We start from the raw sequence: 71,043 nt of genomic DNA, 5'->3' as shown, positions 1-71,043 counted from the left end.
TGGGTGGGACACGGCGGGTTGGACTGCAGGTGGAATGCGAACGTTTCAACATAGAACCGAGCCCACCCGAGGCTGGAATTTGGCTCCTCTCGGTTGCTCCCCCTCCCCCTTTCCACCTGGACTGGAACATTCCACTGTAGGGTCCAGCCCCCATGTTGGGCATAGGGCTGCCAATCCCCAGGTGGGGGCAGGGGATCCCCCGGTTTGGAGGCCCTCCCCCCGCTTCAGGGTCGTCAGAAAGCAGGGGGAGGGGAGGGAACTCTGTTATTCCCTAGGGAGATTTATTCCCATAGAAAATCATGGAGAATTGATCCGCGGGTATCTGGGGCTCTGGAAGGGCTGTTTTGGGGGGTAGAGGTACCAAATTTTCAGTATAGCATCCAGTGCCTCTCCCCAAAATACCCCCCAAGTTTCAAAAAGATTGGGCCAGGGAGTCCAATTCTATGAGCCCCAAAAGAAGGTGCCCCTATCCTTCATTATTTCCTATGGAAGGAAGGCATTGAAGAGGTGTCCCTTTAAATGTGATGGCCAGAACTCCCTTTGGAGTTCAATTATGCTTGTCACAGCCTTGATCTTGGCTCCACCCCTAATGTCTCCTGGCTCTACCCCCAAAGTCTCCTGGCTCCACCCCCAAAGTCCCCATATATTTCTTGAATTGGACTTGGCAACCCTACTGGAGACTGACTAGGGCTGCTGGTCCCCAGGTGGGGGCAGGGGATCCCCTGGTTTGGAGGCCCTCCCCCCGCTTCAGGGTCATCAGAAAGCGGGGGTGTGGGAAGGAGTGAAATGTCTGATGGGCACCCCATTATTCCCTAAGGAGAACGATTCCCATGGGGTATAATGGAGAAGAAGAAGAAGAAGAAGAAGAAGAAGAAGAAGAAGAAGAAGAAGAAGAAGAAGAAGAAGAAGAAGAAGAAGAAGAAGAAGAAGAAGAAATTGGATTTATATCCTGCCCTCCACTTCGAATCTCAGAGTCTCAGAGCAGCTCACAATCACCTTTATCTTCTTCCCCTGCAAGAGACACCCTGTGAGGTGGGTGGAGCTGAGAGAGTTCTCCCAGCTGCCCTTTCGAGGACAACCAGAGCTATGGCTGACCCAAGGCCATTCCAGCAGCTGCAAGTGGAGAAGTGGGGAAGATGACAAATGGAATCATTGGGAGCGTAGTCCCCAATCTATAGCACCTTAACTAATTTTAATTCTATAATAGCTGTTTTATTTATTTTAACCAACCTATGTAACTGAATTGTATTTTAAATTTGCCTGTTTAGATTGTATTTTATTTAAATCGTGGTATTCCATGTCTGTGAGCCACCCTGAGCCCGCCTTTGGTGGGGGAGGGCGGGATATAAAAATAAATTTACTTTACTTTACTACTTACAAACACAGTTGAATCGGTTTTGTTAAATTATTGGGGCAATACAAAATTGACTACATTGAGCAGAAGTCTGGTTGAAATTTTATTCTGAGCAGCGAAAACAGTGATAGCGCAAAACTGGCAGAAAAATAGAGGTTCTACAATTCGAAGTTGGTATCACAAGGAGTGGGATTTGTCGAGATCCGATCAGCTATCAGCACAGTTGTTAATAGCTGAAAACCCTTTATGTACAGCTGACTATGAGGAGAAATGGTCTCCCTTTTTAAAAATAGGTTGCTTCTCAAAAAATTGTGGGTGGTTGTACGCCTGGAAAATATTCCGATTTCATTTATTATTGATGTCTAACACCTACATTATTTGTTTTATGCAGCAATGTTTTTTGTAATTACTGTATGAATTTCTTGATATATATTTTCTTGCACCTGTTAAATTAAAATATATATATTTTTAAAAAAGGATCTGATGGGGTTGGGTTAGGTTGGGCTATCCAGGGCATAGGTTAGGCTGCAGGCGTGTGACTGGCCCACCGTCACCCAGCAAGCTTCTGCAGCAGTCAGGATTTGAACCTGCTTCCTCCTGATCCCAGGGGTGTGGAGAGCCAGTTTGGTGTAGTGGTTAAATGTGCGGACTTATCTGGGAGAACCGGGTTTGATTCCCCACTCCTCCACTTGCACCTGCTGGCATGGCCTTGGGTCAGCCATAGCTCTGGCAGGAGTCGTCCTTGAAAGGGCAGCTGCTGGGAGAGCCTTCTCAGCCCCACCCACCTCACAGGGTGTCTGTTGTGGGGGAGGAAGATAAAGGAGATTGTGAGCTGCTCTGAGACTCTTCGGAGTGGAGGGCGGGATATAAATCCAACATCTTCATCTACCTCACAGGGTGTCTGTTGTGGGGGAGGAAGAGGAAGGAGATTGTGAGCCGCTCTGAGACTCTTCGGAGTGGAGGGCGGGATATAAATCCAATATCTTCATCTACCTCACAGGGTGTCTGTTGTGGGGGAGGAAGATAAAGGAGATTGTGAGCCGCTCTGAGACTCTTCGGAGTGGAGGGCGGGATATAAATCCAACATCTTCATCTACCTCACAGGGTGTCTGTTGTGGGGGAGGAAGAGGAAGGAGATTGTGAGCCGCTCTGAGACTCTTCGGAGTGGAGGGCGGGATATAAATCCAATATCTTCATCTACCTCACAGGGTGTCTGTTGTGGGGGAGGAAGGGAAAGGAGATTGTGAGCCGCTCTGAGACTCTTCGGAGTGGAGGGTGGGATATAAATCCAATATCATCATTATCATCTGACCACTACACCAGGGGTGGCCAATGGTAGCTCTCCAGATGTTTTTTGCCTACAACTCCCATCAGCCCCAGCCAGCATGGCTGACGGCTGGGGTTGATGGGAGTTGTAGGCAAAAAACATCTGGAGAGCTACCATTGGCCACCTCTGCACTACAGCATACTGCTCTCCTCATGATCTTCTCTGGTTTACAGTTCAGGAAGGATGAGTCAAGGGATTACTCACAGGAAAGCCTGGGTGTTTGTAATGAAAAGGGTAACTTGGTTACTGGCACTGCTCAGAGTAAACCGCAAAGGGAGTCACTCACTGTTCTCAATGGAGTCACTATGACCAGAAAGAATTTCACCCAATTGGTCTGTTGCCAGAGTCAGAATTGTAAAAGCGAGAGAATCAACCTGCCAAGGTGTGTTCCCCTCCCCGCTCTGTTTCTCTGCATATGTTTTGAAATTAAATTTAATTTGCGATTTATACCCCTCCCTATATCAGCTTTCATTTTGCAGAGACTGACCAAGAGAGAGATCTTGGTCACTTTCCCTATGAAGAAAGGTTAAAACGCTTGGGGCTCTTTAGCTTGGAGAAATGTCGACTGCGGGATGACATGAGAGAGGTTGACAAGATTATGCATGGGATGGAGAAAGCAGAGAAAGAAGTCCTTTTCTCCCTTTCTCACAGTACAAGAACTCGTGGGCATTCGATGAAATTGCTGAGCAGTCAGGTTAGAACGGATAAAAGGAAGTCCTTCACCCAAAGGGTGATTATCTTGTGGAATTCACTGCCACAAGAGGTGGTGGCGGCTACAAGCATAGCCAGCTTCAAGAGGATAGGATAAAAATATGGAGCAGAGGTCCATCAGTGGCCATTAGCCACAGTGTGTGTGTGTGTGTGTGTGTGTGTGTATTTGGCCACTGTGTGACACAGAGTGTTGGAATGGATGGGCCATTGGCCTGATCCAAGATGGCTTCTCTTATGTTCTTATGTCGTGGTAGATAACTCACTGAAAATGTCTAGAGATAGAGGAGGTAGAGGAAGAAGTCTTTTTCTCCCTTGCTCGCAATTTGAGAACTCATGGGCGCTCAATGAAATAATAATAATAATAATAAGTTTTATTTATACCCTGCCCTATTGCTGAGCAGTCGTGTTAAAATGGGTAAAAGGAAGTCCTTCTTCACTCAAAGGATGATTAACGTGTGGAATTCACTGCCACAGGAGGTGGCGGCGGCTACAAGCATAGGCATAGCATCCAGTTCCTCTGGCCAAAAAATCCTCCAAGTTTCAAAAAGATTGGACCAGGGGGTCCAGTTCTATGAGCCCCAAAAGAAGGTGCCCCTATCCATTATTTCTGTTGGAGGCAAGGCATTTAAAAATTGTGTGGTCCCTTTAATTGTGATGGCCAGAACTCCCTTTGGAGTTCAATGATGCTTGTCACAGTCTTGCTCCTGGCTCCACCCCCCAAAGTCTCCTGGCTCCACCCCCAAAGTTCCCTGGCTCCACCCCCAAAGTCTCCAGATATTTCTTGGCAACCCTATTTCTGACATCTCATGCTTGCTCTTTCAAAGCACACCTTCCGTTGAATTTTGTTCTCTTATGCAGTGGGGGGATTATTTTAAGAACACCATCTTAAGAGCCAGTTTGGTGTAGTGTTGAAATGCACGGACTCTTATCTGGGAGAACCGGGTTTGATTCACCACTTCTCCACTTGCACCTGCTGGAATGGCCTTGGGTCAGCCTGAGCTCTCATAGGAGTTTATTTATTTATTTATTCTATAACTTATATTCCGCCCTTCCCATAAAATGGCTCAGGGCGGCTCACAGCAAATGATAAACAATAAAACAAAGTGCAGAATTATTACATTTAAAAAGTCAAAGCATTTAAAAATCTAAAAACCTTAAAATCTTAACATTAAACTATACAGTATATTTCACTGAAATCTGATAAGCTACCTTTATCTAGTCAGGCGTAGGCTAACCGGAAGAGGGTTGTCTTACAGGCCCTGCGGAACTGAGTAAGATCCCGCAGGGCCCTCACCTCTTCCGGCAGCTGGTTCCACCATGTGGGGGCCATTGTAGAGTTTCAAGGAGTTGTCCTTGAAAGTTTGGTGTGGTGGTTAAGTGTGCAGACTTTTATCTGGAAGAATCGGGTTTGATTCCCCACTCCTCCACTTGCAGCTGTTGGAATAGCCTTGGGTCTGCCACGGCTATTGCAGGAGTTGTCCTTGAAAGGGCATCTGCTGTGAGAGCCCTCTCAGCCCCACCCATCGCACAGGGTGTCTGTTGTGGGGGGAAAAGATATAGGAGATTGTAAGCCGCTCTGAGTCTCTGATTTAGAGAGAAGGGCTGGGTATAAATCTGCCGTCTTCTCCTTCTTCGTTTACGGCACCCATTGTTTCGAAAGCAGAACCGTGAAGAAACTGTTGCTTCAGCTGCCGGGTTGGAACACCTACTTTGTCATGGTGAGGCTCCCCCCTTAGATATTGGCCCCCCAAAAGAAAGATTAGTTCACCATAGCTGGGGAGGGGCACAAATCCCCAGCATTCCATAGGGGACGACACCCATTTCCTATGCTGGGCCCAAACCGTTCCAAAACCGTTTGCAAGCAGCAAGGCAGCGTGAATCAGCAACCGGGGGATATTGCGGCAAGAGGTGCCACGCCCGGCCTGCAAACCCCTGCCGTCTCCTGGGCAACATCAAATATTTGGGCAGAAACACTAACCGCAGGGGTGAATCACACAGGCCCAGATGGGAGTGTGTACGTGGGTGTGTGTGTGTGTGTGTGGGGGGGGTGCCTTGACTGCGTGCAGAGAGCCTGTTTCCTATTAAACAGAGAAGTACTTGTAAGCAGGCCCTGCCAAGGGGCAAGCTATGGTCGCAGTTTTAAGAGGGGGGGTGGGGAGAGAGAGGGGGAAAAAAGAAAAGGGAGGCTGTGCTGGGAAGGATGGTTGCCAACCTCCAGGCAGGCAAAAAAACCAAAGGTACATAACCCACCGTGAAAACCAGCTTCTATTATCAAATTATACGACAAAAATAAACACGCTCGTATACAAATTCCACTGACATAAATTACAAAACAACCGTAACTTTTAGTCCTTAATAGAAAAGGAAGCATTAGCACCAAGAGTCCTCCTTTTTATCCTATGGTAAAACTTCCCATCTCATTCCATGAAATCCTGGCGTAGTACTCCAGATGTTTAATGTCTGTCCACAGATGCAGCCAATAATCCAAATTTCTAAGCCAGTTTGGTGTAGTGGTTAAGTGTGTGGACTCTTATCTGGGAGAACCGGGTTTGATTCCCCACTCCTCCACTTGCACCTGCTGGAATGGCCTTGGGTCAGCCATAGCTCTGGCAGAGGTTGTCCTTGAAAGGGCAGCTGCTGTGAGAGCCCTCTCCAGCCCCACCCACCTCACAGGGTGTCTGTGGTGGGGGAGGAAGGGAAAGGAGATCGTGAGCCGCTCTGAGACTCTACGGAGTGGAGGGCGGGATATAAATCCAATATCTTCATCTACCTCACAGGGTGTCTGTTGTGGGGGAGGAAGGGAAAGGAGATCGTGAGCCGCTCTGAGACTCTTCGGAGTGGAGGGCGGGATATAAATCCAATATCTTCATCTACCTCACAGGGTGTCTATTGTGGGGGAGGAAGGGAAAGAAGATTGTGAGCCGCTCTGAGACTCTTCGGAGTGGAGGGTGGGATATAAATCCAATATCTTCATCTACCTCACAGGGTGTCTGTTGTTGGGGAGGAAGGGAAAGGAGATTGTGAGCCACTCTGAGACTCTTTGGAGTGGAGGGCGGGATATAAATCCAATATCTTCATCTACCTCACAGGGTGTCTGTTGTGGGGGAGGAAGGGAAAGAAGATTGTGAGCCGCTCTGAGACTCTTCGGAGTGGAGGGCGGGATATAAATCCAATATCTTCATCTCCCTCACAGGGTGTCTGTTGTGGGGGAGGAAGGGAAAGGAGATTGTGAGCCGCTCTGAGACTCTTCGGAGTGGAGGGCGGGATATAAATCCAATATCTTCATCTTCTTCTAAGGATAAGGTCGTACGGAACCCTTGTTTCGCGTGAGCTTCTTCAAGCTGCAGTAAGCCTCTTCAAGCTGCAATAATCCTTTTAGCAATTTCTCTTAAGTATTAGGCCAAACAGCCAGCTTGTTTGAAGGAACACCTACAAGCCAAGGCCTGGAGATCTCCCAGAATTACAACAGCTCTCCAGATGACAGAGGTAGGGTTGCCAAGTCTGTGTTGGGAAATACCTGGAGACTTTAGGGGTGGATCTTAGAGAGGGCGGGGTTTGGGGAGGGGAGGGGCCTCTGCAGGATCCAATGCCCCAGAGTCCGCCCTCCAGAACAGCCATTTTCTCCAGGGGAAACTGATCTCTGACAGAAGAAGAGGAGGAGGAGGAGAAGAAGATTGGATATATACCCTGCCTTCATCCTTCCGAGGTGGGTAAAATGAGTCCCCAGCTTGCTGCGGGGAAAGTGTAGAAAACTGGGGAAGGTAGGGTTGCCAATCCCCAGGTGGTGGCAGGGGATCCCCCGGTTTGGAGGCCCTCCCCCCGCTTCAGGGTCGTCAGAAAGCGGGGGGGGGGGGAGGGAAATGTCTGCTGGGTACTCATGATTCCCTATGGAAAATTGATCCGCGGGTATCTGGGACTCTGTGGGGGGCTGTTTTTTGAGGTAGAGGCACCAAATTTTCAGTATAGCATCTAGTGCCTCTCCCCAAAATACCCGCCAAGTTTCAAAAAGATTGGACCAGGGGGTCCAATTCTATGAGCCCCAAAAGAAGGTGCCCCTATCCTTCCTTATTTCCTATGGAAGGAAGGAATTGAAAAGGTGTGCCGTCCCTTTAAATGTGATGGCCAGAACTCCCTGTGGAGTTCAATTGTGCTTGTCACAGCCCTGATCTTGTCTTCACCCCAATGTCTCCTGGCTCCACCCCCAAAGTCTCTTGGCTCCACCCCCAAAGTCCCCAGATATTTCTTGAATTGGACTTGGCAACCCTAGGGGAAGGCAATGGCGAAACCACCTCGTAAAAAGTCTGCCGTGAAAACATTGTGAAAGCGACATCATGCCAGAGTTGAGTTCCTTTTTTCATTACCCAAAGGAGGCTCAGAGCAGTTTATCATCTCCTTTCCCTTCCCCTCCCCACAACAGACAGCCTGTGAGGCAGGCGGGGCTGAGAGAGCTCTGACAGAAACTGCTCTTGAGCAGAATAGCTTTGTGAAAATTTGTAGAGGAGATACAATTTACGTAACTGGTACTGGTGTGTATTTGAAAATTATGACTAACCACCGGTCGACAATAATACTCACACACTAAAGTGCTTACATGCGTTATATTACAAAATAACATGAAAGGAACACAAGGAAAATGCCCTCCCCCAATCAAATCACTACGTTTCATCACAGATAACAGCCTTTACATAGTCTGCGCCGTGGCACAGAGTGGTAAAGCTGCAGTACTGCAGTCTGAGCTCCCTGCTCATGAGTTCAATCCCAGTGGAAGCTGGGTTCAGGTAGCCAGCTCCAGGTTGACTCAGCCTTCCATCCTTCCGAGATTGGTAAAATGAGCACCCAGCTTAAGAACATCAGAGAAGCCATGTTGGATCAGGCCAACGGCCCATCCAGTCCAACACTCTGTGTCACACAGTGGCAAAATTTTTTTATATATACACACACACTGTGGCTAATAGCCACTGATGGACCTGTGCTCCATATTTTTATCTAAACTCTTGAAGGTGGCTATACTTGTGGCCGCCACCACCTCCTGTGGCAGTGAATTCCACATGTTAATCACCCTTTGGGTGAAGAAGTACTTCCTTTTATCCGTTTTAACCTGTCTGCTCAGCAATTTCATCGAATGCCCACGAGTTCTTGTATTGTGAGAAAGGGAGAAAAGTACCTCTTTCTCTACTTTCTCCATCCCATGCATTGTCTTGTAAACCTCTATCATGTCACCCTGCAGTCGACGTTTCTCCAAGCTAAAGAGTCCCAAGCGTTTCAACCTTTCTTTATAGGGAAAGTGCTCCAGCCCTTTAATCATTCTAGTTGCCCTTCTCTGGACTTTCTCCAATGCTATAATATCCTTTTTGAGGTGCGGCGACCAGAACTGCACACAGTACTCCAAATGAGACCGCACCATCGATTTATACAGGGGCATTATGATACTGGCTGATTTGTTTTCAATTCCCTTCCTAATAATTCCCAGCATGGCTTGCTGGGGGGAAAGCGTAGAGGACTGGGGAAGGCAATGGCAAACCACTCCGTAAAAAGTCTGTTGTGAAAACATTGTGAAAGCAACGTCACCCCAGAGTCAGAAACGACTGGTGCTTGCGCAGGGGACTACCTTGACCTTTTTAACTTTGTGATGTCGGGTGGCGTCCTTAGTAGTTCTGTTCGGGATGTTGCAATGGAGAGAACAAGAAACCGTATAGAAAGGGGTCCTCGTGGTTGGCCCAAGATCACGTCAGTAGGCGCATGTGAAGGAGTTGGGGAACGAAACCCGGTCCTTCCAGTTTAGAGTCTGCTCCCTTAACCACTACACCACACTGGCTCTGGAGAAGAGCTGTAATTCCGAGATGTCCCCGGGTCCCACCTGGAGGCTGGCGGCCATAGCCCGTTGCTAAAGGGCGTCCTCCCTTTGGTTCGACTTTCTCCCTTCCACTTCCTCATGGTGTTACCGAAGATGCCAAAGGCCAAATCTGGAGAGGTTAATAAATAACCAGCATAGCTTGGCCTTAAGCAAACAGATCACACCAGCCTGGAGAGGAATTAATCTCCTCGAAACCGCCCTGTCCGTCCATCCATCCATGGGTGGAATTCTAGCAGGAGCTCCTTTGCATATTAGGCCACACACCCCTGACGTAGCCAATCCTCCAAGAGCTTACGTGGCTCTTTTGTGTAGGCTCTTGGAGGATTGGCTACATCAGGGGTGTGTGGCCTCATTTTCGAAGAAGCTCCAGCTAGAATTCCACCCCTCCCTCCCTCTCTCCAGTTTATATCCCACCCTTTCCCAAAAATGGACCCAGGGCGACTCACTTGCTCTCCAAAACACAAGTGTTGCAGTGCAACGGTCTCTTCTAGAACTGCTAATGCCGCCAGGAGAAACTGACTAACTGCATGTGTATTACTTTTGAGCATCGGTTTCAGAATCTTTGAAGTATTTTGGCCGGAGGAAGTCGGCATCAAAACATGTGATTCTCCCTAGGAAACGTTTTATCAATTATACTTCAACTGAGTCCTTGAGTGTTAAGTGTGCGGACTCTTATCTGGGAGAACCGGGTTCGATTCCCCACTCCTCCACTTGCACCTGCTAGCATGGCCTTGGGTCAGCCAGAGCTCTGACAGGGGTTGTCCTTGAAAGGGCAGCTGCTGTGAGAGCCCTCTCAGCCCCACCCACCTCACCGGGTGTCTGTTGTGGGGGAGGGAGGGAAAGGAGATTGTGAGCTGCTCTGAGACTCTTCGGAGTGGAGGCGGGATATAAATCCAATATCTTCATCTACCTCACAGGGTGTCTGTTGTGGGGGAGGAAGGGAAAGGAGATCGTGAGCTGCTCTGAGACTCTTCGGAGTAGAGGGCGGGATATAAATCCAATATCTTCATCTACCTCACAGGTGTCTGTTGTGGGGGAGGAAGGGAAAGGAGATTGTGAGCTGCTCTGAGACTCTTTGGAGTGGAGGGTGGGATATAAATCCAATATCTTCATCTACTTCACAGGGTGTCTGTTGTGGGGGAGGAAGGGAAAGGAGATTGTGAGCCGCTCTGAGACTCTTCGGAGTGGAGGGTGAGATATAAATCCAATATCTTCATCTACCTCACAGGGTGTCTGTTGTGGGGGAGGAAGGGAAAGGAGATCGTGAGCTGCTCTGAGACTCTTCGGAGTGGAGGGCGGGATATAAATCCAATATCTTCATCTACCTCACAGGTGTCTGTTGTGGGGGAGGAAGGGAAAGGAGATTGTGAGCCGCTCTGAGACTCTTCGGAGTGGAGGGTGAGATATAAATCCAATATCTTCTTCTTAATATTGCACTGCAACACTGTCGTTTTTTGGAGACCAAGTGTGCTTCGTTTCACGCATTGAGTGGTCACCGCATTGCAACACCGTTACTTAGGAAGACTTTTTGCACAGCAACCTCGCTACCCGGTTGAAGAGGTCTAGGTAGCATAGAATGAATTCTTCCGAGGCCTTGGTGGAGGACTCTTGGTATTTTTCTTTTCAGGTAATGATTGTATATTATTTGTACCGCCTTGCGAGTGACGTAAGACTCTTGCTTATGCTGGCTTAGCGCTTTAAATGTATCACATGCATATTGTAAAACGTTTACCGATTTAATGCTGTAACGGTACGATGCGCGTTTCGGGGGAAAAAAATTTCACAAGTAAATTTATTAGCTGCGTCAAGCTCGAGTAATAATATTCCTTGAAATTGTTAACTAAGTTCCTTGTGAGCAGTTTCTCCAGGCTGTCAAACACCTGGAGGTTGGCACCAATATGAAGCCTCCCCCTTCCACAGGCAAAAGAAGAGGGTGGATGATCAACATCGGTGCGACTGGGACTCGCCAGCAGGCTGTTTCAAGGGGAAGAAGGCCTTGACCCATCCCCTCGGGTTGCCAACCCTGAACTGAGAAATTCCTGGAGATTCGGGGGCGAAATGACCTGATCAGGGCGTAACGCTACAGACTCCGTCCTCCAAAGAAGCCAAAGACGGCCAGTGTGTGGTGCAGAAGCTAGAATGTCAGACAAGGATCTGGGAAATCCAGATTCGAATCCCCCACGTGTGTTAGGGCAGCTTGCCAGGTGACCCTGGGCCAGTCACAGACTCTCAGCCTAACCTACAGGGTTGTTGTGAGAATAAAATGAAGGAGAGAATGATGTAAAGCCACTGCGGGTCCCACTGGAGAGAAAGGCTGGGATATACGTGAAGCAAACACATACATTTTCTCCAGGGGAATGAAGGAGTGTTGAATGGAGGTCAATTGGACTTCCAGGAGATCTCTAGCCCTCGCCTGGAAGCCGCCAAACTGCAACTCTGTTGTCTCCCCACCCCCCCCGCAAAGAAAGAAGCGGCTGACCAGGACAATACTAGATTAGCAGCTGGTCTTGTGGGGAAGAATTTCCACTCCTGCCTTTGACCACCTGAAAACGCTTGACGTCAAGGCCTGAGGAATTCATCTCAGGGAGCTATTTTGGGCCGGCTCCGCCTGAAGCAAACCAATAGTATTCCTCACCTGTAGTTCTGTCACCAGCTCGGTATTTTTCCTCCCCACGTACAGAGTCCACCTGCTCAGATATTATGGTCAGAGATTTTAAGCCACCTCAACCGTCAACCTCCGAATTCGTTTTCTAAAGCTGGGTTTTAATGGGTGGCTTTGGAGGGTGGCCTCTACGGTGTTATACCCTGCTGAGGTCCCCCTTTCCCCAAACATGAGAATTCTGCCCCTACTGTTGCCTATGGAATGACCATAGGCTTTTAGCTTAAGTTCTTTTGGTTAATCATAAGAACATAAGAGAAGCCATGTTGGATCAGGCCAGTGGCCCATCCAGTCCAACACTCTGTGTCACATAAGAACATAAGAGAAGCCATGTTGGATCAGGCCAATGGCCCATCCAGTCCAACACTCTGTGTCACATAAGAACATAAGAGAAGCCATGTTGGATCAGGCCAGTGGCCCATCCGGTCCAACATTCTGTGTCACATAAGAACATAAGAGAAGCCATGTTGGATCAGGCCAATGGCCCATCCAGTCCAACATTCTGTGTCACATAAGAACATAAGAGAAGCCATGTTGGATCAGGCCAGTGGCCCATCCAGTCCAGCACTCTGTGTCACATAAGAACATAAGAGAAGCCATCTTGGATCAGGCCAGTGGCCCATCCAGTCCAACACTCTGTGTCACATAAGAACATAAGAGAAGCCCTGTTGGATCAGGCCAATGGCCCATCCAGTCCAACACTCTGTGTCATAACAACATAAGAGAAGCCATGTTGGATCAGGCCAATGGCCCATCCAGTCCAACACTCTGTGTCACATAAGAACATAAGAGAAGCCATGTTGGATCAGGCCAGTGGCCCATCCGGTCCAACATTCTGTGTCACATAAGAACATAAGAGAAGCCATGTTGGATCAGGCCAGTGGCCCATCCAGTCCAGCACTCTGTGTCACATAAGAACATAAGAGAAGCCATCTTGGATCAGGCCAGTGGCCCATCCAGTCCAACACTCTGTGTCACATAAGAACATAAGAGAAGCCCTGTTGGATCAGGCCAATGGCCCATCCAGTCCAACACTCTGTGTCATAACAACATAAGAGAAGCCATGTTGGATCAGGCCAATGGCCCATCCAGTCCAACACTCTGTGTCACATAAGAACATAAGAGAAGCCATGTTGGATCAGGCCAGTGGCCCATCCGGTCCAACATTCTGTGTCACATAAGAACATAAGAGAAGCCATGTTGGATCAGGCCAGTGGCCCATCCAGTCCAGCACTCTGTGTCACATAAGAACATAAGAGAAGCCATGTTGGATCAGGCCAATGGCCCATCCAGTCCAGCACTCTGTGTCACATAAGAACATAAGAGAAGCCATGTTGGATCAGGCCAGTGGCCCATCCAGTCCAACATTCTGTGTCACATAAGAGAAGCCATGTTGGATCAGGCCAATGGCCCATCCAGTCCAGCAATGTGTGTCACATAAGAGAAGCCATGTTGGATCAGGCCAGTGGCCCATCCAGTCCAACATTCTGTGTCACATAAGAACATAACAGAAGGCATGTTGGATCAGGCCAATGGTCCATGAAGTCCAACATTCTGTGTCACACAATGGCCAAAAAACCAGGGGCCATCAGGAGATCCACTAGCGGGACCAGGACACTAAAAGCCCTCTCACTGTTGCACCTCTCAAGCACCCAGAATGCAGAGCATCACTGCCCCAGACAGAGAGTTCCATCAATACCCTTTGGCTAATAGCTACTGATGGACCTCTGCTCCAGATGTTTATCCAATCGCCTCTTAAAGCTGTCTATGCTTGTAGCTTCCACCACCTCCTGTGCCAGTGAATTCCATGTGTTAATCGCCCTTTGGGTGAAGAAGGACTTCCTTTTATCCGTTCTAAACCGACTGCTCAGCAATTTCACGGCTCATGAATTCTTGTATTGTGAGAACAGGAGAAAAGAACTTCTTTTTCTACCTTCTCTATCCCATGCATAATCTTGTAAATCTCTATCATGTCACCCTTCTGTCATCATTTCTCCACGTTAAAGAGCCCCGAGCGCTTTAACCTTTCTTCATCGGATAAAGAGTTTTCACTTCACATCACATTTTTAAACTTTTGACCCCATGGCCTCACCTTCCCCTTCCAACCCCGAAGAATAACACATACACACACCGGTTTGTTTGTTTTTTAAAAAGCCCTCCATTCCAAAATGCTTTATTTCATAGCCCAAGCATAGAATACAGTATACAGTAATGGCAAGCCAACGCATTGGTTTCTGGCTGTTACAGGAACGGTGATTTGGTGGTTCCAACATTTTGGAGGGAAAAGGTGTAAGGACCGGGGCGGCAGGGACGAAAATTTGCGATTCTCTTGTGCCCACCTCTGGTTACATTTGAGGCATAAGGGGGCACATTTAAGCAGACTTGGGTTAGCTCTGGAGGGATAGGTATGTTCTCTGGCGGTTATTGGGCCAAACCTCATGGGGCTGCTGGCGCCATACTGCGTGGGATCAGTGCTCCAGGGAAACGGAAAGCAGCGTTCCACCTTCTCAGTATTTCTTCCCCACTGGCTTCATTTTCTTTACGTAATATTCGTTGCAGCCGTTGGTCAGGCCGGCAAACAGAGAGAGGTACCCCTCGAAGGTTATCTTCCCGTCCCGGCACTCCTCGATGTTCTTCATGATCCTCTCAATGGCCATTGGGTCTTTCTGGTTCTGAAAACAGAAACAGAAAAGGGGTGGGAGAAGAGGAGGGGATTTGGTTTAAATCACGAGGTCCCCAACCAATACTCCCTCAAAGCTGTGGAGGCATGTGAGCAAAAATTCTCCTTCATGAGCTACTGGCGTTAAAGCTGTGAGCTGCTGCATCCATTAGTTTGTTCTAGGGCCATCCTTCCTGAGGTAAGACAAAAACGTGTGAGGCGGAGGCTAAAAAATTGTGAGCTAGCTCACACCAACTCAGCTTAGAGGGAACACTACCGCCAACCTTTGTGAACCTGTAGGCACTTTTGGGATTCTGGCCCAAGGTGGCGAGGGCAGACGCAACATGGCTGCCACAAAATGGCTGCTGGAGGTGGAGCCAGCTATAAAATGGCTGCCACAGCTTGTGCTCAGTCACACAGTGAAGACTCCCTCTGCTGTGGTGGCAGTGGCTATCCAAATCTCCACTGGCCAATCAGAAACCTTGTTAGGCAAAAGCCACGCGTGGTTCCACCCACTTTCTTAAAACATGTGGCAGGCACCAGGAAGGGTATCAGCAGGGACCGCGATGCCCACAGACATCATTTTGGGACCAATGCCCCCACTAAGCTGTGGAGTCTTGTGAGCAAAAAGTCTACTTTGTGAGCTGCTGGCATTAATGCTGTGAGTTACGGCATCGATCAGCTTGCTCTGGGGCCATTTTTCCTGAGTTAAGACAAAAACGGGTAAGCAGGAGGCTAAAAACCCCCAATGAGCTAGCTCACACTAACTCAGCTTAGTGGGAACACTGGTTGAGACCTCTGATTTAAGCAGAATCCAACGGCCTCATCTACAAGGGTGTGTTCTGGATGCACCCAACTCTCTGGTTTTTGCCTTTGGGGAATGGCTTGGTTAAATTCCAGCCAGTGCAAATTGCTAGCATTGTTATTCTCCAAGTTCATAAAGAGACGGAGTGAATGGAATGACGCATCTCATCTCCAGAGCGCATTCATGTTAATATATAAACATGAACACTTAGTTGCTGTGGTTGCCATTTCCCTTGGATTTATATCCCACCCTCCACTCCGAAGAGTCTCAGAGCAGCTCACAATCTCCTTTCCCTTCCTCCCCCACAACAGACACCCTGTGAGGTAGATGAAGATATTGGATTTATATCCCGCCCTCCACTCCGAAGAGTCTCAGAGCGGCTCACAATCTCTTCTACCTTCCTCCCCCACAACAGACACCCTGTGAGGTAGATGAAGATATTGGATTTATATCCCGCCCTCCACTCCGAAGAGTCTCAGAGGGGCTCACAATCTCCTTTCCCTTCCTCCCCCACAACAGACACCCTGTGAGGTAGATGAAGATATTGGATTTATATCCCGCCCTCCACTCCGAAGAGTCTCAGAGCGGCTCACAATCTCTTCTACCTTCCTCCCCCACAACAGGAAGGTAAAGGAGATTGTGATTGTGATTGTGGGTGAGTTATAAGAAGAGAAAGGAGGAGGAGTTGGTTTTTATACCCCACCCTCCACTACCTGAAGGAGTCTCCAAGTGGCTTACAGTCCCTTTTTCTTCCTCTCCCCACAACAGACACCCTGTGAGGTCAGTGGGGCTGAGAGAGCTCTGACAGAAACTGCTCTGGAGAGGAACAGCTCTGTGAGAACTTGTGACTGACCCTACCCTACTATGCAAGTGAGTTCCTGCTAGGCTTTTCCTACAAAAAAAAGCCCTAGATGGGAACCAAAGTGGCCCAGTGTAGTCTGATATATATAATGAGAATAGCATAGAGTAGGGGAGACACTTCCCACCCAGCACCCCCCGCTCTCCTCCCATACACCCCTCTATGACTTTGCATTTGTGAAGATTCTGTAGCATCCACTCACTTCCATATATCCCGGGACTTCCTTCTCCATCAGCTGCCGAAGGTCTTCCTTCGTTAGATAGTTCTTGTCGCCGGCGAATCTGTGAAACGTAAACATGACTGTTTCCATGGCGTGTTCTAGCTGAGAGGGCATCTTGGCGTTGATCTTGGGTACTTGCCTAGCTCCAGAGAGAGAGAGAAAGAGAGAGAGAGAGAGAGAGAGCGATCCATCATTACTGAGTATTGTCTATACCAGGAGGGTCAAACTCATTTGTTATGAGGGCTGGATCCGGCCGGATCTGAGAGCCAGTCTGGTGTAGTGGTAAAGTGCGGGACTCTTTCCTCACTCCTCCACTTGCATCTGCTGGAATGGTCTTGGGTCAGCCATAGCTCTGGCAGAGGTTGTCCTTGAAAGGGCAGCTGCTGTGAGAGCCCTCTCCAGCCCCACCCACCTCACAGGGTGTCTGTTGTGGGGGAGGAAGGGAAAGGAGATTGTGAGCTGCTCTGAGACTCTTCAGAGTGGAGGGCGGGATATAAATCCAATATCTTCATCTACCTCACAGAGTGTCTGTTGTGGGGGAGGAAGGCAAAGGAGATGGTGAGCCGCTCTGGGACTCTTCGGAGTGGAGGGCGGGATATAAATCCAATATCTTCATCTACCTCACAGGGTGTCTGTTGTGGGGGAAGAAGGGAAAGCAGTTTGTGGGCCGCTCTGAGACTCTTCGGAGTGGAGGGCGGGATATAAATCCAATATCTTCATCTACCTCACAGGGTGTCTGTTGTGGGGGAGGAAGGGAAAGGAGATTGTGAGCCGCTCTGAGACTCTTCGGAGTGGAGGGCGGGATATAAATCCAATATCTTCATCTACCTCATAGGGTGTCTGTTGTGGGGGAGGAAGGGGAAGGAGATTGTGAGCTGCTCTGAGACTCTTTGGAGTGGAGGGCGGGATATAAATCCAATATCTTCATCTACCTCACAGGGTGTCTGTTGTGGGGGAAGGAGGGAAAGCAGTTTCTGGGCCGCTCTGAGACTCTTCGGAGTGGAGGGCGGGATATAAATCCAATATCTTCATCTACCTCACAGGGTGTCTGTTGTGGGGGAGGAAGGGAAAGGAGATTGTGAGCCGCTCTGAGACTCTTCGGAGTGGAGGGCGGGATATAAATCCAATATCTTCATTTACCTCACAGGGTGTCTGTTGTGGGGGAGGAAGGTAAAGGAGATCGTGAGCTGCTCTGAGACTCTTTGGAGTGGAGGGCGGGATATAAATCCAATATCTTCATCTACCTCACAGGGTGTCTGTTGTGGGGGAGGAAGGTAAAGGAGATTGTGATCTTCGGAGTGGAGGGCAGGATATAAATCCAATATCTTCATCTACCTCACAGGGTGTCTGTTGTGGGGGAGGAAGGTAAAAGAGATTGTGAGCCGCTTTGAGACTCTTCGGAGTGGAGGGCGGGATATAAATCCAATATCTTCATCTACCTCACAGGGTATCTGTTGTGGGGGAGGAAGGGAAAGGAGATCGTGAGCCGCTCTAAGACTCTTCGGAGTGGAGGGCGGGATATAAATCCAATATCTTCATCTACCTCACAGGGTGTCTGTTGTGGGGGAGGAAGGTAAAGGAGATCGTGAGCCGCTCTGAGACTCTTCGGAGTGGAGGGCGGGATATAAATCCAATATCTTCATCTACCTCACAGGGTGTCTGTTGTGGGGGAGGAAGGGAAAGGAGATTGTGAGCCGCTCTGAGACTCTTCGGAGTGGAGGGCGGGATATAAATCCAATATCTTCATTTACCTCACAGGGTGTCTGTTGTGGGGGAGGAAGGTAAAGGAGATCGTGAGCCGCTCTGAGACTCTTTGGAGTGGAGGGCGGGATATAAATCCAATATCTTCATCTACCTCACAGGGTGTCTGTTGTGGGGGAGGAAGGTAAAGGAGATTGTGATCTTCGGAGTGGAGGGCAGGATCTAAATCCAATATCTTCATCTACCTCACAGGGTGTCTGTTGTGGGGGAGGAAGGTAAAAGAGATTGTGAGCCGCTCTGAGACTCTTCGGAGTGGAGGGCGGGATATAAATCCAATATCTTCATCTACCTCACAGGGTATCTGTTGTGGGGGAGGAAGGGAAAGGAGATCGTGAGCCGCTCTAAGACTCTTCGGAGTGGAGGGCGGGATATAAATCCAATATCTTCATCTACCTCACAGGGTGTCTGTTGTGGGGGAGGAAGGTAAAGGAGATCGTGAGCCGCTCTGAGACTCTTCGGAGTGGAGGCGGGATATAAATCCAATATCTTCATCTACCTCACAGGGTGTCCTGTTGTGGGGCAGGAAGATAAAGGAGATTGTGAGCCGATTCAGAGTGGAGGGCCAATATAATCATTATCATCATCCATATAAATCCAATATCATCATTATCATAAATGAGACCTTGTGGTGCCTGCCACGTACGTCATAAAATGTAATGCCAGGTAGCAGAGATATCAACTTGACAAGGGACACCAAACAAACACAATTAAAGATTTTTTTTTTTAAAAAGCTTAAAATAAAAACACGCTTAAAACGTTAGCACTCCTCGGTCTTAAAGGCGCTTTCTTTGTATCCTATCCAGATTATTTAGAATGACGGTATATAAGCAATACAAACAATTTAAGAAGGCAATCCATTCAAGTCCCATCGTACGAGGTACTCAAACATTTAGGCGTGGCTGTTATCAGCAGAGTAAAGATATTCGGGAAAAAAGAGCTTTGCCAAATTTTAAAATATACAAAAAGGATAAATACGGTGGACTTCAAAAGTCCCTCCTTTACAAAATCGTCGCGAATTTTCCTGGCAGAAATCTGGAGCAATCATACGTAAATTGGAGGTTAGAGTCCGCTAGCAATATATTTCTCTTCCATGGGATCCAGGGAACTGGGCAAAGGAAGCTCTGGCTCTTTCATTCCTTTCCCAGGGGACCAGGAGGGGGAGGAGCCTCAGCCAATAGAAGGAAGAGAAGCTTGGCTCAGTAGCTCTGCTTGTGCGATTGAGAGAGTCTGGCGAAGCAAGCTCTCCCTCCCCCCCTTCCTCCCCAAGGGAGGAGCCTCAGCCAATGGAGAAAATTGAGGCCTTGCTCTATAAGCTCCTGTGGTGATTGAGCAAGCCTTGCAAAGCAAGCTACAACAACAACACCAACGAAGTTTTATTTGTATCCCGCCCTCCCCGCCGGAGCAGGCTCATGGCGGCTAACAGCACCATTCAAGTTTCAATTATACAGAGATGAATAAAATCACATTCAATCATTATAAACATTTCAATTAAAATTCTGGTTAAGTCTTTAAAATTAGTTGAGATTAATTGATAAAAAGTGCTAATGCCATGTTTGTTTTTTATGATGGCGGTTTTCATTAGCAATTTCCTTTTTCATCAGCGGAAAGCCAGTCGGAAGAGGAAGGTCTTGCAGGCCCTGCGGAATTGTTCAAGATCCCGCAGGGCCCGCATTTCCTCTGGAAGTTGGTTCCATAGGCTCGGGGCTATAGAGGAGAAGGCCCGGTTACAGGTGCTTTGCAGCTTCATCTCTCTCGGTCCGGGGGTAGTCAACAAGTTTTTCCCGGCTGACCTCAGTGATCTCTGGGGTTCATATGGGGAGAGACGGTCCCTAAGGTAGGCAGGTCCTTGACCATATAGGGCTTTAAAGGTAATGACCAGCACTTTGTAACGGACCCGGTATATAACTGGCAGCCAGTGCAGCTCGCCCAGTCCCAGGCTGTATGTGCTCCCCATTTAGGAAGCCCCAACAACAGTCTAGCCGCTGCATTCTGCACCAGCTGCAGCTTCCGGGTTCGATACAGAGGCAGCCCCATGTAGAGGGCATTGCAGTAATCCAGTCTCGAGGTGACCGTTGCATGAAGCACCGTTGCCAGATCTTGGCGCTCTAGGAAGGGAGCCAACTGCTTTGCCCGCCTTAGATGGAAAAAGGCTGACTTGGCAGTGGCTGCAATCTGGGCCTCCATTGATAGTGAAGGCTCCAGTAAAACTCCCAGGCTCTTAACCCGCCCCGTCGAAGACCGGGAGAGGTATATCCCCTTCCCGAGCGCCCCGACCCAGACAAAGGACTTCTGTCTTCGCTGGATTCAATTTCAGCCCGCTCCTCCTCAACCAAGTTGCCATATCCTGCAAGGCCCGGTCTAAATTCTCTGGGACGCAGTCAGGCCGGCCGTCCATCAGCAGGTAGAGTTGGGTGTCATCTGCATATTGATGGAACCCAAGTCCATGTCTCCTGGCAATCTGGGCAAGGGGGCGCACATAGATATTAAATAGCATTGGTGAGAGAATTGCCCCCTGAGGCACTCCACAATCCAGTGTGCGCCTCTGGGACCGCTCGCCCCCAATTGCCACCCTTTGTCCCCGATCCTCGAGGAAGGAGGAGAGCCATTGCAGGGCAGACCCCCTCACCCCTACATCGGCGAGGCGGCGGGTCAGTAGCCGATGGTCGACCGTGTCGAACGCAGCCGACAGGTCCAGCAACATCAGCACCACCACACCGCCCCGATCCAGGTGCCGTTGGAGATCATCCACCAGGGCGACCAGTACCGTCTCCGTCCCATAACCCGGGCGAAAGCCGGACTGGCAAGGGTCTAGGATGGAAGCGTCATCCAGAAAGCTCTGCAACTGTGACGCCACTGCCCTCTTTATTATTTTACCTAAAAACGGTAAATTAGAGACCGGTCGGTAGTTTGCCAATTCGGCCGGGTCTGTGATAAGGAAGGAAGCAAGAGAGAGGGAGAAGGAAGCAGATGATTGCCAGTTTCTCAGGAGCCTGATAGGAGCCCTCCGGGGGCCTGATTTGGCCCCCGGGCCACATGTTTGACACCCCTGGTCTATACAGACTTGGCAGCTGCTCTCCAAGGTCTCAGGCTGAGGTCTTTCCCATCACCTCCTGCTTTGTCCTTTTAACCTGAGATGCTGGGGATCGAACCTGGGACCTTCTGCATGCCAAGCAGATGCTCTACCACTGAGCTATGGCCCCTCTCCATGGCTCTCCAGGGTCTCAGGCTGAGGTCTTTCCCATCACCTCCTGCTTGGTCCTTTTAACTGGAGATGCTGGGTATCGAACCTGGGACCTTCTGCATGCCAAGCAGATACTCTACCACTGAGCCCTGAGGCCTTCCAATGAGAGTGAAATGGGGTGTTTGCTTTGGGGCCAAGGGAGCGAGAGCACACTGACGGGTACTGTGTCAGGGACTGCGAGTGTGGCAACTTCTTTAGCTCTCCTTCGGGGTGTGTGTGTGTCACAGCGCACTTTGGCAACACCACACGGAAAAAACTGAAGGAGAAAGGAAGCATGCACACCACCTTCAACTCCTTGGAGGACGGGCAGGTAAAATGAACTCCAACAACCTTGTTTCTTTAGAAGAAGACGACGACTGCAGATTTATACCCCACCCTTCTCTCTGAATCAGAGACTCAGAGAGGCTAACAATCTCCTATGTCTCCCCCTCCCCCACACAACAGACACCCTGTGAGGTGGGTGGAGCTGAGAGAGCTCTCACAGAAGTGGCCCTTTCAAGGACAACTCCTGTGAGAGCTATGGCTGACCCAAGACTATTCCAGCAACCGTAAGTGGAGGAGTGGGGAATCAAACCTGGTTCTCCCAGATAAGAGTCCGCACTGAAGATCAGGGTTTTCTATTGTAGCAGGAACTCCTTTGCCTATTAGGCCACACACCCCGGATGTAGCCAATCCTCCAAGAGCTTACAGGGCTCTTCGTACAGAGACTACCGTAAGCTTCAGGAGGATCGGCTGCATCAGGGGGTGTGGCCTAATATGCAAAGGAGTTCCCGCTACAAAACAACCTGCCGAAGAGCGAGCCACTGGTGGCCGATAAGGACCGGAGAGGAATTTTACGAAAGAGCATTGTAAAGATTGCACTATTATCCTCACTGCAGATTTTGCATCGGTGACGCTTTCTTTCAACGCCAGGCTTTGTGCAGTCCTATTGCAAACCCGTTTTTACGGAACAGCAGCCTGTTAAAAGCAATTCAACCCACCCCAATCGCAATAAAACATCCGAAAACAGAGCCTCAGGGTCATACCTCCGAAGCCAAACCTCTGCTGGGAGTTACCGAATAGTCGAGCCCCAATTAGCACCAAAACCGCAAGACGGCAATTGAGAGATTAAGCCGTTTCTCCAAACACCAAGCGGATTCGTTCTGCTGGCGGGAGAACTTTGCCCTCGACAAGAGGAGCTTCTTCCTCACCCAAGAGCTTCTCGCACCAGCCAAAGCTCCTTACTCTGAAGGAAACAACATTGTTCCTGGACCAGATCCACCCCAATGAAACCAGTGGGGGAAAGGGCCGGGAAGTTGCAACTGACTTATGGCTCTTCCCCTAAGAACATAAGAGAAGCCATGTTGGATCACGCCAACGGCCCATCCATTCCAACACTCTGTGTCACATAAGAACAGAAGAGAAGCCCTGTTGGATCAGGCCAATGGCCCCTCCAGTCCAACACTCTGTGTCACATAAGAACATAAGAGAAGCCATGTTGGATCACGCCAACGGCCCATCCATTCCAACGTGCTGTGCCACATAAGAACATAAGAGAAGCCATGTTGGATCAGGCCAGTGGCCCATCCAGTCCAACACTCTGTGTCACATAAGAACATAAGAGAAGCCCTGTTGGATCAGGCCAGTGGCCCCTCCAGTCCAACACTCTGTGTCACATAAGAACAGAAGAGAAGCCCTGTTGGATCAGGTCAATGGCCCATCCAGTCCAATACTCCGTGTCACATAAGAACATAAGAGAAGCCCTGTTGGATCAGGCCAGTGGCCCATCCAGTCCAACACTCTGTGTCACATAAGAACAGAAGAGAAGCCCTGTTGGATCAGGTCAATGGCCCATCCGGTCCAACACTCCGTGTCACATAAGAACATAAGAGAAGCCCTGTTGGATCAGGCCAGTGGCCCATCCAGTCCAACACTCTGTGTCACATAAGAACAGAAGAGAAGCCCTGTTGGATCAGGTCAATGGCCACTCAGTCCAACACTCCGTGTCACATAAGAACATAAGAGAAGCCATGTTGGATCAGGCCAGTGGCCCATCCAGTCCAACACTCTGTGTCACATAAGAACAGAAGAGAAGCCCTGTTGGATCAGGTCAATGGCCCATCCAGTCCAACACTCCGTGTCACATAAGAACATAAGAGAAGCCCTGTTGGATCAGGCCAGTGGCCCATCCAGTCCAACACTCTGTGTCACACATAAGAACATAAGGGAAGCCATGTTGGATCAGGCCAACGGCCCATCCAGTCCAACACTCTGTGTCACATAAGAACATAAGAGAAGCCATGTTGGATCAGGCCAGTGGCCCATCCAGTCCAACACTCTGTGTCACACATAAGAACATAAGGGAAGCCATGTTGGATCAGGCCAACGGCCCATCCAGTCCAACACTCTGTGTCACATAAGAACATAAGAGAAGCCATGTTGGATCAGGCCAATGGCCCATCCAGTCCAATGCTCTGTGTCACACAGTGGCCAAAAAACCAAAGTGCCATCAGGAGGTCCATCAGTGGGGGCAGGACACTAGAAGCCCTCCCACTGTGCCCCCCCCCCCCAGAAGCACCAAGAATACAGAGCATCACTGCCCCAGACAGAGTTCCAACAATACACTGTGGCTAATAGCTACTGATGGACCTCTGCTCCATATTTTTATCCAATCCCCTCTTGAAGGTGGCTATGCTTGGAGCCGCCACCACCTCCTGTGGCAGTGAATTCCACGTGTTAATCACCCTTTTGGGTGAAGAAGGACTTCCTTTTATGAGTTCTAACCCAACTGCTCAGCAATTCCACTGAATGTCCATGAGTTCCCGTATTGTGAGAAAGGGAGAAAAGGACTTCTTTCTCTACCTTCCCTATCCCATGCATAATCTTGTAAGCTTCTATCATGTCACCCGTCCGTCAACGTTTCTCCAGGCTAAAGAGCCCCAAGTGTTTTAACCTTTCTTCACAAGGAAAGTGTGCCAACCTAGTTGCCCTTTTCTGACTATTCTCAAAGCTATAATATTTTTTTTGAGGTGCAGTGACAGTATTCCAAAGGAGACCGCACCATCTATTAATACAGGGGCATTATGATACTGTCTGATTTGATTTCAATTCCGTTCCTAATAATTCCCAGCATGGCGTTGGCCTTTTTTATTGCAAATGCACACTGTCTCGACATTTTCAGTGAGTTACCTACCACGACCCCAAGATCTCTCTCTTGGTCAGTCTCTGCCAGTTCACCCACCATCCGTCATCCCACATTGCATAGCAGAGTTCCGCTATCCCTTGCGCTACGATAATCAATAGCCTACCAGAGCATTCTAGCTATTTATAGAACAGCGATCTGTAGCCAGTTTCCAGGGAGAAACATCAGCTTTTATTTAGAGAAGCTTTTAGCAGACAGAGACCATGACACTACCTGAAAGGTGACATCGTTTATAGTGCAAGACATCGGAAACAGCTGCTAGGTGGAAAGACTTAATTCTTTTAAGCCTAATATTCCACACTCGACAATTCTGGAAACGATAGGCCGGATTTTAATTGTGTTTTATCTTGAGCTGTACATATTGCTATATGGATGTTATGTGCTGTTTGTTGTTTGATGGGTCTTTGCAGGCCTCAGATTCAGCAGGAGCTCAGCGGAGCGCAGCTCCCGAACCTTTCTGATGGTTCCCACTCTTTCTCCCCACCTACCTTGTCCATTGAATGGTAGGTGCAGCTGCATAACTATCCCTGGATGAGGAGAGCAGGCAGCCAGCAAGCCAGACACCAGGGGCTTTGCCCACACTCCCAGCAGCCCTCATTAACCCCTGGAGAAGCCTGTGCCACCCTTTCTTCACTTCTTAAGTGATTTTGGGTGGGGGATGACTTGCTGGCCTTTTGACTTGGGAGGGGGGGCCAGACCAGGAGAGCCCCAGGCGAGGAAGGCCTGCTTGGGCTGGCCGGATCTCTAGCAAGCCCAAGCAGGCCTCACTTGGCTGGGGCTCTCCTTTCTTGCATTGGGTTGCTTTTGACTATCCCGGCCAGGGTAAGAAATAAGCAGAGATGGTGGGTCACTGCCTCCCTCTGCGTAGCAACCCAGGACTTCCTTGGAGGTCTCCCATCCAAAGAATAACCCGGGTTGACCTTGCTTGGATTCTCAGATTTGACGAGAGGCGGCTAGCCTCGGCTATCCAAGCCACGACAAGAGCTAAGCGGAGGTAATTTGTCGTTGCCTGCCTCTGCGTAGCAACCCAGGACTTCCTTGGAGGTCTCCCATCCAAGGAGTAACCAAAGCTGACCCTGCTTAGCTTTTCAATGGGTTGAAACGAAATCAAAAGAGTTTCCGGCTCAACATTGGGAAGAACATCCTGACCGATAGAGCGGTTCCTCAGTGGAACAGGCTTCCTCCTCGGGAGGTGGTGGGCTCTCCTTCTTTGGAGGTTTTTAAAGAGAGGCTAGATGGCCATCTGACAGCAATGAAGATCCTGTGAATTTAGGGGGAGGTGTTTGTGAGTTTCCTGCATTGTGCAGGGGGCTGGACTAGATGACCCTGGAGGTCTCTTCCAATTCTAGGATTCTATGACTGTTAAGAGCGGTTCCTCAGTGGAACAGGCTTCCTCCTTGGGAGGTGGTGGGCTCTCCTTCCTTGGAGGTTTTTCAACAGAAGCTAGATGGCCAACTGACAGCAATGAGGATCCTGTGAATTAGGGGGAAGAACTTCCTGACCATTAGAGTGGTTCCTCAGTGGAACAGGCTTCCTCCTTGAGAGGTGGTGGGCTCTCCTTCCTTGGAGGTTTTTAAACAGAGGCTAGATGGCCATCTTACAGCAATGAGGATCCTGTGAATTTAGGGGGAGGTATTTGTGGGTTTCCTGCCTTGTGCAGGGGGTTAGACTAGATGAACCTGGAGGTCCCTTCCAAATCTATGCTTCTATGATTCTAAGTTTCCACAGGCTTCCTTGGGAGGTGGTGGGCTCTCCTTCCTTGGAGGTTTTCAAACAGAGGCTAGATGGCCATCTGACAGCGATGAGGAGCCTGTGAATTTAGGGGGAGGTGTTTGTGAGTTTCCTGCCTTGTGCAGGGGGTTGGACTAGATGACCCTGGAGGTCCCTTCCAACTCTAGGATTCTATGATTCTAAGTTTCCACAGGCTTCCTCCTTGGGAGGTGGTGGGCTCTCCTTCCTTGGAGGCTTTTCAACAGAGGCTAGATGGCCATCTGACAGCGATGAGGAGCCTGTGAATTTAGGGGGAGGTCTTTCTGAGTTTCCTGCATCGTGCAGAGGGTTGGACTAGATGACCCTGGAGGTCTCTTCCAATTCTGTGATTCTGTGACTGTTAAGAGCGGTTCCTCAGTGGAACAGGCTTCCTCCTCGGGAGGTGGTGGGCTCTCCTTCCTTGGAGGTTTTGAAACAGAGGCTAGATGGCCATCTGACAGCAATGAAGATCCTGTGAATTTAGGGGGGAGGTATTTGTGAGTTTCCTGCATTCTGTAGGGGGCTGGACTAGATGACCGTGGAGGTCTCTTCCAATTCTATGATTCTATGACTGTTAAGAGCGGTTCCTCAGTGGAACAGGCTTCCTCCTCGGGAGGTGGTGGGCTCTCTCCTTCCTTGGAGGTTTTGAAACAGAGGCTAGATGGCCATTTGACAGCAATGAAGATCCTGTGAATTTAGGGGGAGGTATTTGTGAGTTTCCTGCATTCTGTAGGGGGCTGGACTAAGTGACCCTGGAGGTCTCTTCCAATTCTATGATTCTATGACTGTTAAGAGCGGTTCCTCAGTGGAACAGGCTTCCTCCTCGGGAGGTGGTGGACTCTCTCCTTCCTTGGAGGTTTTTAGACAGAGGCTAGATGGCCATTTGACAGCAATGAAGATCCTGTGAATTTAGGGGGAGATGTTAGTGAGTTTAGAGCGGTTCCTCACTAGAACAGGCTTCCTCCTTGGGAGATGGTGGGCTCTCCTTCCTTGGAGGTTTTGAATCAGAGGCTAGATGGACATCTGACAGCAATGAAGATCCTGTGAATTTAGAAGGAGGTGTTTGTGAATTCCCTGCATTGTGCAGGGGGTTGGACTAGATGACCCTGGAAGTCCCTTCCAACTCTATGATTCTATCATTCAAATCTGACAATCATGGACCCTCCAGGTTAGGCCCCAACCAAACTGGCATTGCCCCAAAAGAAAGACTCCTCATACAATGGAACAGGGGAAAGAAGATGATTCTGAAGATGATGATATTGGATTTATACCCCGCCCTTCACTCTGAATCTCAAAGACTGCAATCACACGGATTAAATAATGTGCTTTCAATCCACTTCCAATGCACTTCCCAACTGGATTTTACTGTGCAAACTGGCAAAATCCAATTGGGAAGTGGACCGAAAGTGCATTATTTAGTGTGTGTGATCACAGCCAGAGTCTCACTCAGAGTGGCTTACAAACGCCTTTACCGTCCTCCCCCACAACAGATACCCTGGGAGGTGGGTGGGGCTGAGAGAGCTCTGACAGAAACTGCCCTTGCAACAACATCTCGGCCAGAGCTACAGCTGACCCCAGGCCATTCCAACAGCTGCAAGTGGAGGAGTGGGGAATCAAACCCGGTCCTCCCAGAGAAAAAGAAGAAGAAGAAGATGATGATGATATTGGATTTATATCCCGCCCTCCACTCGGAAGAGTCTCAGAGCGGCTCACAGTCTCCTTTACCTTTCTCCCCCACAACAGACACCCTGTATCGGTTAAAACGGATAAAAGGAAGTACTTCTTCACCCAAAGGGTGATTAACATGTGGAATTCACTGCCACAGGAGGTGGTGGCAGCCACAAGCATAGCCACCTTCAAGAGGAGGTTAGATAAAAATATGGAGCAGAGGTCCATCAGTGGCTATTAGCCACAGTGTGTGTGTGTGTGTATATATATATTTGGCTGCTGTGTGACACAGAATGTTGGACTGGATGGGCCATTGGCCTGATCTAACATGGCTTCTCTTATGTTCTTATGTTCTGTGAGGTGGGTGGGGCTGGAGAGGGCTCTCCCAGCAGCTGCCCTTTCAAGGACAACCTCTGCCAGAGCTATGGCTGACCCAAGGCCATACCAGCAGATGCAAGTGGAGGAGTGGGGAATCAAACCCGGTTCTCCCAGATAAGAGTGCGCACACTTAACCACTACACCAAACTGGCTCTCCACGCGCTTAACCACTGCACCAAACTGGAAGACCAAAGCTCTGCCTTTTCATCTGCCGAGTGACGCCACGGTGCATCTGTGCAAGGCAACTTCTGAACATGCTCTTATCACTCTGCAGCCACTCTCGGCTTCTCGGAAAATTCCTTCTGCAGACTGGACGCAGCACAGCCAAGTCCTGAATATCTGGTTTTGGAGTGGTTCAACTCCTCCCCTCCCTCCTTCAGCATTCTTCCCTGCTGGCGGATGAGCTTTGATCGGAGGTCCAGACAGCTGCCAGGAACATCTGCGAGCGCTGGACAGACCATCTGGTTCCTATCTGGAGATGGTGCTCCCTAAGGCAGAGAGGCGTTGGCTGTATTCCCAAGGCGGCTTTCCTGGCCTTTTTCCACCTCACAGGCCGAGCCCCTTTTGGAAACTCTTAACCCTTAGCTGCCCGGGGGGGAATCCCTCTTGCAAACCTCGCAGCGGGCGATGGGAGGTTCAGACACCACCTGAAAGGGCCTCGATTTGAGTCCAGCATCACCTAAGTCTTAGATTCGCCGGATTCTCAGGGTACGAGCTTTCGAGAATCAAGGCTCTCTTCGTCAGATACCAGCGTTAACACTTAAAAGTGCGGGTCCTGCAAAATCTGGCTGGTCTCTAAGCTGCTCCTGCACTCGAAACTAGCTGTTGTACGGCAGACCAACATGGCAATCATAGAGTCCTAGAGCTGGAAGAAACCTCCAGGGTCATCTAGTCCAACCCCCTGCACGATGCAGGAGACTCACAAACACCTCCCCTCCGCACACATATAAATCCCCGCTCTAGGCCCAGAAGATATCAGAAATGATCGGGACCATGGAGGTACAGAAACTTAGAAAGAAACATGCTCTCTCCATTTACAAAATAGTAGCAACGGGCATTCCATGAAATTGCTGAGCAGTTGAGTAAGAACGGATCAAAGGAAGTCCTTCTCCACCCAAAGGGTGATTAATACATGGAATTCACTGCCACAGGAGGTGGCGGCGGCTACAAGCACAGCCAGCTTCAAGAGGGGATTGGATGAACATATGGAGCAGAGCTCCATCAGTGGCTATTAGCCACAGGGTATCGATGGAACTCTGTCTGGGGCAGTGATGCTCTGTATTCTGGGTGCTTGGGGGGGGGCACAGTGGGATGGCTTCTAGCCCCACTAGTGGATCTCTTGATGGCACTTGTGTTTTTTTGGCCACTGCGTGACACAGAATGTTGGACTGGATGGGCCTTTGGCCTGATCCAACATGGCTTCTCTTATGTTCTTAAGTGACACAGAGTGTTGGACGATGGGCCATTGGCCTGATCCAACATGGCTTCTCTTCTGTTCTTATGTGACACAGAGTGTTGGACTGGATGGGCCATTGGCCTGATCCATCATGGCTTCTCTTATGTTCTTATGTGACACAGAGTGTTGGATTTGATGGACCATTGGCCTGATCCAACATGGCTTCTCTTATGTTCTTATGTGACACAGAGTGTTGGACTGGATGGGCCACTGGCTTGATCCAACATGGCTTCTCTTATGTTCTTATGTGACACAGAGTGTTGAACTTATGAAGCTGCCTTATACTGAATCAGACTTTTGGTCCATCAAAGTCAGTATTGTCTTCTCAGACTGGCAGCGGCTCTCCTGGGTCTCAAGCTGAGGTTTTTCACACCTATTTGCCTGGACCCTTTTTTGGAGATGCCAGGGATTGAACCTGGGACCTTCTGCTTCCCAAGCAGATGCTCTACCACTGAGCCATCGTCTGTCCAGTGTTGGACTGGCTGGGCCACTGGTCTGATCCAACATGGCTTCTCTTCTGTTCTTATGAAGCAGTAGTAAACACTGAAGAATCTTAGCCTTCCAGAAGCTCCATTTAGCTCCCATAAAACCCATTAGCCATCTCTCTCTCCCTCTCCCTCCCATCCCCACCCCACACCCTCCCCAGCATTTCTTTCATTCAAATCTGCAACCCTGCAAGTTCACGGTCACGTTGCTGGAGTATTGCAGCTCTCTGTTTTCCAGCCCGTGACCGAGCTTTCGAGGGTTTCCCTGCAACACATCTCAGTGCAAAGGCCAGGGCGGGGTAAAAAGAGGTGGGCGAGACGCCGGGCAGGGAGAACAGTTACCCAGCACTGCGCTTGCCCGAGGGAGTGGTGCTCGGATGTTTCTGACGCCGCGGCCGGCAGTGAGCCAAGGCATCCCATCTGTTCGCAAGCTGTCTGCTTGACCTTTTTGCAGGGACCCATATACCAGCTGTGCTTCACTTTTAAAGTCCAAGAGGGTGGTGGTGGTGGGAGGGAAAAGGCACTCCGGACATGCTCAGAGGCAGGAGCTACTTCACACATTCAAGGAGCAGATTGTGGCCTGACAAATGGGCTCCTGGGTGAATGTGTCCACTGGCCAGTTTTTTTGAGGGAACGCTTCTGCTAAGAACCCAGATGGGTTTAAGATAGGGTTGCCAGGTCCAGTTCAAGAAATATCTGGGTACTTTGGGGGTGGAGCCAGGAGACTTTGGGGGTGGAGCCAGGAGACTTTAGGGGTGGAGCCAGGAGACTTAGGGGGCGGGGCCAGGAGACTTTGGGGGTGGAGCCAGGAGACTTTAGGGGTGAGGCCAGGAGACTTTGGGGGTGGGATCAGGGTTGTGGCAAGCATAATTGAACTCCAAAAGGAATTCTAGCCATCACACTTACAGGGACTTTTTAAATGCCTTCCCTCCATTAGAAACAATGAAGGATAGGGGCACCTTTTTGGAGGGCTCACAGAATTGGACCCCCTGGTCCAATCTTTTTGGAACTCGGAGGGTGTTTTGAGGAGAGGTATTGGATGCTATGCTGCAAATTTGGTGCTTCTATCTCAAAAAATGGGGGGGATCCCCAGATACCCGTGGATCAATTCTCCATTATATCCTATGGGAATTGGTCTCCGTAGGGCCAAAATTTCCTGGGTCCTTTAGTTCTTCTTTATTTTTTTATTTTTATTCATGGAACACCTCTACCGTGCTGATGGGATACAAATTGCTAGAGGCATTCCATGAATAAAAATAAAAAATAAAGAAGAACTTAATTGGTAGAGGCGTTCCATGAATGAATAAAAAACAAATGCCATCTGACAGCAATGAAGATCCAATGGCCCATCCAGTCCAACACTCTGTGTCACACATTAGAACATAAGAGAAGCCATGTTGGATCAAGCCAGTGGCCCATCAAATCCAACACTCTGTGTCACATAAGAACATAAGAGAAGCCATGATGGATCAGGCCAGTGGCCCATCCAGTCGAACACTCTGTGTCACATAAGAAAAGCCATGTTGGATCAGGCCAGTGGCCCATCCAGTCCAAAACTCTGTGTCACATAAGAACATAAGAGAAGCCATGTTGGATCAGGCCAGTGGCCCATCCAATCCAACACTCTGTGTAACATAAGAACATAAGAGAAGCCATGTTGGATCAGGCCAATGGCCCATCCAGTCCAACACTCTGTGTCACATAAGAACAGAAGAGAAGCCATGTTGGATCAGGCCAGTGGCCCATCCAGTCCAACTCTCTGTGTCACATAAGAACATAAGAGAAGCCATGTTGGATCAGGCCAATGGCCCCTCCAGTCCAACACTCTGTGTCACGTAAGAACATAAGAGAAGCTATGTTGGATCAGGCCAATGGCCCATCCAGTCCAACACTCTGTGTCACATAAGAACATAAGAGAAGCCATGATGGATCAGGCCAGTGGCCCATCCAGTCAAACACTCTGTGTCACATAAGAAAAGCCATGTTGGATCAGGCCAGTGGCCCATCCAGTCCAAAACTCTGTGTCACATAAGAGAAGCCATGTTGGATCAGGCCAGTGGCCCATCCAATCCAACACTCTGTGTCACATAAGAACATAAGAGAAGCCATGTTGGATCAGGCCAATGGCCCATCCAGTCCAACTCTCTGTGTCCCACAGTGGGCAAAAAAATACAGGCACCATCAGGAGGTCCATCAGCGGGGCCAGGCCACTAGAAGCCTTCCCACTGTTCCCCCCCAAGCACCCAGAATACAGAGCATCACTTGCCTCAGACAGAGAGTCCCAACAATACGCTGTGGCTATTAGCCACTGATGGACCTCTGCTCCATATGTTGATGCAATCCCCTCTTGAAGCTGCCTATGCTTGTAGCCGCCACAATTTTATGCCCTACAGGAACCAGGAAAAGAAGTGAAGGGAGGAAAGAACCCCAAAGACTGGCGCAGGCGGCAATTTTGCTCAACCGCAGCGGCTTCCTGTGGGAGTCTCTCTCGCCTCCTGGGTGTTCCCCAGAGGTGGGTGTTCTCTGGAGGCTGCAGAAGAGGCGGCCCTTGGAAGGGAGCGGGGGAGGAAAGGGGGTGCCGAGAAGGGAGAAGGGAAAATTAAACGTTCCTGCCAACTGCCATGATGAATAAGCAGGAGTTTAGCAGGGCTTGGCAAAGTTCCCTTCCCCACCTCGCCCTCCTGGGCTGTCGCCACCGCACTGCTTCTCTCCCTCCTTCCCCAATCTTGAGCGGGCACTGCCCTCCCCGTCTGGCATTTGCCAACCGTCGTCTGCTGCCTCTTGGGAAACAGCCCTGTATATTCGCGCCGCCGTGGAAAGTGGGGTGGGGAACCCATACTTGGCTACAAAGGAATTCTCATCCCGAGCTTTAATTTACACAGTGCAATTCTAAACAGAGTCCCCCTTCCTCCATTTTTCAATTGATAAAAGGGATTTTCTTGTTAGCAGGAGCTCCTTTGCGCATTAGGCTACACCTCCCTGATGTGGCCAATCCTGCAAAAGCTTAATGTAGGCCCTGTACTAAGAGAAGAAGATGATGATATTGGATTTATATCCTGCCCTATACTCTGAATCTCAAAGCGATCACCTCTACCTCACCTCTCCCCACTACAGTCACCCTGTGAGGTGGGTGGGGCTGAGAGAGCTCTCACAGCAGCTGCCCTTTCCAGGACAACTCCTACGAAGACGACGAAGAATTGCAGATTTATACCCCGCACTTCTCTCTGAATCAGAGACACAGAATGGTTTACAATCTCCAGGAGGGGGAGGAGCCTCAGCCAATAGATGAAAGAATAGTTTGGCTCAGTAGCTCTGCTGTGTGATTGAGACAGCCTGGCAAAGCAAGCTCTCTATCCCCCTTCCTCCCCAAGGGAGGAACCTCAACCAATGGAGAAAACAGAAATTTTGCTCTGAGGCTCCTGTGCGATTGAGCAAGCCTGGCAAAGCAATCTGTTATGCAGAAGGAAGCAAGAGAGAGGGAGATGGAAGCAAACGACAGTCAGTTGCTCGGGGGCCTGATAGGAGCCTGATTCGGCCCCTGGGCTGCATCTTTGACACCCCTGTGCTAAAGACTCTTGATTGATTCAAACTCAAAGCAGCAACCAATTAAGAAGAAGAAGATATTGGATTTATAACCTGCCCTATACTCTGAATCTCAGGGCGGCTCACAATCTCCTTTACCTTCCCCCTCCTCACAACAGACGCCCTGTGAGGTGGGTGGGGCTGAGAGAGCTCTCACAGCAGCTGCCATTTCAATGACAACCCCTACGAGAGCTATGGCTGACCCAAGGCCATGCCAGCAGGTGCAAGTGGAGGAGTGGGGAATCAAACCCGGTTCTCCCAGGTAAGAGTCTGCGCACTTAACCACTACACCAAACTGGCTCTCTCGGCGCAAAACTTGACTACCGTGATTTGGTATGGGAAACGGGGGGTTGTTTCGTTTGCAGGTATATAAGGCGGGGTCTTGGCCCCGCTATGTTGCTTTAATATGTAGCTACCAATAAACCATGCTCCGGGTTGAGCTCCTACGTGTGGAACCCAGTATTTAACAGAGCAATTCTAAACAGAGCTGAAGTCCCTTTGCTTAGATGGGTGTATCTTCCTTTGGGAATGTCACTGTAAATCATATGAATGGGCTTGTTTAATAGAGTTTATTCCAGGGGTAAAAGAGGAAACACTTAGCCGGGCATAGAAACTGTCCTCCTAAATCTTTCTTAGCCCCTTCCTCATGGAGCTGGGGAGCCGGCTGCCCGGGTTCAACCGGTTTAAATTTATAGTCTCCTGCTATTACACAGTTGCTCTTCCAGAACACCAAGAACAGAGATCCAGTTTGGTGTCGTGGTTAAGCGCACGGACTCACATCTGGGAGAGCCGGGTTTGATTTCCCACTCCTCCACTTGCAGCTGCTGGAATGGCCTTGAGTCAGCCATAGCTCTGGCAGAGGTTGTCCTTGAAAGGGCAGCTTCTGGGATAGCTCTCTCAGCCGCGCCCACTTCACAGGGTGTTTGTTGCGGGGGAAGGAGGCAAAGGAGATTGTAAGCCATTCTGATTCAGAGAGAAGGGCGGGGTATTTATCTGCAGACTTCTTCTTCCCCTGAAGAAAACAGCTGCTTTGAAGGTCAGATTCTAGGGCATTATATTTCTTTCCTCAAATCTAGAGTTTCCAGGTCCAAACCAGACAGGGCTTGGAGAATGCATTTAAAGATAAAGCTGATTTATTTCCATTTCTCCCTTCCTCCCTTCCTTCCCTCCCTCCCTCGTGGCTCTCCAGCATCTGATGTTGATGTCCTGTGGGTCTCAAACATCTGAAATTTATTTTATGTGGCTCTTACATTATGCACGCTTGGCCACAGCTGTTCTAGTTCTTTTCACTGCAAAAGGAACCCCTCGACAGGGTGTGGCACAGCCTGCCGGAATCGCAGAGCACCAATAAGCAGAACTGGAATACGTTAGGCAAATCGGCCGAAGCACGATTCGAGCACTGCACTGCTTCCGTCTGCATGATTTATACGGTTTGAAATGGAGCAGCAGCTCATGGCGCGGAGACGCGACGCCCAGTCGCTGAGAAACTCTGGGAGAGCCCCTTTGGGCCGGGATGGATGCGTTTCCAGCCAGCGCCAGTCCCCTGCCGTCGCCGATGAGTCAGAATTGATTTATAACCACGCTCGGCCACCGCCAAGACCATCAACCTTTTCTGAAGTTCCCTGGGAGGCTGTTGCACTGCAGGGGGAAAGCAGCCAGAGAGCCTGATGCAAACACAATAGCTACGGTTGCCAGACCCGGGTCGGGAAATTCCTGGAGGTTTGTGAGTGGAACCTAATGAGGGAGGGGAGGAACCTCAGTGGGGTAAAATGCCACAGATTCCACCCTCCAAAGCAGCCATTTCCTCCAGGGGAACTGATCTCTGTAGTCTGGAGATAATTTATCATTCCAGGAGATCTCCAGGTTCCACCTGGGGGTTTAGGCAACTACAGGAAACCACCGCAGGTAGGTTGAACAAGCGCAAAAATGTGGGTAAAAAAATCTCTTAAAGGAACCTTTAAGAGAGCCAGTTTGGTGCAGTGGTTAAGCGTGCAGACTCTTATCTGGGAGAACCGGGTTCGATTTCCCCACTCCTCCACTTGCACCTGCTAGCATGGCCTTGGGTCAGCCATAGCTCTGGCAGAGGTTGTCCTTGAAAGGGCAGCTGCTATGAGAGCCCTCTCAGCCCCACCCACCTCACAGGTGTCTGTTGTGGGCGGGGGGGGGGAAGGTAAAGGCGATTGTGAGCCGCTCTGAGACTCTTCGGAGTCGAGGGCGGGATATAAATCCGATATCTTCTTCTTTCGATTATTTCAAAACTATCTTCTATTACATTCGTAGAATGAATCACAAAGTCTAACACAGTTCACAAACTAATTTCATACATTATCCAAGTCCACAAATTGGATAAGAGGGCCAGTTTGGTGTAGTGGTGAAGCGCGCAGACTCTTATCTGGGAGAACCGGGTTTGATTCCTCACTCCTCCACTTGCAGCTGCTGGAATGGCCTTGGGTCAGTCATAGCTCTCGTAGGAGTTGTCCTTGAAAGGGCAGCTGCTGTGAGAGCTCTCTCAGCCCCACCCGCCTGATAGGGTATCTGTTGTAGGGGAGGAAGATCAAGGAGATTGTGAGCCGCTCTGAGACTCGGTGTGGAGGGCGGGATATAAATCCAACATCATCACCATCATTGCAAAAAGTCCTGAATTTACAGTCCCAAATTACAAAGCCAGTGCGTCCTGGAATCTTCACTCTTCCTCCTTGCTATCGAAGCATACACCTGAATTTCCAGCCAGTGATGAAATTGTCCAGTTAGCGCTTTCAGACTGCAAATAGCTGTATTTCTTCCAGAAAACAAACAGCAACATGAATCCTAGGCTTATTTCATGTTTCTGTAAATCCTAGTTCTTGGCCAAACCTAAACTGGAACCCGTGCTCTATATACTTCTCTCTCACTTCGGCTTATGCAAAAGCTCCAGCATATTTCTCAGTAGTAGTAGAAGAATTGCAGATTTATACCCCGCCCTTCTCTCTGAATCAGAGACTCAGAGCGGCTCACAATCTCCTCTACCTTCTCCCCGCTTCAACAGACACCCTGTGAGGTGGGTGGGGCTGAGAGCTCTCCCAGAAGTTTCCCTTTCAAGGACAGAGCCTCAGAGCGGCCTACAGTCTCCTTTACCTTCCTCCCCCACGACAGACACCCTGTGAGGTGGGTGGGGCTGAGAGGGCTCTCGCAGAAGCTGCCCTTTCAAGGACAACCTTTGCCAGAGCTCTGGCTGACCCAAGGCCATTCCAGCAGGTGCAAGTGGAGGAGTGGGGAATCAAACCCGGTTCTCCCAGATAAGAGAGCTATGGCTGACCCAAGGCCATTCCAGCAGGTGCAAGTGGAAGAGTGGGGAATCAAACCCGGTTCTCCAAGATAAGAGTCCACACACTTAACCACTACACCAAAACAGCTCTCATACTAGCACATAAGGTCTCTCATCAGCAGTGTTCCCTCTAAGCTGAGTTAGCGTGAGCTAGCTCACAGGTTTTTAGCCTCCAGCTCACACATTTTTGTCTCAGCTCAGGGAAAATGACCTTAGAGCCCCCTAACTGATGCGGTAGCTCACAACCTGAATGCCAGCAGCTCAAAACTTTAATGCCAGTTGCTCACAAAGTACAATTTTTGCTCACAAGCTTAGAGGGAACATTGCTTATAAGCTTTGTGAATTGTGTTATAGAAGAACTGCAGATTTACACCCTGCCCTTCTCCCTGAATCACAGACTCAGAGCGTCTTTCAATCTCCCATATCTTCTCCCCCCACAACAGACACCCTGTGAGGTGGGTGGGGCTGGAGAGGGCTCTCACAGCAGCTGCCCTTTCAAGGACAACCTCTGCCAGGGCTATGGCTGACCCAAGGCCATTCCAGCAGCTGCAAGTGGAGGAGTGGGGGAATCAAACCCGGTTCTCCTAGATTAGAGAAGAGTAGAAGAATTGTAGATTTATACCCCGCCCTTCTCCCTGAATCAGAGTCTCAGAGCGGCTTACAATCTCCAATATCTTCTCCCCCCACAAAAGACACCCTGTGAGGTGGGTGGGGCTGAGAGGGCTCTCACAGCAGCTGCCCTTTCAAGGACAACCTCTGCGAGAGCTATGGCTGACCCAAGGCCATTCCAGCAGGTGCAAGTGGAGGAGTGGGGAATCAAACCCGGTTCTCCCGGATAAGAGAGCTATGGCTGACCCAAGGCCATTCCAGCAGCTGCAAGTGGAGGAGTGGGGAATCAAGCCCGGTTCTCCAGATAAGAGAGCTATGGCTGACTCAAGGCCATTCCAGCAGCTGCAAGTGGAGGAGGGGGGAATCAAGCCCAGTTCTCCCAGATAAGAGAGCTATGGCTAATCCAAGGCCATTCCAGGAGCTGCAAGTGGAGGAGTGGGGAATCAAACCCGGCTTCCCCAGAGAAGAGTCTGCATACTTCACCACCACACCAAACTGGCTCTCTATACTTCATGATTCGTTCTATGAATATAAGAGAATACAGTTTTGAAATAACTGAAAGGTTCCTTTTAGAGATTTTTCTGCCTGCATTCTTTGTGCTTGTTCCACCTGGGGGTTGGCAACCCTGAAAGTAAGCAAGAATTTGCTTTGATATTAAAAGCCATCGTTGAAGTGGCTGAGAGCTGGTGGCAGAATCGGGCGGAGGTGAAGAACGGAACCGCCCAGTCATCACCCGCCTTCCCAAAGGCACCCCAGTCACGGACTGGCGAAATGTTAATACCGCAAAGCCCTTGGCGCACAGGAAACCCGATCCCTATCGACAGCTCTGATGTTCCAATCATAACGGGAAATCACATGCGACCGTCTTCCTGGCACCGTCTGGCTAGGGAGAGCGCACGCATAAAAGCGTCCACGTCTACTATAAATAGATTCCCTGCCTTCAGAAATGCAGCGAACCGAGGTGAGCATCTTTCTAACCTGAAGAAAACTGGGGTAAATGATGCCCTGAGTTGGTTGGCTTAGGCTGGCTCAGTCTCCCCAGATCTGTAAAGCTAAGCAGGTTAAGGACTTGAAAAGGAGACCAACAACCAAGTCCAGGGCTGCTATACAGAGGCAAGCAATGTCCAACCACCTCTGTTGGTCTCTGTCCTGACCTGGATGGCTCAGGCTAACCCAATTGCATCACAGAATCATAGAGTTGGAAGGGATCTCCAGGGTCATCCAGTCCAACCCTCTGCACAAGGCAGGAAACTCACAAACACCTCCCCCTAAATCCACAGGATCCTCCTCGCTGTCAGATGGCCATCTAGCCTCTGTTGAAAACCCTCCAAGGGAGGAGAGCCCACCACCTCCTGAGGAAGCTTGTTCCACTGAGGAACCGCTCTAACAGTCATAGAATCCTAGAGTTGGAAGGGACCTCCAGGGTCATCCAGTCCAACCCTCTGCACAAGGCAGGAAACTCACAAACACCTCCCCCTAAATCCACAGGATCCTCATCGCTGTCAGATGGCCATCTAGCCTCTGTTGAAAACCCTCCAAGGGAGGAGAGCCCACCACCTCCCGAGGAAGCTTGTTCCACTGAGGAACCGCTCTTAACAGTCATAGAATCCTAGAGTTGGAAGGGACCTCCAGGGTCATCCAGTCCAACCCTCTGCACAAGGCAGGAAACTCACAAACACCTCCCCCTAAATTCACAAGATCCTCATCGCTGTCAGATGGCCATCTAGCCTCTGCTGAAAACCCTCCAAGGAAGGAGAGCCCACCACCTCCCGAGAAGGAAGCCTGTGGAAACTTAGAATCATAGAATCCTAGAGTTGGAAGGGACCTCCAGGGTCATCTAGTCCAACCCTCTGCACAAGGCAAGAAACTCACAAACACCTCCCCCTAAATCCACAGGATCCTCATTGCTGTCAGATGGCCAACTAGCCTCTGTTGAAAAACCTCCAAGGAAGGAGAGCCCACCACCTCCCGAGGAAGCCTGTTCCACTGAGGAACCACTCTTAACAGTCATAGAATTGGAAGGGATCTCCAGGGTCATCTAGTCCAGCTCCCTGCACAATGCAGGGAACTCACAGACACCTCCCCCTAAATCCACAGAACCTGCATTGCTGTCAGTTGGCCATCTAGCCTCTGTTTAAAAACCTCCAAGGAAGGAGAGCCCACCACCTCCTGAGGAAGCCTGTTCCACTGAGGAATCTCTCTAATGGTCAGGAAGTTCTTCCTAATGTTGAGCTGGAAATTCTTTTGATTTAATTTCAACCCGTTGGTTCTGGTCCTATCTTTCGGGGCCACAGAAAACAATTCCACACCATCCTCTATATGACAGCCCTTCAAGTCCTTGAAGATGGTGATCCTATCACCTCTCAGCCACCTCCTCTCCAGGCTAAACATGCCCAGCTCCTTCAACCTTTCCTCACAGGACTTGGTCTCCAGACCCCTCACCATCTTCGTCGCCCTCCTCTGGACCCGTTCCAGCTTGTCTAGATCCTTCTTAAAATGTGGTGCCCAAAACTGAACACAATACTCCAGGTGAGGTCTTACCAGAGCAGAGTCAAGCGATACCATCAAATCACATGATCTGGACACTCTACTTCTGTTGATACAGCCCAAAATTGCATTTGCCTTTTTAGCCACCGCATCACACTGTTGACTCATGTTCAGTGTATGATCCACTAAGACCCCTAGATCCTTTTCGCATATACTACTGACAAGACAAGTCTCCCCAGTGCTATAACCATGCATTGGATTTTTCCTACCAAAAGGAGATTGTAATCCACTCTGAGACTCTCTTCTTGAAAGGGCAGCTTCTGGGAGAGCTCTCTCAGCCCCACCCACCTCACAGGGTGTCTGTTGTGGGGGAGGAAGGTAAAGGAGATTGTAAGCCACTCTGAGACTCTCTCCTTAAAAGGGCAGCTTCTGTCAGAGCTCTCTCAGCCCCATCCACCTCACAGGGTGTCTGTTGTCGGGGGTGAAGATAAAGAAGAATTATAAGCCGCTCTGAGTCTCTGATTCAGAGAGAAGGGTGGGGTATAAATCTGCAGTCGTCTTTCTCCCCACCGCCAAACACTCCGAGAAAGACCGAGGGTGATTCATTAGCCCTGTTAGGCCACAGGGTCCGCCTCCCTCTAGCACACTGCCCCATTGAGGGCTGTTTCGCCCATCCCAGGAAGAGCATACGACAGAAGCGTGATTCTTGCAGCAAGCAGTGAGGTTCTCATAGGTGGAATTCCATTCACGGTGTCTCAACGGCTTTCCAAAGTATGCGCACGCCGCCCCGTACAGAAAGCCAGCCTTTGTTTGTCTTCAGGGAGGGCCTTTGTTCGAAAAAGAGCACTTCCTGCGTTACCACGTCCACCCCAGCCTGTACTTGCAGCTTTTACAGTCATCTGTAAATCATCTTTTGCACACGGATGCGGGTGTACAGACAAGAACCAGAAAACGGGGAAAGTGCAGGGCCGGTTTGGTGCAGAGGTTAAGTGCGTGGACTCTTATCTGGGAGAACCAGGTTTGATTCCCCCACTCCTCCACTTGCAGCTGCTGGAATGGCCTTGGGTTAGCCTTCACTCTTGCAGAGCTGTCCTTGAAAGGGCAGCTGCTGTGAGAGCTCTCTCAGAAGAAGAACATGAAGATATTGGATTTATATCCCGCCCTCCACTAGGTAGCAGAGATATAAATTTTACTTGTTTAAAACAATGTATTATAATGTAATATATTATAATAGAAGAAGAAGATGATGATGATATTGGATTTATATCCCGCCCTCCACTCCGAAGAGTCTCAGAGCGGCTCACAATCTCCTTTCCCTTCCTCCCCCACAACAGACACCCTGTGAGGTAGATGAAGATATTGGATTTATATCCCGCCCTCCACTCCGAAGAGTCTCAGAGCGGCTCACAATCTCCTTTACCTTCCTCCCCCACAACAGACACCCTGTGAGGTAAATGAAGATATTGGATTTATATCCCGCCCTCCACTCCAAAGAGTCTCAGAGCGGCTCACAATCTCCTTTCCCTTCCTCCCCCACAACAGACACCCTGTGAGGTAGATGAAGATATTGGATTTATATCCCGCCCTCCACTCCAAAGAGTCTCAGAGCGGCTCACAATCTCCTTTCCCTTCCTCCCCCACAACAGACACCCTGTGAGGTAGATGAAGATATTGGATTTATATCCCGCCCTGAACTCCGAAGAGTCTCAGAGCGGCTCACAATCTCCTTTCCCTTCCTCCCCCACAACAGACACCCTGTGAGGTAGATGAAGATATTGGATTTATATCCCGCCCTCCACTCTGAAGAGTCTCAGAGCGGCTCACGATCTCCTTTCCCTTCCTCCCCAACAACAGACACCCTGTGAGGTGGGTGGGGCTGAGAGGGCTCTCACAGCAGCTGCCCTTTCAAGGACAACCTCTGCCAGAGCGATGGCTGACCCAAGGCCATTCCAGCAGGTGCAAGTGGAGGAGTGGGGAATCAAACCCGGTTCTCCCAGATAAGAGTCCGCACACTTAACCACTACACCAAACTGGCTCTCTTAACCACTACACCAAACTGGCTCTCTTAACCACTACACCAAACTCAGCCCCACCCACCTCACAGGGTGTCTGTTGTGGGGGAGGAAGATAAAGGAGATTGTAAGCCACTCTGAGACTCTGATTCAGAGAGAAGGGTGGGGTATAAATCTGCAGTCTTCTTCTTCTTCAGAGGAAATGGCTTGCCACTATGTGAGATAGGAGGCTGGACTAGATGGATCTTCACTGGTCTGATCCAGCAGGGCTCTTCTTATGAAGGCCTTGACCTCTCTTGCCCTGCTATTGTACCTCCAGAAAGAGCCAGTTTGGTGTCGTGGTTAAGTTTGCGGACTCTTATCTTCAAGAACCAGGTTTGACTCCCCACTCCTCCACTTGCAGCTGCTAGAAATCCAATATCTTCATCTACCTCATAGGGTGTCTGTTGTGGGGGAGGGAAGATAAAGGAGATCGTGAGCCACTCTGAGACTCTTCGGAGTGGAGGGTGGGATATAAATCTAATATCTTCATTAACCTCACAGGGTATCTGTTGTGGGGGAGGAAGGGGAATGAGATTGTGAGCCACTCTGAGACTCTTCGGAGTGGAGGGCGGGATATAAATCCAGTATCTTCATCTACCTCACAGGGTGTCTGTTGTGGGGAGGAAGGGAAAGGAGATTGTGAGCCGCTCTTCGGAGTGCAGGGCGGGATATAAATCCAATATCTTCATCTACCTCACAGGGTGTCTGTTGTGGGGGAGGAAGGGAAAAGAGATTGTGAGCCCCTCTGAGACTCTTTGGAGTGGAGGGCGGGATATAAATCCAATATCTTCATTTACCTCACAGGGTGTCTGTTGTGGGGGAGGGAAGATAAAGGAGATCGTGAGCCACTCTGAGACTAGGACGGGATATAAATCCAATGTCATCATCATCTTACTAGAACTGGGAGGTGGCCGCTGAAACAAAGTCAGCCGTGGGTAAAAAGGAAGTCGTTCACACAGAACCCAGCAACCAGCTGGCAGGACTTGCTGTGACATGATTTAGTGACAGGCGCTAAGACCTCAAGGAAACAGGGCTAGGGAAAGCCTGGGGTAGCAGCAGGTCCTGTTGCCAACCTCCAGGTGGGCAAACCAAAAACCTCTGAAGGTCTTTGTGATCCAAATTGTTGTTGTTCAGTTGCACAGTCGAGTCCGACTCTGTGTGACCCCATGGACAAAGTCATGCCAGGCCTTCCTGTCTTCCACCATCCTCCAAAGTCTGCTCAAATTTGTGTTACATTAGCAACGCTGTCCAGCCATCTCCTCTTTTGCCGTCCCCTTCTTCTTTTGCCTTCTATCTTTCTCAGCATCAGGGTCTTCTCCAGTGAGTGCTCCCTTCCCATTTGGTGGCCAAAGTATTTGAGCTTCAGCTTCAGCATCTGACCTTCCAGGGAACAGTCTGGGTTGATTTCCCTTAGGACTGACTGATTGGATCTTCTTGCAGTCCAAGGGGCTCCCAAGATTCTTCTCCAGCACCACAGCTCAAAAGCATCTATTCTTCTGCGCTCGGCCTTCCTTAGGGTCCACCTTTCATAGCCATACGTTTCTACTGGGCTAATCAAATCTCCAGTAGTCAGCTTTGATGGACAAAAGCCCTACCTCAGGCGTGTCAAACTCATGAGGGCCGAATCTGACATAAATGAGACCTTGTTGGGCCGGGCCATGTGTGTACCTATTTAAGATTAGGTAGCAGAGATATAAATTTTACTTGTTTAAAACAATGTATTATAATGTAATATATTATAATAGAAGAAGAAGATGATGATGATATTGGATTTATATCCCGCCCTCCACTCCGAAGAGTCTCAGAGCGGCTCACAATCTCCTTTCCCTTCCTCCCCCACAACAGACACCCTGTGAGGTAGATGAAGATATTGGATTTATATCCCGCCCTCCACTTCGAAGAGTCTCAGAGCGGCTCACAATCTCCTTTACCTTCCTCCCCCACAACAGACACCCTGTGAGGTAAATGAAGATATTGGATTTATATCCCGCCCTCCACTCCAAAGAGTCTCAGAGCGGCTCACAATCTCCTTTCCCTTCCTCCCCCACAACAGACACCCTGTGAGGTAGATGAAGATATTGGATTTATATCCCGCCCTGAACTCCGAAGAGTCTCAGAGCGGCTCACAATCTCCTTTCCCTTCCTCCCCCACAACAGACACCCTGTGAGGTAGATGAAGATATTGGATTTATATCCCGCCCTCCACTCTGAAGAGTCTCAGAGCGGCTCACGATCTCCTTTCCCTTCCTCCCCAACAACAGACACCCTGTGAGGTGGGTGGGGCTGAGAGGGCTCTCACAGCAGCTGCCCTTTCAAGGACAACCTCTGCCAGAGCGATGGCTGACCCGAGGCCATTCCAGCAGGTGCAAGTGGAGGAGTGGGGAATCAAACCCGGTTCTCCCAGATAAGAGTCCGCACACTTAACCACTACACCAAACTGGCTCTCTTAACCACTACACCAAACTGGCTCTCTTAACCACTACACCAAACTCAGCCCCACCCACCTCACAGGGTGTCTGTTGTGGGGGAGGAAGATAAAGGAGATTGTAAGCCACTCTGAGACTCTGATTCAGAGAGAAGGGTGGGGTATAAATCTGCAGTCTTCTTCTTCTTCAGAGGAAATGGCTTGCCACTATGTGAGATAGGAGGCTGGACTAGATGGATCTTCACTGGTCTGATCCAGCAGGGCTCTTCTTATGAAGGCCTTGACCTCTCTTGCCCTGCTATTGTACCTCCAGAAAGAGCCAGTTTGGTGTCGTGGTTAAGTTTGCGGACTCTTATCTTCAAGAACCAGGTTTGACTCCCCACTCCTCCACTTGCAGCTGCTAGAAATCCAATATCTTCATCTACCTCATAGGGTGTCTGTTGTGGGGGAGGGAAGATAAAGGAGATCGTGAGCCACTCTGAGACTCTTCGGAGTGGAGGGTGGGATATAAATCTAATATCTTCATTAACCTCACAGGGTATCTGTTGTGGGGGAGGAAGGGGAATGAGATTGTGAGCCACTCTGAGACTCTTCGGAGTGGAGGGCGGGATATAAATCCAGTATCTTCATCTACCTCACAGGGTGTCTGTTGTGGGGGAGGAAGGGAAAGGAGATTGTGAGCCGCTCTGAGACTCTTCGGAGTGGAGGGCGGGATATAAATCCAATATCTTCATCTACCTCACAGGGTGTCTGTTGTGGGGGAGGAAGGGAAAGGAGATTGTGAGCCGCTCTTCGGAGTGCAGGGCGGGATATAAATCCAATATCTTCATCTACCTCACAGGGTGTCTGTTGTGGGGGAGGAAGGGAAAAGAGATTGTGAGCCCCTCTGAGACTCTTTGGAGTGGAGGGCGGGATATAAATCCAATATCTTCATTTACCTCACAGGGTGTCTGTTGTGGGGGAGGGAAGATAAAGGAGATCGTGAGCCACTCTGAGACTAGGACGGGATATAAATCCAGTGTCATCATCATCTTACTAGAACTGGGAGATGGCCGCTGAAACAAAGTCAGCCGTGGGTAAAAAGGAAGTCGTTCACACAGAACCCAGCAACCAGCTGGCAGGACTTGCTGTGACATGATTTAGTGACAGGCGCTAAGACCTCAAGGAAACAGGGCTAGGGAAAGCCTGGGGTAGCAGCAGGTCCTGTTGCCAACCTCCAGGTGGGCAAACCAAAAACCTCTGAAGGAGTGGGGAATCAAACCCAGTTCTCCCAGATAAGAGTCCGCACACTTAACCACTACACCAAACTGGCTCTCTTAACCACTACACCAAACTGGCTCTCTTAACCACTACACCAAACTCAGCCCCACCCACCTCACAGGGTGTCTGTTGTGGGGGCTCTCACAGCAGCTGCCCTTTCAAGGACAACCTCTGCCAGAGCGATGGCTGACCCGAGGCCATTCCAGCAGGTGCAAGTGGAGGAGTGGGGAATCAAGTCCGGTTCTCCCAGATAAGAGTCCGTGCACTTAACTACTACACCAAACCTGGAAGTGGGAAACCAGGTTTGTATATTTCTTTGAGCTCTTTGGGAGAAAAGGCGGGGGGGGGGGGGTGGATATCGCCTGCGAAGATCCACAGCAAACACCCGGAAAGCTAACATGAAATCTGCATGGAAATCAAGGAACACTTGCTCGCTAAGCAGTGGTAATGCGCTGTGTGTCATAATTAAAGTCATAACGAACTAATAAGGAGAGAGATAACCATCTGGAAAGAAAAGACTGAACGCAGCGTTCGAAGTTTCGATGGGGTTCTTCGCGAGCTCAGCCGCACCTTTAGGTTCCTTGAAGGAGCTGACGCGGAGCAGGCAGCCGGTGTAAAAATGCGACATGCAGCTATTTTGATTGCTCCTTAGTGGATGGGCACTCTGCACGTAAGGACACGCTCTCCAAGTCCTGTTTATAATGGTGGGGCTACCACGTCTCTGGCCCTGACCTGGTGGGGAGGCTCAGGCGAGGCCAATCCCATCGGATCTCAGAAACGAAGCTGGGTCAGCTGAGCCCTGGCTAGTATTTGAATGGGAGACCGGCAAGGAAGTCCAGGGTTGCTACGCAGAGGCAGGCAATGGCCAAGCCACCTCTGAACATCTCTTGCCTTGACCTGGCTGGCTCAGGCTAGCTCGATCTCATCAGATCTCAGATTGGCCCTGGTTGGTCCTTGGATGGGAGACCACCAGGGAAGTCCAAGGTTGCTACACAGAAGCAGGCAATGCCAACCGACCTCTGAACATCTCTTGCCTTGACTTGGCTGGCTCAGGCTAGCTCCATCTCATCAGATCTCAGATTGGCCCTGGTTGGTCCTTGCATGGGAGACCACCAGGGAAGTCCAAGGTTGCTACACAGAGACAGGCAATGGTCAATCCACCTCTGAACATCTCCTGCCTTGACCTGGATGACTTAGGTTATCTCGATCTCATCAGATCTCAGAAGCTAAGCAGGGTGAGCTCCAGTTGGCCCTTGGATTGGAGACCACCAAGGAAGTCCAGGGTTGCTACGCAGAGGCAGGCAATGCCAAGCCACCTCTGAACATCTCTTGCCTTGACCTGGCTGGCTCAGGCTAGCTCGATCTCATCAGATCTCAGAAGCCAAGCAGGGCTGGCCCTGTTGGTTCTTGGACAGGAGACTCACCAAGGGTTGCTACGTAGAGGCAGGCAATGGCAAATGACCTCTGTTCATCTCTTGTTCTCATCTGGATGGCCGAGGCTAACCTGATCTTGTCAGAACTCAGAAGCTAAGCGGGGTCAGCCCTGGTTGCTCCTTGGATGGGAGACCACCAAGGAAGTCCAGGCTCGCTCAGCAGAGGCAGCCAATGGAAAACCTACTCTGTTCCTCTCATGACTTGAAAACCCCACAATGGAGTTACTAGAAGTTCTCTGGGCCCTAAAGGCTCTTTCCATCCATAGATGCTGTGTAGCAGCTTGAATAGCGCAGATGAGCCCAAATTCATCTGTTTAGAAGCGAAGAAGGATTGGCCCTGGTTAGTGGGGGATGAGAGACCGGCAACAATGTCCATGGTCGCTGCGCAGAGGTCAACACTGGCAAACCACCTGTTTGCCTCTGCCCTGGCCTGGCCTTGGGGAGAGGCACAGTGGGAGAGCTTCTAGTGCCATGTCCCCACTGATGGACCTCCTGATGGCACTTGGGTTTTTTGGCTACTATGTGACACAAAGTGAACATAAGAATATAAGAGAAGCCATGTTGGATCAGGCCAATGGCCTCTCCAGTCCAACATTCTGTGTCACATAAGAACATGAGAGAAGCCCTGTTGGATCAGGCCAGTGGCCCCTCCAGTCCAACACTCTGTGTCACATAAGAACATAAGAGAAGCCATGTTGGATCAGGCCAATGGCCCATCCAGTCCAACACTCTGAGTCACATAAGAACATAAGAGAAGCCATGTTGGATCAGGCCAATGGCCCATCCAGTCCAACACTCTGTGTCACATAAGAACATAAGAGAAGCCATGTTGGATCAGGCCAGTGGCCCCTCCAGTCCAACACTCTGTGTCACATAAGAACATAAGAGAAGCCATGTTGGATCAGGCCAATGGCCCATCCAGTCCAACACTCTGTGTCACATAAGAACATAAGAGAAGCCATGTTGGATCAGGCCAGTGGCCCCTCCAGTCCAACACTCTGTGTCACATAAGAACAGAATAGAAGCCATGTTGGATCAGGCCAATGGCCCATCCAGTCCAACACACTGTGTCACATAAGAACATAAGAGAAGCCATGTTGGATCAGGCCAGTGGCCCCTCCAGTCCAACACTCTGTGTCACATAAGAACATGAGAGAAGCCCTGTTGGATCCAGTCCAACACTCTGTATCACATAAGAACATAGGAGAAGCCAAGTTGGATCAGGCCAGTGGCCCATCCAGTCCAACACTCTGTGTCACATAAGAACATAAGAGAAGCCCTGTTGGATCAGGCCAGTGGCCCATCCAGTCCAACACTCTGTGTCACATAAGAACACAAGAGAAGCCATGTTGGATCAAGCCAGTGGCCCACCCAGTCCAACTCTCTGTGTCACATAAGAACATGAGAGAAGGCCTGTTGGATCCAGTCCAACACTCTGGATCACTTAAGAACATAGGAGAACCCATGTTGGATAAGGCCAATGGTCCATCCAGTCCAACACTTTGTGTCACATAAGAACATAAGAGAAGCCCTGTTGGATTAGGCCAGTGGCCCATCCAGTCCAACACTCTGTGTCACATAAGAACATAAGAGAAGCCCTGTTGGATCAGGCCAGTGGCCCATTCAGTCCAACACTCTGTGTCACATATGAACATGAGCCTGCATAGGCGGGGAGGGCGGGATATAAATAAAATTTAATAATAATAATAATAATAATAATAACATAAGAGAAGCCCTGTTGGATCAGGCCAGTGGCCCATCCAGTCCAACACTCTGTGTCACATAAGAACATGAGAGATGCCCTGTTGGATCAGGCCAATGGCCCATCCAGTCCAACACTCTGTGTCACATAAGAACACAAGAGAAGCCATGTTGGATCAGGCCAGTGGCCCATCCAGTCCAACACTCTGTGTCACATAAGAACATAAGAGAAGCCCTGTTGGATCAGGCCAGTGGCCCATCCAGTCCAACACTCTGTGTCACATAAGAACACAAGAGAAGCCATGTTGGATCAGGCCAGTGGCCCATCCAGTCCAACACTCTGTGTCACACAGGGGCCAAAAACCCCGTAAGTGCCATCAGGAGGTTTACGTGGGGCTAGAAGCCCTTCCACTTTGCCCCCCCCCCCGCAAGCACCAAGAATACAGAGCATCACTGCCCCAGACAGTTCCAATATAATGCCGTAGCTAACAGCCGCTGATGGACCTCTGCTCCATATTTTTATCCAGTCCCCTCTTGAAGCTGGCGATGTTTGCAGCCGCCGCCACCTCCTGTGGCAGTGAATTCCAATTTGCATGATTTATACCGGACTGGATGGCCCAGTTGCCATCAGGAGGTCCACCAGTGGGGCCAGGACACTAGAAGCCCTTCCACCATTGCCCCTCCCAAGCACCAAGATGACAGAGCATCACTCTCCCAGACAGAGAGTTCCAACGATACCTCATTCACATTGCCGAACACTGCTGACATCACCGGAAGGTGTACTAAATCGTAGCAGCTGAGCATCTACCTTGAAATGCTTCTTGAATTAGAATTATCGTACGAAAACCTTACTCCCGTCCATCGTTCCCTCTGAGCTGCAGTCTTGTGAAAATTCTACCTTACTGGCATTAAATAGCGAACTATTGGCGTGAAAGTTGCGAGCTGCTGCACAAATGAGTGTGCTCCGGGGTCATCCTCCCTGAGCTAAGACAAAAAGGTGTGAGTGGGAGGCTAAAAATCTGTGAGCTAGCGCACCCTCACTCAGCGGGAAGACTGCTCCCCTCATACTTTCTCAATGCGGCCACAGCGGCCTGAGGAAGATTTCCGTCCGTTTGCCTGATACGTTTTGGTTTATTGGGTTATTTATTACTTGGTTTGGTTCATTTGCTTAATTATTATTTGGTTTATTATTTTGTGTGTGTGTATTGGGGGGGGGGAGGATATTAGAAAGTCTGTCAAATCTTAAGAGCTCAGGAAAATTCGCATTGGGGGAGGAAGGGGGGTTGACCAAAGGAGCCCAGAAGCAAGTATTGGTGGGTGGGTCAGGGAGAAAGAAAGAGCGCCATAAAATTTAAAGGTTCCGGAACTCCGCTCCTGTTAGCTCCTGCCAAATATGAGGCCTGCTTGCAGCCATGGGTGGAATTCTAGCAGGAGCTCCTTTGCATATTAAGCCACACACCCCCTGATGTAGCCATTTTATTTGTATCCCGCCCTCCGCCGACCTGAGCCTGCCCCGGCGGGGAGGGCGGGATACAAATAAAAAGTATTATTATTATAATCCCCCAAGACTTTACAAGGCTCTTTTCCCCCCAAAGATTTCAGGTTTTCACGGCTGGCATCATCATTAGGGTTTGTAGAGTCTTTCGGGCTCAAGTGCCGTGTTCACAATACAAGAACTCGTGGGCATTCGATGAAATTGCTGAGCAGAAAGGTTAAAACGGATCAAAGGAAGTCCTTCTTCACCCAAAGGGTGATTAACATGTGGAATTCACTGCCACAGGAGGTGGTGGCGGCCACAAGCATAGCCACCTTCAAGAAGGGGTTAGATAAAAATATGGAGCAGAGGTCCATCAGTGGCTATTAGCCACAGTGTGTGTGTGTGTATATATATATATATATTTGGCCGCTGTGTGACACAGAATGTTGGACTGGATGGGCCATTGGCCTGATCTAACATGGCTTCTCTTATGTTCTTATGTTCTACTGGAGAAAGTTTTTCCTCCAGACGTTTTGTTCTCAGCTGCGGAGAACATCCTCAGTGGCGTTGCAGCCGGAGCAGGCGCTCTGACCTTCTTGGCTCACTCAATGCACAGCAGCCAAGAAGGTCAGAGCGCCTGCTCCGGCTGCAACACCACCGAGGATGTTCTCCGCAGCTGAGAACGAAACGTCTGGAAGGAAAACTTTCTCCAGTAGAACACGGCACTTGAGCCTGAAAGATTCTACAAACCCTCTTTTTTGGGGCGGAAGATCTTGGAGGATTGGCTACATCAGGGGGGGTGTGGCCTAAGATGCAAAGGAGCTCCTGCTAGAATTCCTCGTGCAAAGGCCCTTGCTCTGAAAACTCAACCCGCCCCCGGTCGCCTCAAGTCAGAAAAGGAAGGATTTGGACTCCTGTTAGGATGACAGAGCAGCTCTCGGGACCCGAATGGTGAAGCCTTCCTGCCAACATGTGATCTCAACCCGTCTTAAGTAGGTCACACCAACTCCCGAGGAACAGCGTGTGCTTGATTTACCCCTCTGTCTGCTGAGAAAGTCGGCCCGGCCATTTCAGTCTTGTGGTCCCAAAGACAACTACAGATTACCTTCGAGAAGGCTTCCCAAACTGCTAATTACAAATCTGGAGACCTTTTTCTTTTTGGAACTTTCTGTAGAACTGCTATACACAGAGAGCGATTAAAATGTGGAATTTGCTACCAAAGGATGTAGGATGGCCACAGGAATAAACAGCTTTAAAAGGGGATTAGATAGATTCATGGAGGATAGGTCTATCAGCGGCTCCTTTGTTGTTGTTCAGTCGCACAGTCGAGTTCGACTCTTAGAATCTATCAAATCCTAGACAGGAACCTCCACAGTCCAAGTCAGTCAACCTCTGAATCCCAGAGCCAGGAGGCAACACCAGGAGAGGGCCTCAACCTCTCTGCCCTGTTGTTGGCCCTCCAGAGGAACAGGTTGGCCCCTGCGTGAGACAGGAGGCTGGACTAGATGGACCCTCCCTGGTCTGACCCAGCAGGGCTCTTCTGATGCTCTTCTCAGGGGAAGGCCTCAGCCTCTCTGCCCTGTTGTTGGCCCTCCAGAGGAACTGGTTGGCCCCTGTGTGAGACAGGAGGCTGGACTAGATGGACCCTCCCTGGTCTGACCCAGCAGGGCTCTTCTGATGTTCTTCTCAGGGGAAGGCCTCAGCCTCTCTGCCCTGTTGTTGGCCCTCCAGAGGAATTGGTTGGCCCCTGTGTGAGATAGGAGGCTGGACTAGATGGATCCTCACTGGTCTGACCCAGCAGGGCTCTTCTGAGGTTCTTCTCAGGGGAAGGCCTCGGCCTCTCTGCCCTGTTGTTGCCCCTCCAGAGGAACTGGTTGGCCCCTGTGTGAGACAGGAGGCTGGACTAGATGGACCCTCCCTGGTCTGACCCAGCAGGGCTCTTCTGAAGTTCTTCTCGGGAAGGCCTCAGCCTCTCTGCCTGTTGTTGGCCCTCCAGAGGAACAGGTTGGCTCCTGTGTGACACAGGAGGCTGGACTAGATGGACCCTCACTGATATGACCCAGCAGGGCTCTTCTGAGGTTCTTCTCAGGGGAAGGCCTCAGCCTCTCTGCTCTGTTGTTGGCCCTTCAGAGGAACAGATTTGTCCCTGTGTGAGACAGGAGGCTGGACTAGATGGACCCTCCCTGGTCTGATCCAGCAGGGCTCTTCTGTGGTTCTTCTCAGGGGAAGGCCTCAGCCTCTCTGCCCTGTTGTTGGCCCTTCAGAGGAACAGGTTGGCCCCTGTGTGAGACAGGAGGCTGGACTAGATGGACCCTCCCTGGTCTGACCCAGCAGGGCTCTTCTGAGGTTCTTCTCAGGGGAAGGCCTCAGCCTCTCTGCCCTGTTGTTGGCCCTTCAGAGGAGCAGGTTGGCCCCTGTGTGAGACAGGAGGCTGGACTAGATGGACCCTCCCTGGTCTGACCCAGCAGGGCTCTTCTGAGGTTCTTTTGTACCTATCCACATGCATACACACTGCACAACTATTCAAACTGTCTCTGTACCACTGAGAGACTTCATGCATCTAAAACCCCCCAAAACAGCTGCACTGAATTTACAACTTTAGAAACAGCAGGGAAACTGCCAAATGCCAGGAAAGTAAAACTAAGACGGGAACCAAGAATGCTAGATGGTCCATCTAATCAGGATTTTGAGATTTGTTGAGCTGTACACACACAGATAGACTAGCCCTGGGGTGTCCAACATGCCGACCTGTCATCTGCTTCCTTCATCGGCTTCCTGTCATCTGCTTCCTTCCCCCCTCTCTTGCTTCCTTCTGCATCACGGCTTGCTTTGCAAAGCTCACTCAATCGCTCAGGAGTTATAGAGCAAAGCCTCCATTTTCTCTATCAAGAGCCAGTTTGGTGTAGTGGTGAAGTGCGCGGACTCTTATCTGGGAGAACCGGATTTGTTTCCCCACTCCTCCACTTCAGCTGCTGGAATGGCCTTGGGTCAGCCATAGCTCTGGCAGAGGTTGTCCTTGAAAGGGCAGCAGCTGTGAGAGCCCTCTCAGCCCCACCCGCCTCACAGGGTGTCTGCTGTGGGGGAGGAAGATAAAGGAGATTGTGAGCCACTCTGAGTGGAAGGGGGGATATAAATCCAATGTCGGCGTCTTCTTCTTCCATTGGCTGAGGCTTGTCCCTTATTTATTTATTTATTTATTTATTTATTTATTTATATTAAGATTTATACCCCGCCCTTCTCACCTAAGTGTCTCAGGAAAGCAAGCTCTCCTTCCCTTGGTGGGGGAAGGAGAGCTTGCTTTTCCAGGCGCTCTCAATCGCACAGCAGAGCTATTGACCCAAGCCTCTCTTCCTGCTATTGGCTCCTCCCCCTTCCCGGTCCCCCTGAAAAAGAGCTTCCTTTGCCCAGTTCTCTGGATCCCATGGGAGAAACACGAAGAAAGCACCTTTAAGACCAACGGATATCGTTTTAAGCATGTTTTAAGGTTTGGTTTAAAAAAAAATTCTTTAATTGTGTTGGTCTGTGTCCTTTATAAAGTTTGTAGCTCTGCTAGCTAATCTTAAATAGGTACACGGCCACGGCCTGGCTCAACATTGCCTGGCCCCACAAGGTCTCATTTCTGTCAGATCCGGCCCTCGTAACAAATGACTTCGACATCCCTGGACTAGCCGGCGTCAGATATCCTGTAATCTCTCTCTTATCTCCTCTGTCTCCTAAGCATGTGGTTTCGTTTAGGTTGGTAAACACCACTTCGAGGAAGGGGCCCAGATCCCCCCCCCCTCCGCGTACTCTCGACTCTCTTTCAGTAATCTCCACTCCACAAAGCTGTCTTGAATCTGGGACAGAAACGTTTTAGAAGGAGAAAAGAGAAGGCTGGATCTATCCCCTGCCCTTCGTCAGCCGAAGGAGTCTCAGAGCCGCTCGCAAATCTCCTTTCCCTCCCACAACGGACACCCCCCATCAGGTGGGCGGGGCTGAGAGAGCTCTGACAGAAACTGCTCTTGAGCAGAACAGCCTTGAGAGAACTTGTTGAATTGTTAACTCTCACACCTAAAGTGTGTATAGAAGCATTTAGAGCAATATGAAACAATGCATGCAGCAAAACATTAGAACGCACGCCCTCTCATCGCTCCCCCAGTCCGTTTTCCTTGCCAAGGTCTTAGAGACGTGGCCTTCTGCTGCTTTTTGTCGAAGGCCTCGACAAGGAAAACGGACTGGGGGAGCGATGAGAGGGCGTGCGTTCTAATGGTTTTGCTGCACGTATTGTTTTATATTGCACTAAATGCTTATTTGCGCACTTTATGTGTGAGAGTAATAATTCAACCGGTGCAGTTTTGAATTTTGCCCTTGTTAATACAGCGGGTGCCTGCGTTATTGTATCACTTGAGAGAACTTGTGGCTGACCCAAGGTGACATCAGTAAGTGCAGGGGGGGGGGAGCGGGGAATCAAACCCGGTTCTCCCAGATAAGAGCCCGTGCGCTTCACCACTACACCAAACGGGCTCTCGAACTTGCTTTAAGACAAAATAGGCAATATATATGTGAAGATATGAAGCTGCCTTCTACTGAATCAGGCCCTGGGTCCATCAAAGTCAGTATTGTCTACTCAGACTGGCAGCGGCTCTCCAGGGTCTCAAGCTGAGGTTTTTCACGCCTACTTGCCTGGACCCTTTTTAGTTGGGAGACGCCGGGGATTGAACCTGGGACTTTCTGCTTACCAAGCAGATGCTCAACCACTGACCCACCATCCCTCCCCAAATAGTTCCTCTAATGCACCCTCTATTAACATATGAAGCTGCCTTCTACTGAATCAGACTCTCAGTCCATCAAAGTCAGTATTGTCTACTCAGACTGGCAGCGGCTCTCCAGGGTCTCAAGCTGAAGTTTTTCACGCCTACTTGCCTGGGCCCTTTTTAGTTGGAGATGCTGGGGATTGAACCTGAGACCTTCTGCTTCCCAAGCAGATGCTCTGCCACTGAGCCACCATCCCTCCCGTAACTGGCAGTGGCTCTCCAGGGTCTCAAGTTGAGGTTTTTCATGCCTACTTGCCTGGACTCTTTTTAGTTGGAGATGCTGGGGATTGAACCTGAGACCTTCTGCTTCCCAAGCAGATGCTCTGCTACTGAGCCACCATCCCTCCCCTAACTGGCAGTGGCTCTCCAGGGTCTCAAGTTGAGGTTTTTCACGCCTACTCGCCTGGACTCTTTTTAGTTGGAGATGCTGGGGATTGAACCTGAGACCTTCTGCTTCCCAAGCAGATGCTCTGCTACTGAGCCACCATCCCTCCCCTAACTGGCAGCGGCTCTCCAGGGTCTCAAGCGGAGGTTTTTCACGCCTACTTGCCTGGACCCTTTTTCGTTGGAGACGCTGGGGATTGAACCTGGGACCTTCTGCTTACCAAGCAGATGTTCTACCACTGAACCACCATCCTGCTGTGTTCTGCCCAGCAACCCATCTCCCTTGTAAAACAGGAAATCCGGCATACATAAAATAGTATTTATTCCAGGATACGCAAAGTGGAATTCGTACCAACGAGAGCAACGCACATTTCTATGAGTCAGAGCACACTTCCTCAAAAGCACGAGGCGTCTGCCTGCTAGGCCAATTTATATACACCACGGAAAATAAGAGAATGTTAAAGAAGAGGAGTTGGTTATACACAGACCAGGGCAGACGCGAGACTCTCTGGCTTGTGGCTACTCAGCCGAAATGCAAAACTGGTGCTGGATAATGCGAGATAAGCAGAGGCAATAAGAGACATGAGCTGCCAAAATTAACATCTCCACCCACTTCCAGATGTTAATTAATGCAGCTATTCTTCTGTCATTTCCTCAGCTTATCTCTTTCCATCCTGGTGCTTTGCCTTTCTAACAACAGTCCTGGGCGTCACTCGCCCACTCGGAGCCAACCAATTCACTATTCGGACTGACTTTTGTTTGGAACCTCATTCGGTTTGTAGCATTTTCTCTCTCTCTCCCTCTTTCTGTTGTGTATATAAAAGAGCTCGACGGATCCCTGTACATCTGATGAAGCAAGCTCCAATTCCCAAAGGCTTATCAGGGATTAGAACAAAGTTTGAGCCCGGCGGCTCCTTTAAGACCGACAAAGTTTAACTCTGGGCATAAGCTTTTTTGTGCATGCGCTTTTCTTCAGATACATTGAAACAAGACTTCCTCAGCCATTACCTAGAGATAGCAGAAGGGGGGATTAGTTTGGTCTAAAGGTTAAGTGCACAGACTCTTATCTGGGAGAACTGGGTTTGATTCCCCACCCTTCCTCTTGCAGCTGCTGGAATGGCCTGAGGTCTGCCATAGCTCTCGCAGAGCTGTCCTTGAAAGGGCAGCTACTGTAAGAGCTCTCTCAGCCCCACCTACCTCACAGGGTGTCTGTTGTGGGGGAAGAAGATAATGGAGATTGTGAACCCCAAGATCTCCCTCTTGGTCAGTGTCCTCCAGTTCACACCCTATCAACTTGTATTTATAGTTAGGATTTTTGGCCCCAATGAGCATTACTTTGCACTTGGCCACGCTGAACCTCATCTGCCACATTGACGCCCACGCACCCAGCCTCGACAGGTCCCTTTGGAGTGCCTCACAATCCTCTCTGGTTCTCACCCCCCTGAACAATTTAGTGTCATCCGCAAACTTGGCCACTTCACTGCTCACTCCCAACTCCAAATCATTAACGAACAAGTTGAAATTTCTACATGCGGGACTCAGGGCAATTCCAATAGAGCAGGGGTCGCCAACGGTAGCTCTCCAGATGTTTTTTGGCCTGCAACTCCCATCAGCCCCAGCCGGCCCCCTTTGTCGCCTGGCAACCAGTGTTTTTAGACCCAGTCCGCCACTGCTTATCTCCAGAATCAAACTTTGTTAGCCTTAAAGATGCCGCCAGAGCAAGACTTCTGTTCTATTACTTCAGGGCAGGGGGTGGCCAAACTGCGGCTCGGAAATCACCTGTGGCTCTTTCACACAAATGGTGTGGCTTTTGAAGGCATTTCTCTCCTTCAATCACTTCTCCGAGCCAAGTCAGCCGGCAGCTGGGAGAACGCATTTACAAGTTAAAGTTGCCTCCTTTCCCCCCCCTCTCCCCCCCATCTACTTGCCTACCTTGCCTTCCTTCCTTCCATCCTGTCTTGCTGCTCTCGAACAACTGGTGTTCGTGCCTTGGGGCCAGGGCTTTTCTTTGTGGCGGGACCTCCTTTGCATATTAGGCCGCGCCCCCTCGATGCAGCCGGTCCTCCCAGGCCCCTGGCCGAAGAGCCCTGTAAGCTCTCGGAGGACTGGCTACGTCAGGGGGGGTGCGGCCTAATATGCAAAGGAGTTCTTGCTACAGAAAAAAAGGCCGGCTTGAGGCTCTCAAACATCTGACATTTATTCTGCGTGACTCTTAAGTTAAGCAAGTCTAGACGCTCCGGCTTCAGCCCAACGCAAGCACCCAGCGGAATCTATCATCAGGGATGACACGTTGTTCGTCTTTAAGGCGTCCCCGAGCTCCACATTATTCTTCAGCTCCCCTAGGAAAAAGGGACGAAAGGATCGCTCCTGGGTTCATTTTACAGTGTCTTTATCATTCTCCTGAGGGGCAAATCCACACGTCAGGGGACAGCCGACGGTAGACGCCCGGTTGGAGCGGAAAGCACAATCGAATCGCTGTCAACTTACGGCAAACCCCCCACCCCCCCACCGCCGTACAGATTTCAAAGCGAGAGACCTTCATTGCAATTTCCTGCCTCTGTGTAGCAACCCTACAAACTACAAATACAAGTTGATGGGGTGTGAACTGGCAGAGACTGACCAAGAGAGAGATCTTGGGGTCATGATAGATGACTCACTGAAAGTGTCAAGACAGTGTGCGTTTGCAATAAAAAAGGCCAACGCCATTCTGGGAATTATTAGGAAGGGAATTGAAAACAAATCAGCCAGTATCATAATGCCCCTGTATAAATCGATGGTGTGGTCTCATTTGGAGTACTGTGTGCAGTTCTGGTCGCCGCACCTCAAAAAGGATATTATAGCTTTAGAGAAGGTGCAGAGAAGGGCAACTAGAATGATTAAAGGGCTGGAGCACTTTCCCTATGAAGAAAGGTTGAAACGCTTGGGGCTCTTTAGCTTGGAGAAACGTTGACTGCGGGGTGACATGATAGAGGTTTACAAGATAATGCATGGGATGGAGAAAGTAGAGAAAGAAGTACTTTTCTCCCTTTCTCACAATACAAGAACTCGTGGGCATTCAATGAAATTGCTGAGCAGACAGGTTAAAACGGATAAAAGGAAGTACTTCTTCACCCAAAGGGTGATTAACATGTGGAATTCACTGCCACAGGAGGTGGTGGCGGCCACAAGTATAGCCACCTTCAAGAGGGGTTTAGATAAAAATATGGAGCAGAGGTTCATCAGTGGCTATTAGCCACAGTGTATTTGTGTATATAACATTTTTTGCCACTGTGTGACACAGAGTGTTGGACTTGATGGGCCGTTGGCCTGATCCAACATGGCTTCTCTTATGTTCTTATGTAACCCTGGATTTCCCTGCTGGTCTCTCCTAGGGTTGCCAATCCCCAGGTGGGGGCAGGGGATCTCCTCCGTTCGGAGGCCCTCCCCCCATTTCAGGGTCTTCAGAAAGCAGGGGGAGGGGAGGGAAATGTCTGCTGGGCACTCCATGATTCCCTAGGGAGGCTAGTTCCGTTGGAAATAATAGATAATAGTATAATAATAATAATTAGTATCTGGGCTCTGGGGGGGGGGGTTGTTTTCTGAAGTAGAGGCCCCAGATTTTCAGTATAATGCCCAGTGCCTCTTCCCAAAACACCCTCCACGTTTCAAGAAGATTGGACCACGGGGTCCAATTCTATGAGCCCCCAAAGAAGGTGCCCCTAGCCTTCACTATTTCCAATGGAGGGAAGGCATTTAAAAGACGTGCGGTCCCTTTCAATGTTATGGCCTTTGGAGTTCAATTACGCTCGTCACAGCCTTGCTCCTGGCCCCACCCCCAAGGTCTCCTGGCTCCACCCCCAAAGTCCCCAGATATTTCTTGAATTGGACTTGGCAATCCCAGCATAGCAACCCTGGACTTCCCGGGTGGTTTCTCACCCAAGTATACATCAGGCCTAACCATCAGCCATCAGCCCCATGGCGCAGAGTGGTAAAGCTGCAGTACTGCAGACCAAGCTCTCTGCTCACGACCTGAGTTGGATCCTGGCGGAAGCTGGGTTCAGGTCGACGGCTCGAGGTTGACTCAGCCTTCCACCCTTCCAAGGTTGGTAAAAGGAGGCCCCAGCTAGCTGGGGGAAAAGTGTAGATGACTGGGGAAGGCAAGGGCAAACCACTCCGTTAAATAGCCTGCTGTGAAACCATTGTGATACGTCACCCCAGAGTCGGAAATGACTGGCGCTTGTACAGGGGACTACTTTTTTTTTTTTAGCTCACCCTAACTCAGCCTAGAGGGAACACTGGTCACGGGAGAGCTGAATCAGAATCCTAGAGCTGGAAGGGACCTCCGGGGTCATCTAGTCCAACCCCCTGCACAATGCAGGAAACTCACAAACACTTCCCCCTAAATTCATAGGATCTTCATTGCTGTCAGGTGGCCATCTAGCCTCTGTTGAAAAACCTCCAAGGAAGGAGAGCCCACCACCTCCCAAGGAGGAAGAATCATAAAAGAGTTGGAAAGGACCTCTAGGGTCATCTAGTCCAACCCCCTGCCTGATGCAGGAAACTCAAACACCTCCTCCTAAATTCAGAGGATCTTCATTGCTGTCAGATGGCCATCTAGCCTCTGTTGAAAAACCTCCAAGGAAGGAGAGCCCACCACCTCCCAAGGAGGAAGAATCATAAAGAGTTGGAAAGGACCTCTAGGGTCATCTAGTCTAACCCCCTGCCTGATGCAGGAAACTCAAACCCCTCCCCCTAAATTCAGAGGATCTTCATTGCTGTCAGATGGCCATCTAGCCTCTGTTGAAAAACCTCCAAGGAAGGAGAGCCCGCCCCCTCCCAAGGAAGTCTGTGGAAACTTAGAATCATAGAATCCTAGAGCTAGAAGGGACCTCCAGGGTCATCTAGTCCAACCCCCTGCACAAGGCAGGAAACTCACAAAGACCTCCCCCTAAATTCACAGGATCTTCATTGCTGTCAGATGGCCATCTAGCCTCTGTTTCAAAACCTCCAAGGAAGGAGAGCCCACCACCTCCCGAGGAAGCCTGTTCCACTGAGGAACCGCTCTAACGGTTGATGCCAGGTGGAGCAAAAAGCACAATCCAATTGCCATCAACTTACCGCAACCTCGTATGGATTTCAAAGCTAGAGACGTTCATTGCCGTTGACTTCTGCATATTCCCTGGTGGTCTCCCACTCAAGCATACATCGGTGGTAGACCTCTGAAGTCACTGGTAGACCTCTGAAGTCACTGGTAGACCTCTGAAGTCAGTGATAGACCTCTGAAGTCACTGGTAGACCTCTGAAGTCACTGGTAGACCTCTGAAGTCGCTGGAACTTTTGTAAGAAACGTTGGCTAGGTGGACTTTGGACTGAACGATCCTGGCAAAGCTCTTGCGACATTCTTAAGCAAGGATTATAGACTTCGGATCCTTTGTTGCTGTATCTCTTTGATCTTAATAGTTCAGAGAGAATCGTAGTGCTGGAAGGGACCTCCAGGGTCCTCTACTCCAGGGGTTCCTAACCTCTGGGCCGTGGACCAGTTCCGGTCCGTGGCCTTTTAACAACCGGGCCGTAAGTTGTATAATTATTTCATTATATCAGGGGTGGCCGATAGTAGCTCTCCAGATGTTTTTTTGCCTACAACTCCCATCAGTCCCAGCCATTGGCCATGCTGGCTGGGGCTGATGGGAGTTGTAGGCAGAAAACATCTGGAGAGCTACCGTTGGCCACCCCTGCGTTATATAACGACAATGTAACAATACATTGGATTTATATCCTGCCCTCCACTCCTAATGTCAGAGCGGCTCCCAATCTCCTTTATCTTCCTCCCCCACAACAGACACCCTGTGAGGTGGGTGGGGCTGGAGAGGGCTCTCCCAGCAGCTGCCCTTTCAAGGACAACCTCTGCCAGAGATATGGCTGACCCAAGGCCATTCCAGCAGGTGCAAGTGGAGGAGTGGGGAATCAAACCCGGTTCTCCCAGATAAGAGACCTCTGGCTGACCCAAGGCCATTCCAGCAGCTGCTAGTGGAGGAGAGGGGAATCAAACCAGGTTCTCCCAGAGAAGAGAGCTGTGACTGACCCGAGGCCATTCCAGCAGCTGCAAGCGGAGGAGTGGGGAATCAAACCCGGTTCTCCCAGAGAAGAGAGCTGTGACTGACCCAAGGCCATTCCAGCAGCTGCAAGCGGAGGAGTGGGGAATCAAACCCGGTTCTCCCAGAGAAGAGAGCTCTGGCTGACCCAAGGCCATTCCAGCAGCTGCAAGTGGAGGAGTGGGGAATCAAACCCGGTTCTCCCAGATAAGAGTCCGCGCACTTCACCACTGCACCACACTGGCTCTTGATGGAGAAAATGGAGGCTTTGCTCTATAGCTCCTGAGCGATTGAGCGAGCCTTGCAAAGCAAGCTGTGGTGCAGAAGGAAGCAAGAGGGGGGGGGGGTAAGGAAGCAGATGACAGACGGATGACAGGAAGCCGATGAAGGAAGCAGATGACAGGTCGGCATGTTTGACCCCCGCTGGGCTAGTCTTATCTGTGTGTGTGCAGCTTGACAAATCTCAAAATCCTGATTCGATGGACCATCCAGCACTCTCGGTTCCCGTCTTAGTTTCACTCTCAGGGTAGGGGAAGCAAGCAACCCTCTAGGATCCCTTGGGCCAAACCGGCCTGGATGGAAATTGCTGCCCGACCCCAAAGTGGCAATCAGCATTTGCTTCGGGCGTGTCACAAAGGGCAACCCTTCCCCGCCCTCCCTCTCACGAGTTTTCTAAGCGCACAGACTCCGCATTGCTGTCAGACAGCCACCTGGCCTCTGCTTAAAAACCTCCAAAGCAAGAGAGCCCGCCACCTCCGGAGGAAGCCTGAACAAGGGCTTCTTGCTTTTGCAAATTTTAAATGTACGGAAGGGCTGACCAAGATTCGAGGAGGAAAAGAACAGACTGGAAGGAGCCACAAAGGGAGATTTCCGTCTCTTTTCTTGGGGCAGAATCAGCCGGGTGCCTCCGGCAAGGACATCCGAAATGGGTGCGGCTCGATTAATTTGTCTACCACGCTCTATCCCTTCCCCACTTTGTCGTTTTTTTCCCCCACAGCTTCTTTCCTTCAATATTTGATTACTTTATGAACCGAACACTCTTACTGTAGAAGACTCTGACTTTAATATCGGGAAACTTGAGTCATGCAAAGCTACGCAGAAGAACATAGAACAGGGGCGGCCAACGGTAGCTCTCCAGATTTTTTTTTGCCTACCACTCCCATCAGTCCCAGCCAGCATGGCCAATGGCTGGGGCTGATGGGAGTTGTAGGCAAAAAACAACATCTGGAGAGCTACCGTTGGCCGCCCCTGACATAGAAGGTTAATGCAGCTCACAGAAGATCTATACCCCGCCCTTCTCTCCGAATCACAGACTCGGAGCGACTTACAATCGCCTTTCCCTTCCTCGCCCACAACAGACACCTTGTAAACTGGGTGAGGCTGAGAGAGCTCTCCCAGCAGCTGCCCTTTCAAGGACTGCTCTGCGAGAGCTATGGCTGACCCAAGGCCATCCCAGCAGCCGCAAGCGGAGGAGTGGGGGAATCAACCCCAGTTCTCCCAGTTAAGCGAGTGTACGCTTCAGCACTACACCAAACGGGCTCTTAAGATAAGATGAATTATTGACGTACGTATGTATGGTATTACTTCTCCACGCCCTTCCGGCTTCCCTTTCCAAAGACACTTTGAACCTAATAAAATTGTATTTTGGGGAGGGGGGGGAGATTTTTCACAGCTTCCACAGGCGAAAGGCTCCAACGGACACACCCTTTTCTCTGGGCAGCTAGTGGAGCGGTTCTCTTTGGGCGTCCCAAGTCAATTCAGTTTTAGCTGGAGATATAATCTTTTCTCGGTAAGCAATTTGGGATTTAAAGTTCCCCCAGGGGGAAAAAAAATCCCCCAGATTCTCATCGAAGTATAGTCACCAGGTCTACCCTGGCAGGGGGTGGGAGGGGAGAGGGTTGCCAACTCCAGGTCGGGAGACTCCTGAAGATGTGGGGTTGGAGCCTGGGGAGGACCGGTACTTCCATGGGGCACGTTGTCAAAGAGTCCACCCTCCAAAGCTCCATTTTCTCCAGGGGAACTGTAGCTTGGAGCTGACCCGTGTCCAGGCCCCACCTTGAGGTTGGCACCCAAATGCTGTCACCGGGGACACTCCCTGATTCGAACAGAGATACAGGCCTCCCTTTTTCTTTGGAGAGTCAGAGGGAACATTTGCTCCCTGCTGTGGACCTTGCCGACCTCTACTCTTGAGAGCCAGTTTGGCGTAGTGGTGAAGTGTGCCAATGCTTATCTGGGAGGATCAGGTTTGATTCCCTACTCCTCCACTTGCAGCTGCTGGAATGGCCTTGGGTCAGCCACAGCTCTTGCAGAGGTTGTCCTTGAAAGGGCAGCTGCTGTGAGAGCCCTCTCAGCCCCACCCACCTCACAGGGTGTCTGTTGTTGGGGGAGAAGATAAAGGAGATTGTAAACCGCTCCGAGTCTCTGATTCAGAGAGAAGGGCGGGGCATAAATCTGCAGTCTTCTTATCCGGGAGAACCGGGTTGGATTCCCTGCTCCTCCGCTTGCAGCTGCTGGAATGGCCTGGGGTCAGCCATAGCTCTCTCAGGAGTTGTCCTTGAAAGCTGCTGGGAGAGCCCTCTCAGCCCCACCCACCTCACAGGGTGTTTGTTGTGGGAGGAACGGGGGGAGGAGAAGATATTATAGGTTATAAAAGATTGTAGGCCACTCTGAGTCTCTGATTCAAAGAGAAGAGCGGGGCATACACCTGCAGTCTTCTTCTTCACCAAATGGGGCACCCACAGCCTGTCTTGTCGCTTTTGAGGACCACACCTGGCCCAAACTGCGAACTGGATCCAACTGCTGAATCAGACCAGGGAGGGTCCATCTAGTCCAGCCTCCTGTCTCACAGAGCGGCCACCCAATTCCTCTGGAGGGGCAACAACAGGGCAGAGAGGCCGAGGCCTTCCCCTGAGAAGAACCTCAGAAGAGCCCTGCTGGGTCAGACCAGGGAGGGTCCATCTAGTCCAGCCTCCTGTCTCACACAGTGGCCACCCAATTCCTATGGAGGGCCAACAACAGGACATGGAGGCCGAGGCCTTCCCCTGAGAAGAACATCGGAAGAGCCCTGCTGGATCAGACCAGGGAGGGTCCATCTAGTCCAGCCTCCTGTCTCACACAGTGGCCACCCAATTCCTATGGAGGGCCAACAACAGGACATGGAGGCCGAGGCCTTCCCCTGAGAAGAACATCAGAAGAGCCCTGCTGGATCAGACCAGGGAGGGTCCATCTAGTCCAGCCTCCTGTCTCACACAGTGGCCACCCAATTCCTATGGAGGGCCAACAACAGGACATGGAGGCCGAGGCCTTCCCCTGAGAAGAACATCAGAAGAGCCCTGCTGGATCAGACCAGGGAGGGTCCATCTAGTCCAGCCTCCTGTCTCACACAGTGGCCACCCAATTCCTATGGAGGGCCAACAACAGGACATGGAGGCCGAGGCCTTCCCCTGAGAAGAACATCGGAAGAGCCCTGCTGGATCAGACCAGGGAGGGTCCATCTAGTCCAGCCTCCTGTCTCACACAGTGGCCACCCAATTCCTATGGAGGGCCAACAACAGGACATGGAGGCCGAGGCCTTCCCCTGAGAAGAACATCAGAAGAGCCCTGCTGGATCAGACCAGGGAGGGTCCATCTAGTCCAGCCTCCTGTCTCACACAGTGGCCACCCAATTCCTATGGAGGGCCAACAACAGGACATGGAGGCCGAGGCCTTCCCCTGAGAAGAACATCGGAAGAGCCCTGCTGGATCAGACCAGGGAGGGTCCATCTAGTCCAGCCTCCTGTCTCACACAGTGGCCACCCAATTCCTATGGAGGGCCAACAATAGGGCATGGAGGCCGAGGCCTTCCTCTGATGTTGCCTCCTGGTGGTAGGTGGGGCCGAGAGGGCTCTCCCAGCGGCTGCCCTTTCAAGGACAACTCCTGCGAGAGCTATGGCTGACCCGAGGCCATCCCAGCAGTTGCAAGCGCAGGAGCGGGGAATTCAACTCGGTTCTCCCAGATAAGAGTCCGCGCACTTCACCACTGCACCGAACACTCTTTAAAGGCAGCCCCACGAACAGAACCCCGCAGGAGTCCATTGTGAAAGCCACCAGGGTTTATCCAACTGGCGTCTGGCCCTTTTTTGGCCGGGGAAAGAATATAGCCAAGGTGCGTTCTCCATTCACCTTTTCGCCCAGGACGGAGGCCATTCCAAAGCCGAACCCCCACCGCCCTCCCGGAAAGTTCTTTTTTAGAAATCCAGATTCTCCTCCCTCTCCCCAGCGTACAAGATTGAGATGCAATTCGGATCCGACAGCCCCCTCCCCCAACTCCCGCTTTTCCCCTTGAATCTGGAGCCAAAAATGCAAAAAATAAAAATTAAAACCGCAGGGGGAACTCGAACGCAGCGAATGCGCCCTTTTTTACGCACGGCGAGAGGCTCTCCAAAAGTCCCCGTTACGCAAAAGACCCATAAGCAAACACTCACTCGAGGCGGATCTGAGCGGCTGGAAGGAGACGGGGAGAGAGAGGCGCCTGCAGCGACGGCTGGCCGAGAAGCAGTGAGGTTAGCCGCCGCCTCTGCAGCCTCCGTCAGCCGCGGCTGGGCTGGGCTGGGCCGGGCCGTGGGTGGAGAGGGAGGACGGGCCCTCCGGCTAGGCAGGGGAAAAAAAAAAAAAAAGACCGGCCCCTTTGGGGAAGAGCCACGTGGAGGGGAAAACGGCCCGCCCTGCCTTGCTGCAAGCGGTCGATTCCGGCCTCTTTCCTGCGCGCTTGCCTCGCTGGGGCTTTGCGTGCCCGGGCAGGCGTTCGACAGGTGCAGAGGGGGCGCGAAGGAGCGGAGCTGAGAGCGAGGAGGTCACCTCTCCAGATGGGCTGAGGCTGCGGCTCCCTAAGTTCTGCGAGAAGAAGAAGAAGAAGAAGAAGAAGAAGAAGAAGAAGAAGAAGAAGAAGAAGAAGAAGAAGAAGAAGAAGAAGAAGAAGAAGAAGAAGAAGAAGAAGAAGAAGAAGAAGAGATTGGATGTATTTGTTGTTAGGGGTGCCAGCCTCCAGGTGGGGCCTGGGGATCTCCTGGCATTACTGCGCGTTCCCAGATCACAGGGACCAATCCCCCTGGAGAAAAGCGATGCGTTGGAGGGAGGGTGCACGAGGGTTGCCGATCCCCAGTTGGGGTCAGTTTGGAGGCCTCCCCCCTCCCTCTTGATGGAGGCTGGGCCGCCTCCCAAGAGCCCCAGATGCCCACAGATCGGGCGGCCAGCGGTAGCTCTCCAGATGTGTTTGGCCTACAACTCCCATCAGCCCCAGCCATTGGCCATGCTGGCTGGGGCTGATGGGAGTTGTAGGCAAAGAACCTCTGGAGAGCTACCGTCGGCCACCCCGCCACAGATCAATTATCCATAGGGAATAATGGAGAATGAGTCTCCATAGGGAATAATGGAGGATAAGTCTCCATAGGGAATAATGGAGAATGAGTCTCCATAGGGAATAATGGAGGATAAGTCTCCATAGGGAATAATGGAGAATGAGTCTCCATAGGGAATAATGGAGAATGAGTCTCCATAGGGAATAATGGAGAATGAGTCTCCATAGGGAATAATGGAGGATAAGTCTCCATAGGGAATAATGGAGAATGAGTCTCCATAGGGAATAATGGAGAATGAGTCTCCATAGGGAATAATGGAGGATAAGTCTCCATAGGGAATAATGGAGAATGAGTCTCCATAGGGAATAATGGAGGATAAGTCTCCATAGGGAATAATGGAGTGGCCAGCAGACATTTCCCTCCCCTCCCTCGCTTTCTGATAACTCTGAAGTGGCAGGAGGGTTTCCAAAATGGCGGATCCCCTCCCCCCAACTGGGGGATCATTCACAGCAGAGAGAGGTCACTGGTAAATGAAGAAACACACAACCACAAATGGTTATACCAGGGGTGTCAAACTCATTTGTTATGAGGGCCGGATCTGATGTAAAAGGAGATCTTGTCGGGCCGGGCCATGTCAGACTGGGCAATGTGTGTTCCTATTTCTAATTAGGTAGCGGAGATATAAGCTTTAGAAGAAGAAAGACAAATACAAAGACTTGTTTGTTTGTTTGTTTGTTTAAAAACTTTAAACGTGTTTAAAACATTAGCACTCGTTGGGCCTTAAAGGTGCTTTCTTTGTATCTCTCCCATGGGATCCGGGGAACTGGGCAAAGGAAGCTCTGGCCATTCCAGCAGCTGCAAGTGAAGGCGTGGGGAATCAAACCCGGTTCTCCTAGATAAGAAGAAGAAGACTGCAGATTTGTACCCCGCCCTTCTCTTTGGATCAGAGACTCAGAGCAGCTTACAATCTCCTTGATGTTCTCTCCCCACAACAGACACCCTGCCTTTTCAAGGACAGCTCTGCGAGAGCTCTGGCTCTTTCCTTCCTTTCCTAGGGGATTAGGAGGAGGAGCCTCAGCCGATGGAGAAAACGGAGGTTTTGCTCCAGCTCCTGTGCGATTGAGCAAGCCTGGCCAAGCAAGCTGTGATGCAGAAGGAAGCGAGAGAGAGGGAGAAGGAAGCAGATGACAGCCAGTTGCTCGGGGGCCTGATAGGAGCCCTCTGGGGGCCTGATTCGGCCCCCAGGCCGCATGTTTGACACCCCCGGGTTAGAGTGACCAACAGTTACTAAGACTGTATAGCAATACAATAATGTGATAACGGTGAGAATACACAAATGCATAGAGACGCAGACAAAACTCTCAAAGAGTGCATTCAGGGAATATAGTAGAGCACCAAAGTACGGGGAGTCAACCTGTAGCTCCTGTTTCGATAAATCTTCAAGCAATGGGAAGCTCTACTCCATTTCCCTTCAAATCAAATCATCCACGAACCACAGCTCATACAGCTTCACAGTTCATCGGTATCCACAGCCTCTTCCATAGAACACGAAAAGTCATCTCACAATATGTCATCACGGGACATAGAGTCTCAACGAGCTGGGTGCCGTGGTTCAATGCGTGCACTCTTCTCCGGGAGAACCGGGTTTGATTCCCCACTCCTCCCCTTGCAGCTGCTGGAATGGCCTTGGGTCAGCCAGGGCTCTCGCAGAGCTGTCCTTGAAAAGGCAGCTGCTGTGAGAGCTCTCTCAACCCCATCCACCTCACAGGGTGTCTGTTGTGGGGAGAGAACATCAAGGAGATTGTAAGCTGCTCTGAGTCTCTGATTCAGAGAGAAGGGCGGGGTATAAATCTGCAGTCGTCTTCTTCTTATTATTGGATTTAGAAGATATTGGATTTATATCCCGCCCTCCACTCCGAAGAGTCTCAGAGCGGCTCACAATCTCCTTTACCTTCCTCCCCCACAACAGACACCCTGTGAGGTGGGTAGGGCTGGAGAGGGCTCTCACAGCAGCTGCCCTTTCAAGGACAACCTCTGCCAGAGCTATGGCTGACCCAAGGCCATAACAGCAGGTGCGAGTGGAGGAGTGGGGAATCAAACCCAGTTCTCCAAATAAGAGTCCGCGCACTTAACCACTACACCAAACTGGCTCTCTAGGAGAACTGGGTTGGATTCCCCCTCCTCCACTCGCAGCTGCTGGAATGGCCTTGGGTCAGCCATAGCTCTCGTAGGAGTTGTCCTTGAAAGGGCAGCTGCCGTGAGAGCCCTCTCAGCCCCACCCACCTCACAGGGTGTCTGTTGTGAGGGAGGAAGGTAAAGGAGATTGTGAGCCTCTCTCTGAGTGGAGGGAGGAATATAAATCCAATGTCGTCGTCGTCTTCTTCTTACAACTTCAAACGGGCACCAGCTCAGAAACAGCTCGAGGCTGTATAGCCTTAGCAATTGTTGGTCACTATAAACATTTGTGGTTGTGTGTGAGGCAACCCTCGTGGAGGGGAAGGTCCTAATGTCATATGTCAGTTCAAATCTTGGGGTGCAGCTCTTGGGGTTTAGGATGTCACTAGCCTAATTATAGGCGTCTCCTCTTTCCCTGAGTATCGACACCTTTCATCGATCAGATTTGGAATCCTCGCTTGGGTGTAGAAGAAACTTCCCGTGTCAGGTTGGGGAGATAGAAACCCTCTTCATGCCAAGAACGGACGCTTCTTTTCCTGGCCGTTTTATTGTTTCCCTTTCCATCTCTGAGAAGACCTTCCTAGCCTCTGCCCCCCCCCCCCCTCTTCCCACCGCATTGAAATCTCATTACGCCAGTGTTGTTCTTGGCCTTTCTGCTTGCGACACGCCTCGCTCAGATGTTTGCGGGAAATCTTCTCCCCACCGATAGCTGCGGGACGAAAAGAATGGCCATTGTATGCTGACTCCGGCTCATCGTCCGTTCCTCCTCTTTTTGGGACAATGGCAGCGAAGGGTTGGGGCGGGACTGAAAAGGGCATTGCGTCCCTTGTGGAATTCACGGCCCAAGGAGGGGTGGCGGACATGGGTACAGACAGCTTCAAGGGGGGGATTGGGTTAACATCTGGAGCAGAGGTCCATCAGTGGTTATTAGCCACAGGGTATTGATGGAACTCTCTGTGATGGTGATGCTCTGTATTTTTGGTGCTTGGAGGGGGGGCACAGTGGGACGGCTTCTAATGTTCTGGACTAGATGGACCCTCCCTGGTCTGACCCAGCAGGGCTCTTCTGATGTTCTTCTCAGGGGAAGGCCTCAGCCTCTCTGCCCTGTTGTCGGTCCTCCAGAGGAACTGGCTGGCCACTGTGTGAGAAAGGAAGCTGGACTAGATGGACCTTCCCTGGTCTGATCCAGCAGGGCTCTTCTGATGCTCTTCTCAGGGGAAGGCCTCAGCCTCTCTGCCCTGTTGTCGGCCCTCCAGAGGAACTGGCTGGCCACTGTGTGAGACAGGAGGCTGGACTAGATGGACCTTCAGTGGTCTGACCCAGCAGGGCTCTTCTGATGTTTCTTCTCAGGGGAAGGCCTCAGCCTCTCTGCCCTGTTGTCGGCCCTCCAGAGGAACTGGCTGGCCACTGTGTGAGACAGGAGGCTGGACTAGATGGACCTTCAGTGGTCTGACCCAGTAGGGCTCTTCTGATGTTCTTCTCAGGGGAAGGCCTCAGCCTCTCTGCCCTGTTGTCGGCCCTCCAGAGGAACTGGCTGGCCACTGTGTGAGACAGGAGGCTGGACTAGATGGACCTTCAGTGGTCT

At 50.5% G+C, this 71,043-nt stretch overlaps 1 protein-coding gene across 2 annotated transcripts; it reads right to left on the bottom strand.

Annotated features, from left to right (window-relative positions):
- Positions 1-14,039: 14,039 nt before the first annotated feature.
- Positions 14,040-66,549, bottom strand: S100A10 (S100 calcium binding protein A10). 2 transcript variants are annotated; one of them, XM_060256043.1, is made up of 3 exons: positions 66,411-66,549; positions 16,431-16,582; positions 14,040-14,577 (listed from the first exon to the last, which is right to left on the bottom strand). In XM_060256043.1, the coding sequence occupies exons 2-3, from the start codon at positions 16,560-16,562 to the stop codon at positions 14,413-14,415; spliced, it is 297 nt and encodes a 98-aa protein (XP_060112026.1). In that variant the 5' UTR covers positions 16,563-16,582; positions 66,411-66,549; the 3' UTR covers positions 14,040-14,412. The 2 variants fall into 2 exon arrangements, with proteins under 2 accessions (XP_060112026.1, XP_060112034.1); XM_060256051.1 differs by having other exon boundaries at positions 66,407-66,527.
- Positions 66,550-71,043: the final 4,494 nt, after the last annotated feature.

Source organism: Heteronotia binoei, chromosome 1 (genome assembly GCF_032191835.1).
Source record: "Heteronotia binoei isolate CCM8104 ecotype False Entrance Well chromosome 1, APGP_CSIRO_Hbin_v1, whole genome shotgun sequence".
In the NCBI taxonomy this organism is placed as follows: Eukaryota; Metazoa; Chordata; class Lepidosauria; order Squamata; family Gekkonidae; genus Heteronotia; species Heteronotia binoei.
The sequence above is the reverse complement of the archived record's forward strand: the minus strand, read 5'-3'. Positions and strand labels throughout refer to the sequence as shown.

Bases quoted from the DNA above. Each gene is read 5' to 3' on its own strand.
- S100A10 (XM_060256043.1), bottom strand. From the start codon at position 16,562: ATGCCCTCTCAGCTAGAACACGCCATGGAAACAGTCATGTTTACGTTT. The intron at 14,578-16,430 runs GTGAGTGGATGC...TTCTGTTTTCAG, and splicing joins AAGTCCCGGGATATATGGAA to AACCAGAAAGACCCAATGGC.